Source organism: Patagioenas fasciata, chromosome 1 (assembly GCF_037038585.1).
Source record: "Patagioenas fasciata isolate bPatFas1 chromosome 1, bPatFas1.hap1, whole genome shotgun sequence".
NCBI lineage: Eukaryota > Metazoa > Chordata > Aves > Columbiformes > Columbidae > Patagioenas > Patagioenas fasciata.
In genome coordinates, this window is record NC_092520.1 from 126,245,486 (window position 1) to 126,307,203 (window position 61,718).

At 48.3% G+C, this 61,718-nt stretch overlaps 2 protein-coding genes across 5 annotated transcripts; both read right to left on the reverse strand.

Annotated features, from left to right (window-relative positions):
• Positions 1–289: 289 nt before the first annotated feature.
• Positions 290–25,671, reverse strand: GPR156 (G protein-coupled receptor 156). Of its 4 annotated transcripts, none has more exons than XM_071814107.1 (12): positions 25,507–25,671; positions 24,194–24,400; positions 16,093–16,239; positions 15,833–15,975; positions 13,025–13,164; positions 10,584–10,719; positions 9,651–9,761; positions 8,534–8,659; positions 7,974–8,069; positions 5,057–5,293; positions 3,026–3,184; positions 290–2,418 (listed from the first exon to the last, which is right to left on the reverse strand). In XM_071814107.1, the coding sequence occupies exons 4-12, from the start codon at positions 15,935–15,937 to the stop codon at positions 1,234–1,236; spliced, it is 2,295 nt and encodes a 764-aa protein (XP_071670208.1). In that variant the 5' UTR covers positions 15,938–15,975; positions 16,093–16,239; positions 24,194–24,400; positions 25,507–25,671; the 3' UTR covers positions 290–1,233. The 4 variants fall into 4 exon arrangements, with proteins under 4 accessions (XP_071670208.1, XP_071670202.1, XP_065704619.2 ...); XM_071814101.1 differs by having other exon boundaries at positions 24,194–24,615; XM_065848547.2 differs by lacking the exon at positions 24,194–24,400.
• A 17,212-nt stretch (positions 25,672–42,883) lies between these two features.
• LRRC58 (leucine rich repeat containing 58) lies at positions 42,884–57,942 on the reverse strand. The gene is made up of 4 exons (XM_065854188.2): positions 57,365–57,942; positions 48,108–48,236; positions 46,515–46,792; positions 42,884–45,074 (listed from the first exon to the last, which is right to left on the reverse strand). The coding sequence occupies exons 1-4, from the start codon at positions 57,883–57,885 to the stop codon at positions 44,866–44,868; spliced, it is 1,137 nt and encodes a 378-aa protein (XP_065710260.2). The 5' UTR covers positions 57,886–57,942; the 3' UTR covers positions 42,884–44,865.
• Positions 57,943–61,718: the final 3,776 nt, after the last annotated feature.

Below are 61,718 nucleotides of genomic sequence, written 5' to 3' on the forward strand. Positions count from 1 at the left end.
AAGGTGACAAAAAGAAAAGTGATATCGCCCTCTGGGGTGTTTTCATTTTAGGAATGAAGAGGGGCTATGGGAATATTGTTAGGACACAGCAGTGAAGGATTTCATCATCATAAAGGGTAACAGAGGGGGCAGCGCTAACATGTGTTGTTCAAAATTGGGTTTGGGATTCCTGTTACCTGCCTATTTAACAAAGTCTTTCTCCAGAGGGTCTCAGCATCCCAGACCTCTCCTGTAGAGGCAACAATATGCTGAAATGCCTTCACAAATATCCCAACAAAACCAGGCACACTGGATTTACTGTTCTTAATATTTCTAAGATAAAAATTAAACAGACTGTATTAATTTAAACAAACCTCTTTCCAGACTACATCATCCATACAAAGGCATACAGAAGGGCATAAGCCCCAGAAAAAAAACAAAGCAATAAAAGAAAAACCTTTTCAGGTCCTCTTTGACAATCGCTAGCTTGTCTTTCCTTTTCGTCTCTGACTTGAGTCTCGCCCATGACCATGCAACTGAACTACACAGAATGCGAAGACACCTCTAAGGATGGCACCTTCAATCTCCATTTTCTCACTCAGACACTACCAAAAAACACCCCTCTGAAAGCCTCCCCCACTGTGCCCCACTCTGACGTCTTTGCTTTGCCAGGGAGCAGTACCCCAGGTGAGTGGGAGACTGCAATTGCCCCTAGAGTCCAGCTGTCTCCAGTCTCCAGGTGGGTGGGATGCCGGTGAAAGGTTTGGCATCAGCACCGTTGGGGGAAGGAGTCCTCTGTCTGTCCGTCTGCTGCTGCGTGCAAGAAGCCACGTGTGTTTCTGAGATGTGGTGCTGCTCCCCACTGGTGCAAATCACCCAGCGCTCGCAGGGGAACCTGTCTGAGGTGATGAAGTTTGGGCTCCCACAGGCTGCTCAGCCCTAGTCTTTGGGCTGCTGGCACCAGGACTGACAGACGTGGTATCTGCAGGGCATAGGCAGCTGCCAAGAGCAGCCAAGGCAAAACCCATTGTCTCCCTCCCTGAGTGCTACCAACCACTTCTCAGCCAAACACAGTCACCGCTGACCAGGCTGGGGCTGAAACCGCAAACCAAAGCAGAGCAAGATTTATTCCAGACCCCCAGGTGTCAGAGCAAGATGTATCCCTCAACGGGACACATGGCTCTAGCATCGCTGAAAACACACAGTGTTTCAGGGATGGTAAAGCACTTGCCTTTGGGGCAGCGGTGCTCCCAGTCACACAAAGGTGGGCTTCAGATCTTCCTTGAAATTCACCACAGGCTGAGGACCACCATAGTGCTCTGTCCAGTGGTCCAAGCAGCCGCTGGGCTCTGTGTCTGTGTCCATGTCCGTGCTGCTGCTGCTCAGGGAGCCACGCGGGCTCTGGAAGCACACCTCACAGCAAGGCCGGTGGCAGCCGTGAAACATCTCCTCAGAGCTGCTGCTGCTGGAGTCCGAGTCCGGGTAGTAGTACAGCGAGCGCAGGGAGGGCTCCGTCGGTCCCCTCAAGGGGCCCTGCCGCCGCCGCTGTTCCTGCAGGGTGCATGGCGAAGCACCCTGGGACTCTGGCCATCCTGGCCACCCCTCTGGCTGCAGGCAGACCTCCCCAGGGGTAGCTGGAGGGGACGACGCTGGCTGAAGGAGCCCTCTGCCAGCCATCTCCTCTCTCCTTCCCAGGGAGATGTGTACTGACTCCCCATGGCCACAGCCACGCTCCTCCTTCACCCTGTGGCTGGCACAAGGGGACACATGTCCGGGGAAGCGGGTAGAGGTGACGGGCAGTGGGATCTTCCGCCGCCGCCTCGCCAGATGGGGGCTGAGGGGTGTGTGAATGTCTGGGTAGCCCTCCTGGACCCGCCATGTTCCTCTCTGCTCACCTGGGGGGCCCTGGCTGCCACGTGGGGGTCCCCCAGGTAAGGCTGGGCTGTAGGTTATGCTGTCCAGGCTCAGCTCTTGCAAGATTTCCCGCAGCTTCTCACTGCTCACATAGCTGACTTTGGGGGACAACTCCCAGGCCACGCCAGCTGGGCTGTCCTGACCCTGCAGCTGCTCCAGAGGCTGCCCCTGCCCCGCAGGTGTCCCACACTCTCCAGTGTCTTTCAGGCCACGTTCGACACTGTCCCCCATGTCAAAAAGCAGCACCTGAGAGCAAAGAGGATCGTGGCTCACATGTTTCTGGTGGTCCTGAGCATCACTGCAAAGAGGTGGTGTACCCAGCAATTGGGGTGGCTGCCACCCATCCTGTTCTGGATCTGGGGAGCAGTGGTCCCCTGGCGCATCCTTGTGCCTTCCCGAGCTCTGGCTGCAGGAACCCGCTGGTGGCACTTGAGGGCTGCAGCCACTCTCTGCAGACATCAGCCTCATCAGCTTCTCCTTGGCGCTGCTCACTTGCTCCTGCAGGCTTTCAATCACGGCGTTTTTCTGCACCAAACAAACAAGCCTGTCAAGCGCAGGGTGAGTGAAAGGTATGAAAACACCACCAGTGTGGAAGCAGGCGCTGCCAGAAAAAAGTATTGCCCCTCTCTGCATGTAGAGGTGCTCTGAAGCAGTGCAGCAGCAGGCCTGCAAGAGCCGCACCAGCAGCGTGTGTGACCTTGTCTCCCCCTGGAGCCCCCTCAAGCCCTCACAAATGTGGGTGCAGGAAGATGGGCAGCAGGACAGGCAGCTCTGTGAGCTGGGGTGCTCCTGCCCATGCAGTGTAGGTGAGGGAGCAGGTGTCTGGGGGCTTTCCTGAGATGGAGCATCTCCCCTCTAAATTAACTGTGTTTGATTGGGCTGTGGGAACCAGGCTCTCCTCTTCACCCTCCCTGTTTTTTTGAAACCCTCTGGATCTTGCCTACATTTTGGCACTTTGGGGTGTGGAGTGATGTGACAAACTGGCTCTTCCTCTCCAAAGGGAAGAGGTCAGAGGGGAAGTACCAGTATGGACTGGGGTGTACGGAAGGGCTGCTCACCCTGCAAAGCCTTCAGCCCACAAAGAGAAGGGGAGAAGCCGACACGGCTGAGGGGGCCCGGCAGAGCCCCGTACCTCAGTGAGCAGCCGCTTCATGGAGTTTTTCTCCCCTATCAGCTGGTAGAGCTGCTCCTCGCTGTACATCGAGCGGCAGCTCCTGCTCGGGCTGGTGAAATATTTTGCCATATGGCTCACGGTTTGGCTTTCTTCTTCAAAGGCTTTCCACTGCTTGAGCTGGGGAGTGGAAGAGGGCGTTATCGGCGCGGTACGCACAGCCCCTGCTGACGTGGCAGGAGGCAGGCACAGCTCCAGCACGGAGGAGACAAAGGGACCAAAGGGATGGAGAGGGGAGACAAAGGCAGGGTGTGACGGAGGAACAGAGACAAGCGGTGAGAGATGGCTGGGCGAGGGGCTGTGGCGTCGCTTGGAGCCTCCCAACCATCTGAGCCCTACCCTGTCCCTGGCTCCAGCTTTTAATGCAGAGAGGGTGGGCGCCCACCTGCGCTGCAACCCCTAAGCATGCTATAAAAGCCCCTTCCCCCTTCTCCCCATTGCCTGACTCTATGACAGACAAAGACAGTGTCACGCACGCCTCTTTATTCCCAAATCACCAGTGACAAGCTGAAAAACAGCAACGCTTAGTATCTGTTTTCTCATCTTGTGTCTGTGTGGAAGCCTCGCACAGCCCAGCTCCAGCTACTCATCGATCTCGGATGAGCAATAGAAGAGCAAGCCCACTAGGAAAAACAAGTTGATGAATTAAAAGATCCAAGTTAAATAAAATGTTCAAGGCCCCCAGGCTACAGCAGAAAAAATGGTGCAGGCAGAGTGCAAGTACAGCTCATCAGCTCCTCCACCCTCACCCCGAGAGACCTCACGCTTGGCAGAGCATCATCAGGATGCTTGGCACTTGTCAGAGGAGGTTTGGATCCCGCTCCCATGAGCTGGTCACCTAGTGGGCTGGGACTCTCTATCGAATGAAGTAGAAAGGGACCTCTAGAGATCATCTAGTCCTGCCATTCTGCTCAAGCAAGGACCAGGCTGCCCAGGACCATGTGCAGCTGGCTTCTGTATATCTTCAAGCACAGACTCCACGACCTCTCTGGGCAACTTGCTCCAGTGCTTTACAATTTTCACAGAAAAAAACAAAACAAAACAAAACAAAACAAAACAAAACAAAACAAAACCAACAACGTCTTTTTCTGATATTTTAACAGAATTTCCTGTGTTTCAGTTTGAGCCCACTGTCCCCTGTCCTGTCAGTGGACACTACTGAGAAGACCCTGGCCCTACTCCACCCCCATAGGAATTTATGCACATGGGTGAGATCCCCTGAGCCCTCTCTTACACAGATCTCATCTTTCTTCAGCTTCATTTCTTCCTCCCTTTCTCACCTCATTTCCTTGAGCCCAAACATCCCTCCAAACATAACACTGAGTAAACAACTGTTTCCTCTCCCTGTAACAATGGGAGCATTTTTCCCACTAATGTCATGGCCAGGCACACCAGGCTGCTCCTGGAGGACACAGGAAGCCGAACAGCCTTGCCTTGCCACAAAAGGCTTCCTCAAAACACCTCCATGTCCTCCCCCTCACTTGCAGCAAAGCCCAGCTTCCTCCTCCAAGCACGTAGAGAAGGACAGCCTCCCCTGGGAACCACCAGTAGATATGAAGCCTCTGAGCCTGGCCAGGCCATCTGGATTGCCGGACCCCACCTCTGTCCCTGCTGTGGGCAGAAACCCTTGGTGGGGTACGGGGAGAGGACAACTGCATGAAGGACTGACCCTGCCACCCACATGGAAGAGGAGGAGGAGGGCAGCAGCCACCTGGCTTCCACATGTGCCCTCTATGTGGCTGCCACCCACAGCACATTCTTGCAGGAGGGTTTCTGAGCAGCAGCTCTGCAATGCCCCTGCACTCCAGGGAGGCTCATGGGACTTGCTTGGGGAAGCAGAGCCATGGGGGCTTGAAGGATGAGCTAAGTGGGTGAGCCCAAACATTTGAGGAAAGGAGGAAAATAAGCGCTTTAGCCCACACAGCTGCTGTTGTTAAACTCTGAAAATGTGCCTGTTTTCAGCCAAGTGGTGGGACAGAGGTGGCAGTGTACCTGTGGGACAAAGATGAAGCAGTTGATCGTAGTTGTACACACGAAGATGCCTCCAGAGGTAAAGCCAAACACCAAGTTGTGCCAAGTGCAGAAGAAACGGTGAACTAAGCAGACAGTGCCGGCAGCCAAGAAAACGAGATTGACCCCGACGATGAGCGTCAAGGACTGGTTGACTGGTGGGGAGCTGACATTGTCAGTCAGACCGGCCAAGTAGGTCCCATACAGCAGGAGGATACTCTGGAAGCAGAAAAAAGGTTTTCAGAGTGTGGAAAATTACAACCTGACGGTGTTGTCATCTCCCACCTAGTACCGAGCCTGGTGAGCTCAGATACACTCAGCGCAATCCTAATGAATGCTCTTTGATCTATGATGCAGACTTTCAGTGCGGGGTGGTGATGTCACAGCAAAGGCCTGTCACGCTGTGGCAGGTCAGATGTGGGGCTGGGGAGAGAGGGCAGGAGCCAAGGGGCTCTGGGGGTCCTGACCGAGGGGTGCGGCGAGCTGAAGGTCAGGTCAGCAGGAGATGCCATGGAGCAGGGCACAGCTGGGAGAGACAAAATGTGAAAACCTCCCCTTGGGCATCTTGGACCAGGAGCAGCAAAGATGGACATACAAGGGTTGGAGGTCCCTGCGGGGGAGCAGCAGTGGGGGGACAGCAGCGACATACCTCTGAAGGAGCAGGAAGGAGATTCAGAAGGACACTCAGAAGGAAAAAGCGAGGCAAAAGAATTGGAGGTTTACACTGGAGGGAAGAGGATGTCCTTGGAGCCTCTTTAAATAGAAATCCAGGAAACTAACAGGTGCAATTCTTCTCCCTTCTCTTTGTCGTTTCCTGCCTGACTCTAGCAAGGGTGGAAGGGGCTATCAAAGTGCTCTGTACACAGAGGTCTTCTCCCCCCTGGAGAGGGTCAGTTGTTTCAGAGCAGACATCCTCACCACGCTGCCCCTTAAGTGTCCCACATGTGCATCTTTCCAGCATGCTCAGGATTAAACTAACCAGCAGGCTGAATCCCTCCTTTCCCAGGGCACACCAGCACACCTGTCTCTGTAGCACAGGGCGTGGTCTGCTTCCACGATCATTTGGAAATACCATATAACAAAATCCTTGCTCCTGCAAGGACCCAGAATACAGGGAACAGGACTTCTACAGTATTCCTGTGATTCCCAACTGTTAGCCTTCTACTAAGAGACGTGAAATTGTTATTTGGGCAACGCAGATGTTCTGTAGACCTTTCTGGACCCCTCCATGCTGTGGCTGCTTGATGACCAGGACGGCTACTGCCAGGGTTGGGGTCTGGATGGACACTCTTGCAGGCAAGAGAGGGTCACGTCCCTGGTCTTCGGTGAGACTCCCAACTTCAGAGCACCACAAATTCTCAAGGAAGTGGTTGTAATAGTGAGACCTGTCTCACTGGGAACTAGGCTGACACCTGACCCTGCTCTGTAGGATCAGTGCTGAATCAGAACCATGTTCACCACAGGGAACCTCCAAATATACCACCCAAAGGCAAGCCAACTCCTAAGATGCAAGCAAGAAAAAAACAGCACCAAAGTCCCATTTAAAATTCATACAGTCTGTCTGGGACATAGACAACAGCACTACCCTCTGGTAAACTGGGACATTCAGTAAGAACAGGGCTAATTTTTTTGTTTGTTAGTTTTAATCTTGAGCAGAGGACTTTGCTCCTAATTCCAGGCATGTCCTTGGCAAGTAATTTCTGTTCATTGCTCTATGCCAGTAAAACCATAATACACTGAGCGGCTTCACAAAGGGCTGAGCACATTAATGCTGTTGAAGATAAGTGCTACATACATGCAAATATATAGCCTGCTCTCACATTAGTGTAAATCCAGATTAGCTCCAGAGAAACCACTAAAGAAATAACTCCATGACCCCCATAAGGTACATAGGACCAGGGTCAGGTTCAATGAAGAGTACCTGTGACTGGGAATGGGGATGTTTCACTCGAAAAAGCAGTTTGTAGGAGCTGTAGGCAAAAGCGCTACCTGTCTATGCTCTTAACACAAACTCTGCATAAAATAAGAGGTGGAGACAGCACTGACGGCCCAGGGAATGCCTGCAAACCTTGGCATCAAAGTCCTTTTAAGGACAGGTTCGACTAATGTCTTTAAAATGAAGTGTAGAGGTTGGAAAGACTTGGCTGTGTCATGAGGTCTCTTCCTGCCCTTTTCCCTATGATTTTGGGTAGATGGTCAATGAGTGTTATACTACAGTGAGTCAGAAAGGAACTGCCTGTACTGCACGCAGAGAAGGAGCCGTTCCCAAAGAAAGGCTGTGATCTCACAGGCTTCATCAACATCAGCTTTCTGAAATGCATCCAGCCTCTGCCAACCCAGAGACACATGAGACCACAGATAATTACAGCAATAATTATACCTATGTAGTTACATCAGTATAACTAACTCTGCCAGAATAAGAATGGCCATGTGCAAAGCTACACCAGTGAAAGTGTCCCTCAGTGGTATAATTAAGCTGACAGACGTCCTGTAAAGGTAGGCACCAAGCACTTGTCATCAGCACCTCCCTCATTTGGAGTCAGAGAACTCGAGATGAGCTGCAAAGTGCATCACTGCGGCGGACAGTCATCTGAGGCTTTACGAAAAAAGCGTGGGGGGGTTGCAGGGAGAGAAACAGAGAGACAGTATGTGCGCGGTGTACGCCAAAGAGATGGTGAGGCAGGAAGAAAGTGGCTGAAAGGGCTTTTACCAGGGAATGCAAGAAAACATCAAGATAGGAAGGACCAGAGATGGGAGGGCTTTCAAGACCAACAGCAGTGGCTGGAATCTGTGATAGGCATATAGCTTGCGAGGGCAGTGAAACTATAATACAAATGCTGCTAAACAGTTTAGGTTGTGAGACTGGGAGGAGGCGAGAATCCATAAAGAGGTTACGTACCTTAAACCCTAAGATGAGAACGAGCCAAAGATCGGAATAAAGAGACGCACAGGACTGCACCCGGCTGACGGAGCAGGTCATGCCTTTCTCTGTGGCCTAGGAGGCAAGGGGAAGGTAGAAGTGAAGGCTCCTGCCACAGCCCGGGAGCAGACACAGACCAATGGGCAGACAGAGTACCCATCTGAGTGAGTCTCCTCTGTGAATTCCTAAGAAGAAAGAGCTGGTGCTGCCAGGGGCAAAGGGTTAAAGTGAAAAAGATCTCGGCACTCTGCTGCTAACAGGGCTGGTTAAACCTTTCTCCAAAGCATCTGCAGATGCTATGGACCTCTCCCATGTCACCCAGGTGACATGCATAGACCTGCAAGTTTCACAGTGCACCCTCATCTCTGTAACAGACCAGACATAAACCCAATTTGGAATGCCTAGAAGGATTTCCAGCTTTTTTTTTTTTTTTTCTTTTCCAAACGGCACCTCCAAATGCCTGACCATCTACCAACTTTGTCCACAGAGATCAGACAGGACACTGTGCAACCCTCCCTTGTCCCTCTTCATCCTTTTACCCGCAGTGAGACGCTGAGACTTCGGAAGCACTGGACTGGATCAGAGAACACCCAGGTCAAGAGCAACACGGCATCTGCCAGCACCAATGCTGCCACCATTGCCAGCAACTGGAGGTCTTTGATAATCTGCAAACATGCAAGAAGTAAGTGTTACTGTGGGGGGCAAACAGACACCAATAACCTCCATCCCCTTGGATCTCCTTCTGGTTGTTTCTTCCAAAGGACATGTCCATCCTAATACTACACCCAGAGTGGAGTCCAGCAGCACACCTATATCTGAGTCAGCCACAGCTCCTGTGGACACCTAATATGGCTTGGGACCAGATATAAACCCTTCCTGATGGTGTGGCTAGCTGGTAAGTGTTATCACAGAAAACAGCTCTTCTGAAACAAGACTACCATCTCTTATGCCCATTTCACAAGCAGAGACAAAAAGCGGGGGGGGAAAAAAGCTGTTAGGATTATTATTTTGCAAGTTTAGCAGAGATCCTGGTGCCTCAGGAATGGGAGTCCTTGCTGGCTCCTGGCTCCCCTGCAAACCCTCTTGTCTCACCTTTCATCCAAGACCGTTTTTTTTGCTGTTGGAAAGTGGCCACTGAAAGCTCTTAGTGCCATGTTACATGCAAAAATTTATACAGGTGGCTCCCATTTCCCTCCCAGCTGCTGTATCTGCTTCCTCCAGCACTATCTCCCTCACTTCAAGAGGAGATCAGATGCATCTGAGGATGACCCTACATCAGACGCCCTTGAGGATGCCTGGTTTATTTTCATCCCGCAAAAATAATCATCCCAAACCTGGACACAAACACCAGTGTGTAGCATAATGAAGGCACGCGGTCAGCATAAAATGAGAACAAGACCTTGCTTGGTGATGAGGCCAGGACTCTGCTGGGGAACAAGCAGCCTGGCAGGGCACCCACTTGCCTGTAGAATGAAAAAGCTCCTGGCCTGTTGTGCAGGAGTAATTGAGGAGCCTGCGCCCAGCCAGGTGTGAAACCAGACCTGTGGTTGTGGCACCCATCCCTGTCACGTGCTGGTTCTACCTGCTATCCGGCATTGCTGGTGTTTCCCCCGCTTGGGGAGTTTGTCCCCCACCCCCATGGTGCTGCGTACTCACCACCCGCTTGTCTGGCACCCTCTGGGTGAACACCTTGTAGAGCCGCCAGCTTTTCCCCAGGACAGGGCCAAACACCAGGGAGGTCCCCACACACAGCAGGCAGAGCCGCACCTGATAGGGGGTAGAGGGAGGGGGCTGAAGGGGCAGCCGTGAGGCTTACAGGGACACCCCACAGACTCCCACCCAGGGATGCGATAAAGATGGGTGGGGATGCATCTATGGTCTTTTGGCTTCTGGAGGATCATATTGGACACTAGAAAGCTGACAGCAGGGTGAAATAAATGAAAATGTGTGTATGCCTCTGCAGGCATCCCTGCTGCCTGTGTTTTTCTCCCCACTCCAAGGGGCTCTCGTTGAAGGAGCAGGCAGGGAGAGCCAGGCAGCTAAAGGAGGGGAGATTCAGGCTAGACATGACAAAACTATTTTACAAAGAGGGTAGTAAAACACTGGCACAGGTTGCCCAGAGAGGTGGTAGATGCCCCATCCCTGGAGACATTCCAGACCAGGCTGGATGGGGCTCTAAGCAACCTGATCTGGTTGAAGATGTCCCTGCTCATCGCAGGGGGTTGGACTAGGTGACCTTTGAAGGTCCCTTCCAACCCAAACTATTCTATGATTCCATTGCATTTCTACAAGCCCAGCAGCCTGCATGCCTGTGGGGCAGCTGCCACAGGTGCTGCCATCTCCCCTGGACACCTGCTTTGCATCAACCCTGGTGCTGCTGTGGTTTGCATGAACAGCGAAGGCCATTCAGACAGAAAGAATGTGGTTGCATTTTGTGTATGTGGAAGCCACAGCCACAGCCTGGCCAAATGCACCCAGCAGCAAGGTGGTGACAGGCTGCAGCTAAGAGAGAGTATGTTCAAACATGCATGAACATGCACATGTGTGCATATGTGAAGGCACCCGTCCCAGCAAAAACCACCCGCTCACCTGAATAAGCTTTTCCACTGAGCCTCCGGATGGCAGGCTCTGCTCCTGAATCCCAAAGAGGTAAGCACTAGTGTAAGTCAAGCCACTGCCCAGCAGGGTCACAATGTTCAGATTGGGGCTGGACATCTTCACAATCCTCCAGGAAACAAAGCAGGGAAGGTGGTGACAGTTACTGAGCGTCATGACCTGGCAGCACAGGGGCAAGGTCCCCTTACAGGAATGGCTATAAGAAATGCTGACACACTGTTTTCCCCAGCCCCTGATGTTCACAGCTCTCCAAAAACTCATCCACTGCTCCATGGTGCACACCCCATCCTCTCCCCTGTACTGCTAGGGTGCTTCACTAAGTATTTGTTTTGCCCTACCCCACCTTTCCTGTGGGACAGCAAGATCCCTTCTCCCCAAAACAGATGAGTACGAGGCTTGCTCCGTGGAACCTCTACCCCCTGTATGGATCTGTAGCACAGAAAAGCATCCCTGAGGCAGCTTCAGCCAGTGTCTTTATAGACAAAACTATGGGAAGCCATGGGCTTTTGGCAGCAAAGCAGCCAGGGTCACCACAGCTAGGTCTCTCTGCTACCAGTGCCTGTACCAGGCATGCAAAGCTATGCAGCATGGCCACCATGTGCCATGGCCACATGTCCCCACAGTGGCACCAAGCCTCGTGGTCTTGCAGGGGACACACAGCACAGTGTCCAGCTCAGCCCCCCAGGTTCAAGGCCAACATCTTCCGCCACTGCGCTCTGCTGTAAAGGGGCAGAAGTGGAAAACCTCACCAGTACAGTCTGGGGTGACTGTCCCCAGCAGCAAGCTTTGGGTATAGCAGCTACTAATGCCTCCAGGAACAGGCTCTTCCCACTGCTTCTTCCTTTGAGGAGGTACCTCCACCCTCAGCATAGTCTCAACATCAGGAAGCTGCCAACAATGTTTCAGGTTACAGCTTCTCCTCTGTAATTTCACCCTATCACTCACAATCCTGCCTCCCTCTGCATAGCTCCGTCCCTTCGATCTCCTGCTAAGTCATTGCATTTGTCTACCCTTGAGCTCCTTCCTGTCTTGCTGCCTCGCAGACACAGAGCCTGGGATTCAACCTGGCTCTCTCCCTCCCTGCCTTCTTCACCTTGCCTCAGCCCCTGGGGAAAGATATTCATCAGCTCACCCTCCCAGCTGCATGCTGAAAAAGGTCTCCTTTGCCCTCCCAGGTTCAGTAGGCAGACTTGTTATTTGCTGCAGTGCAAATAAATAACACACATTCATCACAGCTTCACTCTGAGGATATATTCAGGGACCTAAATAATTTGGTAAACAACTAAGGTGGCCAGCGAACTCAACAGCACTCTGCTTCAGTAAATCAAGTACTTGGGACCAGGATGCAGGTCATGCAGCTACTGCACCACCGTAGGCACAAGACTCAAGATAAAGCCTCCCGAGCAGGACTCTCCTGACAGTACAGTGGTTATAAAGAGCCTTAAGTTAACACAACCAGAGCCCTGGAACAGCAGCAGCCTGGGCTGCACTCAGATGCACCTCTCCACAAAACAACAGCCCATGGAGCACAAAGGCTTTGCCAGGTGAAGCTTGGGAGAGGGATGTGTCTCTATGGGGGAAGCAGTTGAGAGACCAATGAAGCTGAGGAGAAGGTGGTAAGGAAGCAGGTGAGACATCTGGAATTGCTGAGGAATGCTAAGCACTGGCTGAGACAGTTTGAGCTACTATGCTACTAGCTACTAGTTTGAGGAACTAGATGACTAGATGATCTTTTGAGGTCCCTTCCAATCCCTAACATTCTGTGATTCTGCGAATCACTGAGCCCCTTACTCGGTATATTCTGCATTCAAGGGAGCAGGAATTTTACATCCTTTGTGCAGGCTGAACAGTGCCAAGGAAAGCCTGCTCTTCACCATCAGCTTCTCTCACCAATGTAGATCATGTTCCCCACCAATATGGACAACGACCAATATAAAAAAAAGGTTAAGGCATATCTTTCAAAATCCAAGTGGTCCAATGGCAGGAACGATATGTGCACACTGTGGAGAGCTTGATGACTGTGCTCATGGACTATGCTGCTCACAGTGACGTTCTCAAGACTGTGGAGTAGATAAGGAGAGCAGCTCTCTGTCTGTTTACTCCTGTTGATGGTTGATGGATGCATGTACTGCTGCCTGTGCCACACCAGAGGACATCCATGCTCTGTCTTGTTCACAGCTCTCTGATTCTAGGAGGAAGGGAGCAGTCCCAACAGGATTGTCTCCACCAGTGATCAACACTAGGTCTGTGGAGAAAGCTGCAATATCCCTGGCATTGCCCTTTCTTTCTTATGCTGCTCCTTCAAGCTTGTACCTTCCTGATCCTTAGCTGTCCATCAGCTCAGAGCCTGGCCCTGAAGGAGCCTGCTGCCCCAGCTTGAGGGAGCTTTCATGGCAGAAGAAGGAAGCCCTTACCTGTTTTTCCTGAATCGAATTGTGAAGACAAGAAAGAAAAGTGCTAGCAGGACTCCTCCGGTCAGGAATGTCCACACAACTCCCAGGAGAGCAGCAGAGAAGGAGGACGGAGAGCTCTTCCCAGTGCGGTCAGATGATGTCTAGGGGAGGAAAAAGGGATGAGGAGGAAGAGGATGTTGCTGGAATGGTCACTCCCATGGATGCTCCCACTCAGGCAGAAAGGACTTTAAACCACATCTCCCAAACCCCTCCTCATGAGCAGACATCCTGGCACTAGATCAAGATCCAGTGGCAGAGCTAAGGAGATGTGTGTAGACAGGACATATGCGCTGCCACTTAATGACTGCACAGGAAGAGAGGGCAGCACAGGAGCCCTCTTCTTATGGCCAACTAGCCAAATACATAATAGAGCTGTACAAGTGACTCATAAACCTCAGGCAGGCCTGGTCATGGGAGAGAGGAAAATGGGTGACAGTTCCCCACTGTCCTTCTCTGGAAATAAACCTCTGTGGTACCCCAGTTTGTGGCATGCTTCTTTGGAAAGTTGGGTAGGGCATCCATGGCTGACCCCTACATGCAGCAGATAACCAACCAGACAGCTGACGTGACTGGGAACCAACAGCAGAGCTGCCAGTCGGTGCAGAAAACACAGAAAAGGGAGTGGGACAGCGATTTTCAGATGTGTTACGCTGTGACACACCGAGCTGGGCCGCACCCGTCTCCCAGCTGGCTGGAAACTAACTTGGTCCAAGGTAGACATCAGCTGAGAAATGGCTTTTGAGGGACACTCCCAAAGCCAGTACAATGGAGGCACCTCTCTCCTTGCACACAAGCGACCTTGTGGTCTCCATCTAAAAATATTCTCTGCTTGCTCCCTATTAAAATAAGATGGATAAAATGGTCCTACATGAAACAAGAACCTTTTTCTGCTGCAGATCTAGAACACTCCAGCATTTTTAACAGGATGTGGATGTGTGGGTTCATTCACACATGCTATGTGTGCATGTTACTGACTTTTTTTTTTTCCTTAAAAAAATCCAACAAAAACACTTTACTTTTACTTAACTGCTGGTGCTTGCCTTTTAAGGGGAAGGAGGAGGATGGAGACTGAGCTGGGATCACACACCTCCTCACTCCTCTTGTGCTAAGTCCTTTCCCAGGTATTCCAGTTCACCTGTATGCTATTACTCTGGTAGAAAACAATTTTCCCAACTTCTGCCACCCTGCCGAACTCCCAATTCTTCCTTCAAGGTCTGAAATGTTTCTGCTTCCAGCCTTGCTAGAAATAACTGCAGTGAGACATAAGGCAGTCATTTCAAGCCAATGCCTCTTCTCCCTCTTCACTAGCCAGGCTCCATCTCCTCTGGGTGAGCAAGAACAAGGCACAGCTTAGAGAATTAAAGCCAACACATAAGTCTTAAAACAAAAATGTGTCACCACCACACAAGCACAGCTGATCCCTGGGCTCCTGGCATGCTGGGTAGGACTGCTGGGTAAGGCAAACCCCTGGCTGGGAGAGGCAGCCAGCGAAGCGCCGATGCTGCTGCTGCATTGTGCTGGGATACAGCTGCACGCAGGGCTCAGCCTCGCTTTGCAGCAGTGTGAAGGGATCCCTGGGGAGACATTCATCTCCCTCCTGCAAAATGCTCCCTGTCTCCTCTCTCCCCATTCCCCAAGGCATCTTTTGGCTCTCTGGCAAATGAAGACCACACCAGACAGTGTGGAAATGGTCAGGCAGGTCGGTCCCCCTGCCCTTACAGCAGGGCTTGCTCTGCAAAAACCCCATCATTCAGCATGAATCAGGGCCATCTTCCCACCCGCCTGGAGCTCAGAGCAGCTGTTGGGGCTGCTCGGGGCTGGCATGAAGCTGTAACACCACCCTGTTTCTGCATCCTGCCTGGTCGAGCCTGAAGGTAACACCTGGCTTTTGCCAGTAAGGTGAGCAGAGCAGAGTCAGCATCCCAGAGCTCCCACACTTCACTCCCAGCTGCATCCCCCAGCAGTATCTTTCCACCTCTGTCTGCTGCCAAAAACATTGCTGCACCCTCTTCCCAGCAACCACCAAGGAATCCTAAACACCCCTGCAGTCTCCACCTTTCCTTTCCCAACAAACACCTCTCCCCCTCAACTGCTGTTTCCCTGGATGTTGATGCTACTTGAAGTTGATTGAGCGCTTCATTTGCTGCTGAGCGGAGTAAATCCTGGCCCTAGCAGGGGGAATATTAATTGTAAGGCAGCTGCCAGGGCCAGAGGAGCCAAGCAGCTTATGGTCTTCTAATTAAAGGCCCGTGGTCGTGCAGGATGCAGTGGAGAGCCAAGCGGGCCAAGCCTTGCTCGTCTGTCCAGCAGCCTCAAATGGAGCCAACTGCAACTAAGTACATCCCAGTGTCATTTCTACTGGCTTAGTGATGGGGGGGGAGGTACCATTTATTATAGAGGATTACTTTTAATTAAATCCTGCTCTATTCATATTTGAAAAGCACTTTGAAGTTCCAGGGGATGGGAAAAGGCCAAGGGCAGAGAAGGCTGTCCCAGGCCACTCCTAAGCAGCTGTCACACTGGCCGACATACAGGAGAGCTGCTTGACACAACTTGACTGTCGTGGCTGTCTCCTCACCTTCTGCCTAACTGCTGGGTGTCATCTAGGCAGGGCTTGTTTTGGAGGCCATCCCAGCAGGTGACCGTGCGCAGCCTCTGGCTGCACGGAGATTGCTTGCGAGCTGTGCCCCCATCTCCATCCCTCCACCCAAGTCCACTTCTTTGGAGCAGACATCATGTCCCAGAGCGCTCCTGTGCCTCCGTACGTACCACTGTGACAGTGCAGAGCTCCTGCAGTGCCTGCCGCTGCTGCTCCTGGCTGCTAAAACTGGAGCTGCCATCACAGAGCTCAGAGCAGTTGAATCCTGGCTCCATAGCACATCCTCAGCCGTCATCCAGCCGTACCTTTGGCTCTGCCAGAAGAAAGAGGGTCAGCTTTCTCAAGCCAGAAGAAGCCTTTGCCACATGCTGGACCTCCCCCTGTCAACAGGTCATAGGGAAGGGGTCTGGCAGCCCAATGCTGAGCTTACCCAAAGCAATGCCACACACATCCAGAGCCGGGATGGGGAGCGTCCGCCTCCCAGTGTCCCTCGGGGTGTCCTCTGTGATGAGGCGAGTCAGCATAGCGGGTGGGTCCCTGCGGAGCGTGGTGGCATCCTGAACCCTGCTACACCACCCTGTAAATCAAGACACGCTGGCGCCATGTGAGCCCTCAATCCCTATATCCCATCTGCAGAGGCAAAATGGGGTGCCATGCCAGTCCAAGCTGGAGCATTGAACCCCAGCACCCCCAAGCTCACCACAGCTTTCCTCTGCCAGCGTGCTTTCCTGCACTGGTGCAATTTCAGGGAGTCTCTTTGCAGCTCCCCTCCCAGCAGCCACTGCTGGTTTCCTGGCATGGTACCTTCTTCCAGCAAAGAACCAGCAAGTGAAGACAACAACAAACAGCAACAAGTGTTGCCATCACTTAATGGAACCTAAATCCTGGCCTGGGTGAGCAGGGGAGGAACACACTTGAATGACACATGTCCCAAAGGGTTTTGGCTGGCTCAGCCCCAGCGGCAGCCTGGCGAGCTCTTTATTAAAAAGATTTAAAAGCCCAGCATCTCTGTGCTCCCCAGCCCTCCCAGCGCTTTGGCTGCCAGGTATTGTCCACGCCTGCGCCCGCTCCCCTCGCACCACCTTTGCCTCTGTTCCCTCTCGCGTTTCTCTTTTTGGTGGGGATTTTAATAGGCCTCATTACCATTTTAGACATGAGGTCATACTTATCCTCAAGCATCCTTACTCAGTTACTATTGTCACTGGTTTTAATTAGCTTCCAGTGCACGACCATGAGCAAGTCTCCCGTCGTTAGCAGCTGGGGAGGAAATGCAATAGCTCACTCCCTATTTGCTCCTAACAACAGGTGGGAGGAAAAAAATTATCCATATCATGCTCCTCGAGGCTGCTCCCCAGCCAAGCATCCCCTGCACTGGCCGGTGCTCCATCCTTCCCTGCTGCTACTGCCAACATTTTGATCCCCTCTCCTCACAAGTCCTTTATTTGGAAGAACTCCTGTCATTACATGAGCAAAGAAAGAGTAAATTAAAACAAAGCATGGTCACCAGGACCTGGTCTGAAACTTGTTATTCTTCATGTGGGATAATGAGGATTCAAACACCAGAAAAGCTATGGGCGTAATTCTCAGCTTGTGTAAACTGATTTTCAGCTTTAGAGAAGTCATAAGTCCCAGCCTGAAAACATCCGGGTCAGTGGGCCACTCATGGAAAATTAGCAGAGCCACCTCTGAAGCAACAACCGCAATTCCCCCACTGGCAGAAGCCCTGAGGTACCGTGGGTCTGAACACTGTCCTGCCTGCACCAAGACTGCTCCCAGTGTAAGATCAGCTCACCATATCCTACAAACACTGTATCACACATTAGCCAGACTTAAGATTTTGCATGCATGACAGAGTTTTTTTCCAATAACACTGGTGCAAGCCAGTTCCATCAAGCCTCTCCCTGTCACTAGCTTATAGCAATCTGTCATGGCACTTCCCTCACAGCAGGACCACCTTCTAGGGCTTCCATGCCCTTCATTGCTCAAGCTGAGCTATCAGACAAGGGTACAGCTGCAGGATATCTCCAGCTGTTGCAGTGAATGCCAGGTATCACAACAACAGTAGAAATGCAGTGGGCAGGAACAGACAGGCTCCAGGTGAACAATTCAGGGATAATGCTGGTAAATGAGACAGCACATGGAGATGCTGTGTGCAGTGCCCAGGGTTGGGGGTAGGAGATAGGCACTGAACCTTTCACACTGCGAAAACCTGCAGGTGAGTGCTGCCCAGCTTCCCAAAGGGCTCAAATCCTCCCCATGCCCCCAAGTGTATTTAAGGACATACAATCACCTATAGCCCCTGTAATTCCATGTGAACTCCTGCCATGCCAAAGGGGGAGCCCACCTGCCAGGTGGACCACAACCAAGGCTGCCATGAGGCCAACAGGTGTGGCCCTCCCATGGCTCACAAATGGAGATGTTTCCACAAGGAGCATCAGTTCAGCCCCTGTTTCCCCAGGAAGCCGTGCCTCAGCAAATGGCAGGAGCCCCTTGGGGTCTCCCCAGACCCCACCCCACTATTCTGCAAACAGCTCCTGTACAACGTTGATAACAAGCCAAGCACAATTAGTGCTCATTGGTATGCAACAAAGCAGGCACTACCGTGGTTGTTGAAAGGCAACAGGCATTGTGAGCATCAGTAGGAATACTGCTCCATGGCCTGGAGAGCATCCAAGGGGACCAGTCACTGCCCTTCAGTATAAGGCTGGGCGATGGTTGGGGGAACAGACAGCAACACGGGTAGGAAAACACATCCTTAAAATGTGAGATTCACTTGAGGGCAGAGATCTGCAGGGGTTTTTTGAGGTCTGCCTTTTTTTTTTTTTTTTTTAAGGCCAAGATGCACAACAATTCTAGTGTATTTCTTCCAGAGCACCATCTCAGAATAGTTTCAGTTGGAAGGGACTTTCAAAGGTCATGTAGCCCAACCCTCCCACCTTGTGTCCCTTGCAGGGACACCTTCCACTAGACCAAGTTGCTTGAAGTCCCATCCAACCTGACCTTGAATGTTCCCAGGGATGAGGCATCCACAACTTCTCTGGGCAGCCTGTTCCTGTGCCTCACCACCTTCATGGTAAACAATTCCTTTCTTATGTCCAAACCAAACCTACCCTCGTTCAGTTTAAAACTGTTACTTCTTGTCCTGTCACTACAGACTTCGGGAAGAAGCCTTTCTTTGTCTTTCTAATAGGCCCTTTTAAGCACTGAAGGCCGCAATAAGGTCTCCCTGGAGCCTTCTCCAGGCTGAACAACCCCAGGTCTCTCAGCCTGTCCTCACAGTAGAGTTGTTCCAGCCCTCTGATGATTTTTGTGGCCTCCTCTGGCCCCTCTCCAACAGGTCCATGACTTTCCTGTACTGAAGCTCCAGTACAGGAGTACTGGGGTCTCACCAGAGCAGAGGGGCAGAATCACCTCCCTTGGCCTGCTGACCACGCTCCTTTTGATGCCGCCCAGCACATGGCTGGCCTTCTAAGTTGCAAGCATATGTTGCCAGCTCACATCCAATTTTTCATCCACCAGTATCCCCAAGACGTTCTGCACAGGACTGCTCTCAGTCCCTTCATCACCCAAGAGGAGTTATTTCTCATTGCCTGTGTTTGTTACTCCAGAAACATTAGGCTCCCATTGGGTAATTTCAGAAGAAAATTCAGCTCCTAGAAAGAGGAATGGAAGGCTTGGGGCATTAACACCTCCTTGTGTTCCTGTTAGCCTGAACATCACAGAGGGAAAAGGGAAGCCAGAAAGTGATGCTGACTGTAAGTGGAATTTACTGTCATTTGATTTTCAAATAGATATGAGGGAACACCATGAGAGCAGTTTCTGACAGCCCGGACACTCTGTAGAAGTGGTCACAGCATCAGGCTCAACCCGCCAGCTCTGCTTGCCTTGCTCTCCCCTTGCCACCCTTGGGGTTTCTGGTATTACATCTGCCAGCTCGCTGGGCCATCATGGCTGGTATTTGGTCATGGCTGAGCAACGGCGTGAAGTTAATAGGAAACAAGTGGCTGAACCACATTAAAAAATATTAGCACCATTATCTCTAACGCAAAAAAGAAGCACCAACTGTTAAAAACAATATTTGGATAAAAGCGATTTGTGGTCATCTCAATGGCTGGTCTTCAGGGCTGGAAAACCTGTTTCTTTAGATCCTTCAAGACCAAAGATTACTTATCTTCCAATACTGAACAACTGTAGACTAACGCATAAATATCCCTCAAAAAAGATACGGTTGATGCCATCTAAATGCACATCTTGACTGTCAAAGTTTCTTCTTCCCTTCAAAGCCTGTCTTTTGAAAAAGCAGAGGAAAAAAAGACTTAAAGAAGCTGAAAAATTGATGCAGCATGTATGGGCCCAGAGCAGGCAGAATGAATGTTTCACCCCAACCGGTTCCTTTTGATCTAGTGTTGAAAGAGAGACTTCTTCCCAAAGAACAAGGCGATGTCACGGCTCAGTGAGTCAAAAGGTGGAAAACTGAAGACATCAAATTGCAGACAACAGAACAATTGCATTCAGAAATGTGCCAGTTTTCATGAGCCCTGTAATCCTGTCTGGTTGTATCTGCCCTAACAGAGAAATAACACATATACACCTCTGCAAGGCTAGTGCAGAGCACATCTGGGGAAGCACATATGTTGGGGAGAACCTCTTGGGAGGATGGCTGTGTGGCCAGCTGCAATGTGCAGCTTTGCTGCATGCCAGAGAGACACAGAAGAACAACTGGGGGGAAGAAGTGATGTGCAGAGAGTGGAGCCACTCCTGCTGCCTTGGGAGAGGATCTTGGCTCACCCATGCCTGTGCTGCTACTAGCACTGCTGATCGGAGATGGAGGTCTGCTCCGGTGGGGACTAGCCCCAGCTAGACAGGACACTGGGTCACACACTCAGAACAGCAAGTCGCCTGGATAACTGTTCCAGCGAGATGAATGACACGAGATCATGTTTTGCAATTCAGAAAATGCTGGCACTTCTGAGAGAGGTTCCTGATTTTCCTTTCTGCTCTTCTTGTCCAACAAGATCCCTCTTTGTTTGATCTGAGAAACCTGCAATATTGCCAACCCCAAGCGATCAGAACAAAACAAAACAAAAAAAAATCACAAGCTAGACTTACTGCAACATCCCCCCCAACGGAGCTAGTTAAAAGTCACAAGTTAAAATATACAGCATATCTGAAGCTTATTTTTAATTTATATTTAAAACTTGAGCATCTAAGTTTTCACACTTTCCCCTGCAAACACAAGAAGAAAAAGAAAGACAACCAAGAAACTCTGCTCATCACATAATCCTAAAACCTGGGTTCCAAAGCCTCAGTCCCTGGGAACACGGAGGAGTTGCAAAGCCCTCACTTTGCTTCTCAGGAACCATGCCGCCTTCTTGCTCAATCCTGCTCTTTCCCCTGGGATTTCCAGAGGCACCTCCAGGCCTCTCGGAGACCTTCAGTCCTGGCAGGCAGACAGACAGCTAGCTCACTGCACAGCTGCACAATGGGTCATGTCACAGGGCCCAAATTGGGTCATCTTCCCACCAGGCAATGTCCCTGGCTATGCTCCTGCCCTGTGACCCACACCCAGGGTATGTGTGATAACCACCAGGAGCTGCAAGACCTTGCACTATGCAAAGGCAGGAGATGCAGGACAAGCTACTTCTGTCTCCCAATATACAGGGGACTTACAGGGTGATTCTGAAACCTGAAATTCCATTTTTTAGTGCAGCTAGTTGCAATTTTGAAGCCACCTATCCATTTCTGATAGCATCTCCCACGATTACGAAGGCAGCCACTTCTGAACGGCAACCGTACTGATCACCCCAGCACTGCATGTCTGGTCACTGTAGGTCCCTCAGCTTGGGAAGATGGCACCAGGTTGGCATGTTTAACTCTGTGTCTAGTCTTCTTAACTTTTTAAATGCAGGTTAAATACCCACCCAGCTTTTTTTCAGTTTTGTGGTTTATGCTTTGAATGTAAAAAAACCTCCATGCAAAAAAAGCAATGACTCTTTTCAAACACCACATGGTCCTGCAAGTACCTGGACTCACCAATCTCCTGCCACAGAGTCCTTTAACTCTCTGTTGCTGTACAATGATAGTCATATGAGAAATAGACACAGACTAGATTGGAGATGCTCAAGGGAAGGAAAATTGTGAGGAAATACTGAGAGCCTTGGGGAGCTTGCCACAGATGAGACCGACATGACCAGACCTGGCAAGGAGGTGAGCTGAATGCCTGGAGCCATTGCTGAGCAACCCTGTGCCATGCAAAGACCCTCCTGGGTGCCCATCTGTAGCAGAAGCCGAGCAGCACATGGATGAAATGAGCGTAAACCTCCAGGTTTCTTGCTCCCTGGCGTGGCTGGGAGCCCAGGGGTTGGGACCCTACTGTTCATCACGCTGAGTTCACCCACACTTGCGCTGGGCAGCTCAGCAGGGCTCCCTGCACAGTGCCCAGCCGCAGTGTGACATAGCCAGAAACCCTTGGAAAACTCCTTCTTGACAAATTTAAGTGACACCGTTGCTAGTGTAAGCCCACCTTTCCGCAGTGAATGAGAGAGGCAGCAGGATCCCTGCTGCAAGACTGCAGTCTCATCACTCAGGGCTAAGGCAGGCACAGCTCCCCCACCAGAAGCAGGGCAGGGGACATGCCCCAAGCACAGCTCCCAGAAGATGCGGTGCTGCTCCTCAGCCTTTTCCCATGACCAAGCCTCTGACCCCCCACTGGAGGTTGTGGTGGCTAACAGCCCAGCAGCCACGCTGCATGAACAAGGAGACTGAGCAGAAGTTTATCACCACTTTGGGCAGAATCTTGGGGTTTCATTATTCCATAACGACTTAATGAATAATTTCATTTATTAGTGGGACACCACACCTGCAGGTGCTGTTTTGCCTCCACGGGGCTGTGTCCCCATTTGTCCCCAAGCCAGGAGAGTCCCATCCTAAGCACCAGGCATGTGGTGGATGACCCGAAAGTGGGGCAGCAAGGGCTGCCCCTCTAAAAACACATGGCCATTTCCAGGCTGAACTGCACCTTCATTAGAAACAGCCCCAGCTGGTTGCATGGCCAGACTGTGTGGCCACCATATCATGTGCCCACAGAAACATGGCTCTTGCCTGCCAGGCTGCCTGGTGCAGCCAGGGAAAAGAAACATTGGAGGTGTGCAAAAATGCCCAAGTATCTGCCTCCCAGGCAGCCACTGTGGGTCAAGTGGTAAGCCCCCGTATATGGGGCTGGTCAATCCCAGACCCCTGCCAGAGATCACTCCCACATCTGAGGGTGGTAAAGCAGTGGCCCAAGTTGCCCAGGGAGATGGTGGATGCACCATCCCTGGAGACATTCAAGGTCAGGCTGGAGGGGGTTCTGAGCAACCTGATGTAGTTGAAGATGTCCCTGCTCATTGCAAGGGGGTTGGACTAAGTGACCTTTAAAAGTCCCTTCCAACCCAAACTATTCTATGGTCCGTGCCTCACAGAGGATGGCACCTTGTCACAGGACAAGAATGCTGCAGGACACCCTGTTGGGGCTGTGTGATGCTCACACTTGCCCACTGGCACTCTGACTCAAGGCACCATGACTTCGTCCCAGCATGGCATCGACAGGTCTCAGTGCTCAGAGCCTGGGGTCCCTGCCCATCCATGTCGCCCATATCGTCCCCTCCTGCTTCCCTCCAGCCACAGACATGAACTCTTTCAGTAAACTGCCTTTCTCCAGGCCATTTCTATCAAATGCCACTGCTTCCCAATTTGTGCATGCACCCCAATACACTGCTCTGAGGCATTACTCAGTCCCAGGCACCACTGGCAGCTCCAGCATCCCTCACACCATCAGCTCCCTCTGCCTTGAGGGTGTTTGCACCAGTCTGATGAACTGCAACGGGCTAAACAGCTGTATGGGAAGGTGTAGCCTGCAATTTTTTCCCTCTCTTTACTGTACCATGTTTAGAGAGCTGTCATGAATAAGAAGTAAAAAAGCCTGATGATTTAGTATTTTGATTTACAAGACAGATCTACCTTGTGGTTGAGGTGTGTATGACTTAATTAAAAAGCAGAGGCTCACTCCCACTGAAACCGTTCGCTACTGAGATATCAAACGCAGAGGAGGAAGAGGCCACAGAAGGGATATTTTCATAAAGCTACTTTTCAGATGAAGCCTATGCCCTCAAGGGCTCTGCATTTCACAAGCTGGCAGAAAGGCACAGTTCGTGCAATTAGACACCGGCCCCTCACAGGCTCTGCAGCACCAGCTTGTGTTTTCACAAGCAGGGCTAGGATGGTCAAGTTGCAAAACCAGACAGTCCCAAGCATGGCGACAGCTGCTAACCATAACAAGGTTGGCATATTTTTCTTTCTTTTTTGTTCTTTTTTTCTAAATTTGGCAGGATTTGGAAATCAAGTGACATCCTGTGTCCCCAAAGGAAAAGACAGAATGGAGCACTCTTTCTCCTTGCCCCTTCTGACTGAGCAGCAGGGAATATTTCCCCCTAGCAGTCAGATCTAATTCAAGGCTCTGAAAGCCCAAGATGTCCACAGCTCATGTATCTCACCTCTCAGGTACTGCAGGCTGCTGAGCTGCACCCAGTGATCCCTCACTCAGGCTTCTCCTCCCTTTGCTGGGCAAATAAACTGTCTCATCAATTGACAGGGCCACATCAAGGTTTCCAGGAAGTCCACCAGTGGGGGCTCTCTGCAGACGGCGGTGAGGCTCACTCGAGTTGAGAGGTACAGCTCCAGAATTGGAGGTGCAACTGAATCTGGGTGCAAAGAGCTGTTTGTCAACTGTGCAAGCACAGGGGTGTGCAACAAGAGAGGGGCACACAATGCCCCAGCACCAGGTGGGTGAGCTGATGCAGCAGATACATTAAGGATGCATAAGAAACACCAACTGCAACTCAACACTGACAGCTCCTGGTTACCAAGGATCCAGTTTCCTTGGCCTCCTCCCCGCCCTTCTCAGGCTGCAGATCACCTGTGGGGCAGTGGAAAAACCTAGGTGTGGGTGAGTGCTCCATGAGCTGCCCTCCCCAAGACATGCCCGAGCCCCAGGCTGCTGTGTTATGCTCAGCTCCAGCAGCTGCAGAGGAGCAAATGCATTGGGTTGCTTTCTGGGGGACTCTCATCCCCAGCAAGCAGGGGCAGGACCATGGATCCAGCGCTGAAGGGGCACATGAGTACCTCTCTGTCTGTCTCCCCAAAGCGGGCAGGTTGCACCGTGGGGTTGGTTGCAACCTTTCTTCCCCCAAAATTAAATTCAGCAACGCGTGCAGCTTGCCCAGGTAGCTGCAGTTTCGTTAGAATAAACTAACCAGCGCTGCAACTGCACATCTTTGCATCCTGCAGGACGGCTCTTTTCTATCGCAAAGTGCCATCAGGCTCCCACTCCCACAAGCCTCTTCTACAGCACTGCTTGGAGCTTTTGGGACGGCGTTTTCTAGAGAGCTACAAAACACCGGCTCAAGTCCAGCACCATTTTCAACTCAGGGGTGTACTCTGGGCACCGCCGGGCCAGCGAATGGCAAAGGAGGAGCGGGCACTCCATCCCCAAAATGAGACCCCAAATCACAACAGACCCGCTGCCGCGGACCTTTCCCCTCTGGCAACTGCCAGCCCAGCCCCAGGGCCTCGCTGCGGTGAGGGTCTCGCAGGGCTGCACCCACGGCACCCCGCTCACCGCGGGGAAGGGGGCACGGGGAGCCGAACACTCAAAAGCAAAGAGCTTCGGGGTAGAAAAGCAACTCGGGAGGTAAACGGCACCCTTCGTCTCGGCCACCCCACCTCCAGCAGGACCGGCTGGAGGGGGTCAGCCCCAACCCCCGCTGCCGGCCTCCCTCCCCCCAGTCCCCCCGAGACCCCGACCCACCTGCGGGGACGGCACCCGGGCGCGGGGTGTGAACCTGCGGGGCTGCCTGCAATCGGCGCGGGGGGGCGAGTGCTCCGTCAGCGGCCGAGCCGGACTGGGCTGGGCTGGGGAGCAGCCCCGCGCCGCTGGGGGACGCGGAGCTCCGCGCCAGCTGCCGCCCCGCAGCGCCCCGGCACGGTACGGTACGGCCCGGCGGAGGCGGGCGGCGGGGAGGGGCCGGGGCGGCCGCGCTCCTCCCGCCCGCCCGGCCCGCGGCTCCTCCGGGACTCCGGCCCCGTTTCCATCTGACCCGGGACAAAACTTCGCAGCGGCGGGGAAGAACCCAAGGGGTGTTGAACCCTGCTTCATACCGGCGCCTTCTCGCCCTCGTAATCATCGCGCCTGCTTCATACAACAGCAATGTCACCCCCTCCCCAAAACACCTCCCGTGTCAGAGCCCCACCAGCACAGCACAGCCCAGCACCCCTCCAGCCATATCTGACCTGACCACGATGCCACGTCCCGTTAGCCCCACGGATTGTCCTGCTGCCCCACGGCAATGCCCGTCTCCTATCCCTGCACCGCTGCTGCAGGTGGGGACACAACCCGGCTGGTAATAAGCCATCTGGCTTGGGCCCTCCCTGCAGCTGAGGCAGCACAAAACCCCCACATTTGTGGCAAAACCGGCCGGAGAAGGTGAGTAAATGTGAGGGTGGCCAGCCTGCACTCTGCAACCTGCTTGTGCAGCCCCATGGCTAGTGGTAGCCAACGTGACTACTGCAATAGGTATGTCTGCATGAGCAACACTCAGTGTCATGTGCACAGACCCACCACCTCTCTCAGCATCCCCGTGCTGCCCATTTCATTCTGCCTCCCACAACCCTGTTGCCCTCAGCAACTTCTTGGTCTCTCCCCACAAGACATCCACTCAATTTTACTGGATTTTCTTCCCCCACTCTGAAAGCCAAAAGCTCTGCTCCAGTACAAGTTTCTCTCCCAGCCTGCAGCAAAGTGCCAGGTGCTACTGGAAAAAGTTGTTTGTGGAAAGCCATAAGGCCATGCAGGTTTTCTGCCTTTATACACTCTTGGTTACCTCATTATTTGACTCTGCCAGGCCTCAGCATGAAGAGTGCTATTTTTTTGACTCCTGTCCTTTAATTCCCAAACCTGCAGAGCCATGGGCCAGACGCAGTCTTGGTCTGGATGGGAACAGAGAGGTTTGAGCAGCCCTGTTAGGTATGCTGTGCCACGTGGCACTGTCATAAACACACAGACCTGTTAGTTCTGCAGCAGCAACCAGCTTGTGGTCACCAGTTCAGGCAGCAGCCCCCACCTCCTTTTGCTGGATTTGACTCAAGTTCCAGATGAGAAAGAGGGGAAGCCGCATTAGGACTGCTCCACTCCCTTTTCCCATCCTCTTCTGAGGGAAAACAGAGAGATGTGCCCTTCCCCAAGATGTCTAACATACCACCCTCTAGAAAGTATTTCCCAGCCTGGACACTGATTGGTGACAAAGGCAGATAATTTGGGTTTCAGTCCTGGAGCTCCTGGTGGGGTAGATGGTGACATCTGGAGCAGGTGAAGGAGCTAGGAGCCTTCTTACTGCCATGTTCAAAGGAGAATGAAAAAGCGCCTTGAAAAGCCTTGAAAGACTAAGATCCAGCCCTGGTGCCAGCAATCTGAAAGCTGGAGGCCCATATTAGGATTAAATCTATGTTTTAGCACTGGAAGCAGCAGTACCCTGATTTGCAGAGGTGAAGAACATCTGCAGCTCACAGTGGCTGCAATGAAGGTCCCACATATCTAAATATCTCTTGGAATCTGATCTCTTTTAAAACATACAGGCTCTTAGTCTGGATTTACCAATCTGGTCTCCACCTCTGTAATACCAGGATAATAAACCAAAATGTCTCATGGTGGGGAGGGAGGGGAGAAGACCGGGAAGCTGACTGGTCACACAGAAACAGGAGGTAGGTACCTCATTTCTGGTTCCTCCCAATGCTAACAGAAAACGCTCATGTTGCCCCACTGACTCATGCTTATTAGTAAGCTCCTTGTAAACAGCGATAACAGGGAATCACCACTTTGTGAGTGCTTCAGTTTTGCTCCTGGGTTTAGCACTAAAAATAAAATAAATAAATAATTTAAAAAAAAAAAAATCAATGCTCTGGGGGCATTGACATTTCTGCGGCAATATATATAGATGTGTGCACATGTTGCCTCCTATTCCTCACCCAGCAGAAGCAGGACCATGACCTCACTCTAGCCAGCTCTGCAGCCCTCCAAGGGCTGGGGCAGCCCGCCAGTTGTCACTTGCTTCGCTTAAACAACACATGGCTGCAGCCAGGATGTTAGGGACTCCGGGAAAATGCCTGGGTGTTTTGTCTGGAGCCAGAAAAGTGTGTGATGTGCTACAGGTACATACCAAGGAAGGATTTATGCTGGCAGGTAGCCTCATCTAAGTGTTCCTGCTTCGGCAGGGGGATTGGACTAGATGATCTTCTGAGGTCCCATCCAATCCCAAACATTCTGTGATTCTCTGAATAGGGGTCCAGAGAGGGGTAGAAAGCCCACAGCTGAGTTGTATTATTATCTCTGCAGGGATGAGGCCCCTTTTATCCCAAAGGATCCTGTTGTGCCTACAGAACAGTCAGTAACCCCATGTTGGGAACATATCACCCCCCGCCAGGGTATAACTGGAGCCCAGCATTGGCATGGCTCAGCCCGAGGCTGGGTCCTAGGAAGGGAAAGCAAAAGCAGAACTTGGTTGAAATTGCAAGGGGAGGTGGGATGCAGTTTTTTTTCCAGCTGTTTTTCATGACTCACCCTGGCTCAGCCCCCACTCTTTTTAAAAATCTTGTTGAAAATTTAGACTGCAGAGCTACCCAAAGGGGTTCAGTGACCATCACACTGCCCAATAGGAAGGATAAACAATCTGCTTACACCTCCTCACTGCTCTTCTGGCTCTTCATCCACAGCACCCTGTTTATCCCACACAGAGCTATTTATACATTTTATCTGCCAGATCTTTCTTGGGGATTGTGGACATCTGAGATACAACACCTCCTTTTGGAGACAGGGCCCATGTCATTTGCTCCAGGCTTCATACAACAATTTTATATTTACTTCAAGTTCACCATTGAAAAAAGTGGGCTTGGAGATTGCTTTTGTTGACCCCCTACTTGTCAATCATTAGCATTAACCCCTTTCTCCCAAGCTCTGGCAAGTAGCAGGGTTTCAACCCATTTAACACATAGACATTGTCCATCCTGAAGTGTTCACATTCAACCTAAGTGTCAAACACAGCAACATCAAAACTACCCTCTATTTTAACCACAGCTTTTAGCTACCTGCTAAATGTCCCTTAAGCAACTCACTTTTCAGTCAAATTTCACTAAATGTGTCTATGTTCTCTTCAGGACAAACTGAAATTTGTACTTTCTTCAGTTTGGGGAAAATCAGTCTCTTTGAAAATCCGAATTCATATATGCTACCTGTGATTGTCCTGACTTTACTTACATTGATTGTAATGAGGCAATTAACTGCTGGTAGCTCAGCGACAAATTCTTCTTTACCCATCACTGTGAATCTAAAGGAGAGACAGCATGTGCTGGATGGATGCATCCTCTGCTGGGAAATTATCATCCAGCACACTTATAAACTCCCATGAGACTTGTCGTTGGCCTGCAGGCAATCTCCACAGATGTGTCCTAGAATTAAATTCTCTATGCAAATATAGTTTTCTTTTCACACATTGCAAATAAGCCTGTAGAGAGACATCCGTCCCAGGTCTCGTTTGATGAGGCAGTCAGTTATACACACAGGCGTGCACAGAGTACTCCCTCTTGGGCTTTACTCATTAGTGCATTGATCTACATACAGTCTGCTTCGAGTTACCCCTCATTGTAAAACAGGTAATGTTGCCATTAACATGAAGCACCACCCTTATCTCTTTCACTCGCTATCTCCTTTCTCAGCATGCAGTAGCCAGCAGTTGCACCGTCTCTGTAAGAGAAAATATCTGGCCACACTTAAGCAATACCAGTTTTGCCCAATTCAGTCTTAAAAATGAAACTTTTCAAAATTTTTATCTTATTGACAAAGTTTCTTTTTCTGGAATATTAAAAACCAATTAATTTTCTTCTTTTCACATACCCACTTAGTCCACGGTTCATTGAGTTTAAACTGTGAAGCTTTTGTCCATTTGAAGATTCTCTCTGCAGGGTTCATTGGAAACATCCTGCCTTTTCCAGTCCATTTCCAGGCTGTGAGGCTGGGTGCTGGGCTTTGGACAGGCAGCCCATCCTGTAACACCACTCTGCCCCCACAGACCAGGGCTGAGTGCCCCACGCAAAGCAGCCACTCAGCAAACACCAGCCACTGCTTTAACCTCCAGGAGCTCCCATCCTTTCCTCCAGCTCACAGGACCTTTGATATGACCACTTCTTTCTACTTCCTTCTACTTTCCTGAGGTTCCTGAAGTCTCAAATAAACCCTTGGTACACTCACACCATCCTCCTGACTTTGTAACCCTCCCTAAATAGTCTCTTCTTAACTCCTCTTTGTTTTCCTTACAGGAGCTGCCAATTATAATTGATTGCCTTGTTAAAGCAACTGGGCACTTGTGTGGGCCACTCTTGCAAATTGAGCCAAAGAGCTGCACTCAGAGAGGTTCTCACTGCTCACTCCATTTCCCCCCAATACATCCTGGAAAACTGTCTATTGATATGGTGAAATCTCTGCCAGGAGAGGTTAGATGCAGCTGAGAAGAGCAGTATGAGCCAGGTCACATCTCCTTTCAAGCCTATTTTCCATATTTATGTGATTCACAGCAAATTATTCTACAGCAAATTATTAGGCCAGCTAGTGCTGCTCCATTCAGGGCAAGCTAAAAAGCTCCACTTTCTTTGTAACACAAAGCCCTGCATCTTCTCAGATTTGAAATAATATCTCAGAAATATGACCTTACAATCTTTGTATGGTTGATGTGGACCTCATTGTTGCTGGGTAGACAAACCAAGATCTTAGGAGTGAGCCAGGTGAGGACAGGAATAGGAAAATATGGGGAGAACTGGAGGAATCCAAGGAAAGACTAAGAATCTGATGGAAGGCAAGCACCTGCTAGTGGCATGAGACCCCCATCCCCTTGTAAGCAAAAGCTACAACACTTAGAACATGTCTGGGGCAGGAATGTCAGCTCCAGCGTGGTTTTCATATGCTTGAAAAAGAAGCTCACTCCCACTAGGGAAAACTGGTTTGCTAACAACACCCTACTCATCCCACCCGTCTCTTACACAAAATTAGGCTTATCCAAGATCTGCCTTACAGGGGGTCAGGTCACAAATTCATGGAAGGCTTGGGCCTGAGGCATGATCTCCTTCCAGCCACCGTTTGGCTAGTTCCCTGTAAGAAAGAAGCTGGTGCTCACTGCCAGTGGAGAGGCTGGTCTGCTTCAACTATCCCTGATCCTTTCTGCTCCACCCATTAAGCAGATCCATGGGGTGTTAAAAACTCTCTGTGAAGACCTTCTGCACCCCACCAGTGGCAATGCTGGGATCAGCCTGCTTGCAGACAGGGCAGAGCAGCGGGATGGAGCAAATCCTCTGTCAGATGTGGGAGAGAGGTTGCCAACCTCCTGTAAGTTGGTTTCCCACACGCTAATTATTATTTTTTCAGGATGGCATCAAGGGGAAATCATGAGGTTATGAATTAGGTACTGTGTTAAGGAAAAGGAAGCCATGGTAGGGTTTCTGAGAAAGCAGCAGGCTGATCTTACACCACAATGTGTAGGCAGAGTGTAAGGGAATCGAGGGAGGCTGTGACCAAGCTTTCTGCTGGAGGAGGCACCAAGCATCTGTCTGGCTCTGGCAAACAGGGATGGTCATATAGGTTTGGTCCCAGGACTCTGAGACAAACAATTGCCTCATCTTTGATGAGATCTTCTTGGACCAGTTAGGACCATTCCCATTTTTAGGGTGATGTCCTAAGGGAACAAGGCTTATTCATTGCATGTGTTTGTCTGCCCAGCATCTCCACTTCACCAATAACTTTTAAACCACCTGGCAAATTGCAACAAATTCAACAGTGGGCCGGGACTCTCAAAGCTATTAAGTTTATACAAGTCCCAGTGGCTGGATGGGGAGAGAGAAACCTGGTGAATCGTTCTCTCCCCTACTCCAGCATGTGCACAGCTTTCATTAGACATGGGTACATCCCTCTCATAGGGATGGGATCAGGCAGAATTGCTTCTTGTGGCAAACCACAGGGTCTGCTGGTGGGAAGACCATCCTCAACTGAGCTGGACATAGAACAACATTTTTTTACCATAATACGGAAAATGAGGGGAAAAAAATGAAGAACCAGGTGGTTTTCTGCTTCTTGTTTGTATTCTGCTTCTTATTTGTATTTTCAATTGGAAACGTGGTATTCATTGGTCCCTGTTTTTGGTGAGTAAATGACTAATGTCCTCCAAGGTTAGGTGATACTTCAGTGAAAGACCATGCCTGGGTGCCCAAGCACATGCTGACACAGGATACCAGGAGTTTGGCTAATTTTAGGTGAGGGACTGGTCATGCTAGCTGCCGTCAATAAGCCTGCTCGCCCTTTCCTTTCATACTGAGACTCAGTGTAGGATTTTTATTAAAGGTTTAGCATGACCTGGAACCCAGGGGAAGCGTTCAGCCTCTTTGATGCTAATCTGAACCACCAAACCTTTTAAGGTTCACTTAGTGCTGCCAGAAACACCCAACCCCAGCAGCGATTAGTGGTCTCCTGGGAGGTATCTCAGCCTCTTAGGATCTGACAGAGAAACAATAAAGTCTGCAGTGGAGCTGAGTTTCAGCAGTGCCTGTCTGCTAAATAACAGGTGGCAAACGATAGTTTCCTTCAATTGTAGCAGTTCATGACTACTCATGAAGTCATATAATGATCTCACCTCGGTTATTCACCATGTTCTTTCTTCTACCTGGCACGGTGAAGATGTTTTTCTTTCTAACAACTGAGAATAAAAACAAAAACAAACCCCTTTCTATTAATGCAGATCTAATGCACATGCAGTGCACAACAGAAGCATCCCTTGTTTCTGGCTCTAGCTGCCACATCTGAAGTATTTTTGTCTGAGTTGGCAAGACAGGTCACCACCTTCCTTTTAAGGTGGTCCCTTGTCACAGCAGGGGCCTAGCACTTGTCTTCCCGGCTGCCAAACACTCTGCTGCCAGGCAAGGACAGCACATCCCTGTTTCTGGATCCTCACAATCAAGGAAAACCCCTGCTTGTGGCAGTCCTTAGAGACAAAGACTTCAGTTTGAACCTGAGCTGACAACCACATGCAGCAGAAGGTGTTGGTGGGAGATGTTCATCACTCAACGCTTGTTCCTGAGGCTGGTGGGAGCATGTTGAATGAGGAGGTTCTGATGTCCACCTTGAATGGGCCATCCTGGAGCAGAGACCAACTGGCTGTGTCCTTACCCATCCCTGTGGGTACAGCTATGAAGTGCTGGGGACCAGCGGTGGAAGGTGGTGCTTCCAGGCTCACTAGGAGGAAGAAGAGAAGGCAAGAAGGAGGACACAAAGAAGAAAGGCCACCAGCCACTTGCACAAGCACTGTGGAAAAGCTCATCCATGTGAATGGGGATCCTTGGCAGAGTGGACTTATGTGCTGGCTGCCAGAGAAGGGGCTGTAACATGAGGAATGGAAGGGAAAAGGAGTATAATGGGGTCATGGAAAAATCCTTATGCAAAAGAGAGAATGAGAGAAGAAAGGGGTGCTGTGTGGAGGCAAATGGTAGCAAAGCTAGGCCTGTAAAGGCTGAAGAGCTGAGTCAATCTGCTGAATCAAAGCCAAGCCTTGACTTTCACAAGGACAGCGCTGCTGACTTCAGAAACAAAGGCAGAATGGGTTATGAACAACAGGGTCAGGAAATGGAAGTTACCACCATCCGCATTTTAATATCTGTAATATCAAGAATAATTCAGCAAATTTGAGTTCAAGGGAGGAACTGGGGTAGGTGGGAAGGTAAAAAGATGACTAGTATCACTGAACGAACTGACATGTGCCCCAAATATCTCGTGCAGCAAATATCTCTACAAAATCTGTCAAGTCAGGAGAAGATCAGTATGTCCAAAGAGCAGCAAGTGCAGAGATAGTGAGTAGCATGGAGAAGGGAAGGCAGCTGAAAGGATGGTTGCTGTGGTGTTTCTCCATGCCCGGGATAAAATATTCATTTATGGCATCAACATGAGACGTTGGACAATGAACTCACATGGCGGGGAAGACAAGCACACACTGCAGAAAGAATAGGCTGAGCTTTAGGACTTGAGTAACAATGGCTGAATGACATTAAACACTACTAGTGTTAAGGTGCATACTTTAGCCACGATATTGCTGTAAGTTGGGAGTTTGTCAGCTGAAGGTAATAGAGAAAGTGGAGCAGGAACAGGAGAAGGAAGAGTGACGACTGAGAAACAACAAGGCAAATGCAAGCCTGGCATGTGAGGAAACAATTGTTTCTTACTGTGTGTAAATCTGGTGCAAACGGATTTTGAAAGCAGAACTATTGTTTCAAGTGTGGCTCTGCAGCAGCTTTCTGTAGAGGCTCAACACCTGATTTAACAACTGCTTAAGCACATCTTATGCATGAGAGGCACTGACCTAAATATGCCCACATTTTACACCAAAAATACAAGTAATATGATAGATTTTCTACGGCTTTTAAGTTACTTTGAGTCAGGGACATGTACTTCAAAAATCACAGATCTCTAGCACAGAATTTTTAACTGAGCTTTGAAGCTCTTTGATAAATAATCTCACTGCTTTGTTGCCACTAAGAAACTTGAAGAGGCAACTGCAGATTGCTTTACCCCAACTTTTAAAAACTGAGATGCGAAAATATTTTACAACCCACAAGAGTTTTTGCTTGCTGTCGTTTAGAAGCATTATAATCACAGACTTCATACAGCGACATGCACCAGCCCTGGTGTTGTGAATTCCTCAGTCTCTCTGAAGGTTTTGCAAGCTGTTCATCATGGGATGCCTTAAAAATAAAAGAAACACACCTTTCTTCTCTTAAAAAAAAAAAAAAAAGCTTTTGAAAAAGTTTATGACTATATGTTTACCAGTGAAATTTGCACAGAAAGGACACTTATTATTGAATAAAAGATCACGAAGACATTTGTCAGCTTTTTTCACCCTGGAGAATAATGAAAAAAGTTAATGACAAAAGCAACAGGACTTTCGAGTTTGAAAAAGTTGTTTCTGTACAAGGAAAAGGAAGAGAAAGTCATTGATGAAATGGTTTGGCTGCCATGTAAAATTCAACAGTCAGGTGGAAACCTCTCAGATCCGGGATGTTCAGGCATGTTACGATGAGGAGAAAACACGGGCAATGGAAGGCTTTTTTATCACTCTAACCAGGAGTGCCAGCACTGACGCATTCTAATAAAACACCAGCTCAGCTTCTGCAATGCTTATTTAAACTCAAGGGTGTACCAGATTTCTGGGAAGGAGGCTTGGGAAAACACATTATCTTGGCACCTGGAGCAGTAGCAAAAGATGACTGAAACAGTCTTTTCAAATGCCGTTTCAGCCACTTCAGGAATTAGAGTACCGCATGACCAAAATTGCTGCGGACCCATGGCCAACTCCTGTGGTTGCCTGGACCAGGACCACAACTGTCAGAGTCGTCTGGAGAACCTTTAGAAGGATGAAAAGGTTTTCCACTGGTGATGAACTAGTCAGCATCTTAAGGATTTGCTGCATCACAATAACGCTGAATCTTCCCACCACTCCAGATATTACCGGAGGATTCATCTGCCAGTGCACTAAGATGATCAATGTGAAACAACGATTTGTGAGGAATATTTCCATATTTCTAACTTGCTACATTCCTATACATGGAAAAAGCAACATCTGTTACCTTAAACCATGATGAAGTATATTCTGCCTCTATTGACAAACCCTGTATCACACCACCATCACTAAGCAGTGTCAGACCAGAGCAGATATGCCTCATTTTGTTGTGTCAAAGTATAATTAGGTTTCACTTTTGCTCCCAGAAAGCTGGAGACAACACTATGATGGTTTAAAAAAAGCATCTGATGAGACTTATCTTCACTAGACACGATGCATGGGATGGTGTAGAAGGCCTATTCCATAAATCTGTTGAAAAGCTACAGCTTGTCTGAAGAGGGACTGGAGTTCAGAACATTGCATTAAAGAGGATGTTCCCTCCTCACTCACCTGTTACAGAAACCACCTTCAGACCCCATAATAAATATCACAGATCACCACCTAGAGCTGTACTTTTGCCAGGAGACCACAAAGGATGTTGGAAGGCGTTGTCTGTCAGGAGACCCTTGGTTCAGAAGCTGGTATTGGGTTTCAGGAATTATCCATGAGTCTGTATTCCTTCAACCATAAGAGGAACACTCATAAAACTTAGGTAACTGATAGTGTGACACAGCAGTGACACTTTTGCCACCTGTTTTCAGTACACTTATCAAAGGCAGCCACCTTGGAGGGGCAGATCTGCAACTGTCGGAACAGCACCCCTGTGACAACACTGAGCAGAAGGATGCAACTGCTGGGGAGCCTCTTTCTTTGAGAAAAATCACCTTTTGCATGCAAAAGTTCAACTGCATAGTGGTATTTCCTAACTCTGGGAGGCGCCTCACATGAACCTCTTGTTTTTATGTGCAGGACTCAGCCAGAGCTGTGCCTCCCCCAGACCATGTTGGGATCCACGCTTTTAACATCCTCACCAGTAGGAATTACAGTAACTCCTCCTCCCCTTGCACATTGCACACACGTTTTTCTGTACTGTTGATGGAAGACAAACCCTGCTAATCCCCCCCTCTGCAAATGGCATTGCACAGGGGCATTTATGAGCAACTGGTGCAGGTAAACAAGCACAAGCTCAGGCTCCTGCTTGCCACAGGAATATGCTGGCCCTGGGAGACGCCCTGCCTGCCTTTGCTCTCTTTCCTGGGGGGAATTCACTAGCCACAATCTCCTGCTTGAAGTGGGGAACATAGGAGCAAGAATACACCTCATCAGGGCTTTGCCAGCCACTATTAATGCAGGCCAAATTTATAGCAGTAAACCAGAGCAGACACATACTTTTCACTGCCACATGAATAGGGTAAGATGCCCGCAGCCCTTTATCAAGAGATGGAGAAGCAAATGAGATGCTCCTGGACATGCTCCACAGCAGGTTTCCTCCTCAAGGCTCCCGGTCATAGAGACCTCAGAGTACAGAGTACAGGGATGAAAACACCCGCTGCCGTGACACGCCTGGTGTATGCCAGCTGGCAGTATTTGATCGAGGCAGGTTTTTGCCTCCTAAGGCCGTACTTCTCCCCTCCACATACACACCAAACAAAATTTGTTTTCCTAAAAGCACTACGAAGTGTTTCTAGGCAGGATGCTTGGAGAGCTGTGACTGGGACCAAGGTTGAGCCATGGCCAGGTGGCCAGGCTTTTGGGGTGGGCTTTCCCCACAAACCATGGCAAAAGGTCACCTCTCGAAGAGGTTTTCAAAGTGCAGCCAGACGGGATTGCAAGTTGTGAAAGGCCAACATGAAGTTTCAGACATTCCTGGACCGTTTCAAAACGTGTTCCAACGAGCCCAGTCACATGGGGGTTTTTTGCAAGGCCTTTTATGATTATATCTCTCAGTAGAAGACTCACTACTGCTTTAAAGAAAGAAAGAAAAACAAACAAAAATGCAATTTAACTCCAAATATCTGAAGAGAGTAACTAGGGAACCCACCTTTGGAAAACACATTGCAGCATTTATTTGAAGATAAAAACCACTGCTGCAAACCGCTCAGGTCTGATTTGGATTATAAAGGGAGTTTGCTTATACAAACGCAAGAGATGTTTTGAAATCTTCCAGTGAGTCCCTTTCAGCAGTGTTACGCACAACAGAAATAAAGTGCGGGGTTCAGCCAGTGCTTTCACCAACCACCTTTGTGTGGGGAGGTTTTACGGGTAGGGGGTTGAATTTAGGGAGCCTCATGGACCCTTCAACCAAGAGCAGAGCAACACACGGGGAAACAAAGTCCTGCCCTGAGCAGCTCAGAGGGATCCTCTGCCAAGGAGATAGGAGAGTTGCAGTGACCTGTTTACCTGATGCGAAGGTTGTTCTCCAAAATCCAGACTTCTCACATCTCCAAAAAAACACCCAGCATGTTGCAAGCAGAGGGCTATTGTCAAAGGAAATAGAAGGTCCCTCACTTCTAGTGTCCAGCTCTGCATCCTCACTCCTCCCATTCCCATGATCTGTCAGCTTGGTGAATACTTGTTCAGTGTCATCCTGCTCACAAGGAGAATTCATTAAGTCATCTACACCAACCATGTGGCTGTTTTTCCTGAGAAACAATGAGGCTGTCCTCCCCAGAATTAATAAAACAGCATTTTCAAAGCCAGGCTTTGGAGAGGAACCACATGATGTTGTCTGGCACAAAGGGCAACATTTGCTCAATATTACGCATGTTTGTTATAAAGTCAATTTTAAGATGGATGCCAGGACCCCCAGGAATTACGGAAAAACATTTTTCCACATTGACATTTTCTTTTCCTACCCATTTTCAAAGCCGTAAAGCTGAAATTCATTCTTTCAGGGACAACCCCCAAATAAAACAATCCCGCAACTTTCATAGTGGTCCTCTCACCACCAATAGATGTTTCTGTCCTTGCTAATGTAAAGGATGACATGTCAAGCTGCTGGGCTTCAACTTGTGATCCCCTGTCTGCACCCAAACTATCACCCAGATGAAGGGCTTGTTTGCTCTCCCAATTTACCAGTTCATCAGCACCTGTGTCACAGCACAGGCAAGGACCTTGTAATACTCCTGGTCTGTCACATTTTCTTATACAAGGAATGATGCAGCTTGGAGAAATCATACATTTGCCAACACACCAGCTATAATCTTCAGAAATGTGTGAATGGCAGGTAGCCTTCTGAGGCTTTGACACTAACTGAAGTGTAGTATTTAGGATAAGTGTACAACTTGCTGATCAGTACTGACTTCAGGTGCTGCTTTTTCCACAGAGTTGAGAAGTGGTTAGAGACAGGAGGTTGGGACAACACTCTGAAGGTACGTTAATCCTTTGCAAGTTCAATAGCAAGCTTTGAGCTGCCACCAGTAAGTCCCAGGTCAGGGCAAAGAGAAAGGTACTTGGTGCACCCTGGGTGACCCATCCCTGAACTGACATCAGACGACCTGCACCCTCATGTCACCACAAAAGACAATTGGAAGAAAGACTTGGGTTGTGCTATGGATTACCTTCCCCTCTATCCTGAAAGGACCTTGTCTACTGTTAAACCTTCTTGCCAAAACTCTCCACTTTGCTGACAGGTGAGAGAGGAGACCCCAGCAAGTTGTGGTACACAAACACACACTCTCAACCCTCCTCTGGTAAGTCACCATAGAGCAGTGGCTATTGGAAAGGTAAGAGACACTTGGACATGGCATGCTATCTCCAGGCTGTGACTAAAGATGCAGATGGCCCTGGCCTTCTTCAGTGAAGCACTATGACTTCCTTCCAATAATTTTTTTTAAACAGTTGGTAGCTGCCACTCAAAACCTCAGTGCATAAGCAAAGGTGCATACATTCAGCTCTGGCTGCCTCGACCACCTAAGGCAGCCATCTGAGTAAGAAACGTATAGCTCTGCTTTATTAAGAGCACTTCCAAAGCATCAGCATAACACTCCGTTTGAGATCTGTGCTATTCCACCTGAGCCTAACAGGTCAAATTTGACATTCTGAACATCTGCTTCAGGCATCTATGTAACTTATGTTTTGTTTACACTCTTCTCATTGCATTAGTGCTAAAAGCAGAGAAGAAAGTTTGAGAGCCAGGATTTGCTCCTTGAGATTAGAAGATGGGTAAATAATGTCAGGAAGACACTGGACATTTGGAGAGACTTCTGCACTGGAAAGAGATTATAACACCACAGGAAGAGAGATTATGGACTCTTCATCCTTGGAGGTTCCCAAGACTCAGCTAGACAAACCCACAGCAAACTGAACTAGTGCTGGTGATAATCCTGCTTAAATGAAGAGGTTGGAGTAGAGACCACCAGAAGCTTCTTTGAACCAGCACTTCCACGGTTTTGTTTGCAAATATAAGAAAGGTATTAAGAAAGCACAGAAAAGGTTATCATTTAACAAGAATAAGCAAGAATACTTGAAGCCTCTTTATTACAGGCAAGGTCACTGCATTCCTTGGTATTTTACCATATTTGAAATGGGGCTACTGTATCATTTGAGAGGTTTTTCATTACAAGTTGAACCATCTCTGAAATAGTTTCTGCTGAAGTTGATATCAAGGAATTCTTGGTTCCTACTGTCTCATTTTCCAATACACCACGTTTCTGCACTGACAACTGGTAATTGCACAGCAGGATCTGGAGCATTTTGGCAATAGATCACAAAAACTCTTCAGGATGTAGGAGGAAACATGGGATTATACAAGAAATGGGAACACATTAGCCAGTTAACATGATCAGAAAATGAACATTCAAAAAGTCATTTTTAGGTTTCAGGGTTGGCGTATTAACAGAGAAACAACTTGGGAACTTCAGGACTCTTGTTTCCTATTGCTGGAAAATCCCACCATGACACTGGCCTTCTCTTGTTCATACATTTGTCTTGCCTGTGAGTTGCTTCTACCTTTAAACTGTGGAGCAAATTTCTGCAACAGTATACCAGAAGCAGACCAGGGTCTGCTCTGTAACACACACGCTGATCTGTCCCAAGAGGGGCCCAACAGTTTCAGCGGTCCCTTTCGAAGTGTCACCTACTCTTGGTTTCACACAGCACAAGTCAAATCTCATCTGTTCCCCCACCAGCTATAGCCCCACTTTTTATGTTTACAATTCTGCAAGGGTTCTACCTGCAGCAATACCAGAATCGAGATGCCGGAAAATAACGGACAGACAACTGTAAAAATAACATTTTTGGTTTAGTGTTTGCAATTTGTTTTACAGCTCATAATGAAATACTGTTAGAGATATTCTGCAATCATACATTTCTAGCAAAATACATTTTTAAAAACACAAGGCACTTTAAGACTTCCTAAAACAAATGTTCATGACAAAAATTCAACAAGAGGGCTGGACGAGAACCCTTTCTATCCTTAATGTTCAGGTCAGTAAAATATCAATCCTCTAGTCAGGCAGGCAAATGAAATAATCAATAGAAAGGTTTCCAAGATAGAGTTACCGCTGTATTTGTGTGCATTGTGAAGTAGTCTACTTGAAGAATCTTCAGCTGGGGAGGGACAGCATGGTGTGAATAAGATGCATTAAAATAGTTCTTTGAACTGAGAAACAAAGAAACATTGCAGGGATTAAGTTTCATTACTTTCATTGGATTAAATTCCTTCCATTCATTATTGCCAACAAGAGTAAGGAACAAAAAGGAGCTGGTTCTCCCCTCCCTCCCTCCCCCCCAACTCCCATTATAATTCAACACAAGATTTCAAAGACTTAAAATGACCAGGACAGAAGACCATGAAAACCTGCATCTGGCCACTTTGGAGTATGTTTAAATATTCATTACCAACTTCCTCAAGTCTCACCTCTTATTAAAGAAAGAGAAACATAAAAGGATTGGTAAGTGTATAAGTTGCTTCCAGTCAAACTGATATTTTGCTTCTTTTTAACAGGACCCCACTGTTCACATGAAGTACCTGCATTCAGAAAGGCGCCAGCAGCTCCCTGTGGCAGGGAGGCGAGGGGGCAGGGGATGAATGCAGGCAGGGCCCTGGCCCCGCAGGGAAGAGCCAACGAGCAACTTTGCTTCACACACTTGTGTCCCGGCTTAAGAACAGTTTCAAAAGCCAGACGTGCTGGGCTGCTGTAGCAACAAGAGGACTGATACCAAAACATTGACTGAAGACTTCACTTGGACACACATCTGTCGGAACTGAAATCCACTATTTAAAACTGACACAAAGGGCTATGATGTTGGCAAAACCACTGTCGACTTCTCAGGATCCCTGACAAAGGGACAGTAGGAACTAGTCCCTACCATCCATCACTGTATTTTCAAGTTGTGTCTTACCTATTTTGTTGCTCAGTACATTTTCCAGTCTTTGGGGGCTAACAATTGCCAAAACACTTGACCCCCAGGGGCTCAGTACATTAGGCACCACAGTACAAACCTGCATACCTAGTCCTCTCAAATCCACCTCTGAGGAAAAAAAAACCCAAACAATCAACCAACCATTTGTTTTTCTTACAAGTCCTTGATTGTTTTGAATTCTGACTTACTTGAATTGCACTTTAAAGTCCAGCAGCAAAAAGAAAATTTGATAGCTATATTCAGGAATATATATAAATTTTATAGAGACAAGACATTTTACCAAGTCTAAAAATGCATACAGACATTAACTGCATAAGCTGTCAAGTTTTGACATGGCTACAGTGAAGAAGCCGTGAAAAAGATTAGCCTATTTGCCCTATTAGAATTGGGGCATAAAGGGGATGCCTTCTTCAGTTAGGAAAGAGAACACAGTTAAGGATGGAGATAAATTAGAACCAGTTACCTCTGGTCTCAGCCTGTCACACGCAGAGGTGTCACTGTGCAAATAGGAACTGTGGTGAAATCTAACTGTGCGAAGTGAAAAAAATCCATGACTTCAAGACAACTGCTGCTAACGTGAAGAAAGGAAGGTGGTACCTCACAGCCCTGAGCTCAAAAGATCTTGAGATCTTAAGTTGTGTGGCTCACTTCCATTGGCAGGAGAACCAAGCTCTTCATCACTCAGTTGCTCACTACTGTTATACCAGCAGCCAATTCAAAATTCTGGCTCTGCAATCAGTTTACTGTCCTTCAGCACTGGTAAGACAATGTCGACCTGGAACAGGAAGAAGCATCTGAAACAGGAGATGAAGAACAAAACACAGGCCACTCACTGACCCCAGTTTAACTAACAGCATGCAGTCAGTCTCTCTCAAAATCTGTAGGTGGCTCTTCCCAAGCAAACCTCACAGAATTTGCTAAAGTGACATCCAGTTGCTTTGCACATATACCCTATTGTGTCTTAAAAATATACTTAAAAAAATATTTGGAAAGGCACAGAGCACAGACAATTTAGTTCCTTGTGGATCTGTGAGTGTGGGGAATCTTCAGACTAAGTTGCAATGATTAATAACGCACAGGGTGCTATTCTACAATCAGATAATTTCTTTCAAATTCCAGTTCTCTCCAAAGGAAACTGGGGATATGAGCGGTGCTATCAAGGAAATGCAAGGCAAGAAGTTCAACCTGCACACCAAGACAGACTGGAATGTACAAAGTTTCACAGACCTGGTTCTTCAGGTTGTGTTAAAGGAAAAATTGTAGTCTAATAAAAAAAAAAAAATCACTAAAGCTAGTTACAAAGAGTGGAATTATCAAAGTGCTTTAATATATAAAGTGTCACATATAATTAAACAGGACCATTAACACAGAGCTGTCATAAGATATTCAAATAGGTACATGAGTTTTCTGAATGCAGGAGAGGAGCACAGGTTTTTAGTTTCCCACGTAGGGCCAAAGTGGGTTAAGAAAAGTTTTTCATGTTAATTTAGCTTAACACAATGTTTTTGCTTTGCTTGTGCACTTGAAGGCACAGTTGGATTCACTCAAACTGCATCAAAAGAACTGTCTGCCATGAAATACTAACAAAGGCACAGCTCTCACTGAGCAAAACACACAAAAGGCCCATAAAGCAGATTTATAGATACCTGTCAACTCATAATACTTATTTTTATAAGCTATTTCTTGATACTTAAAAATTCTGGACTATTTTCTGTGGCTTTCCTTTAAATATAGTTTAAGATAACTGAATGTGTTATTTAACAATCCAACAGATTGTCAAAGGTATTATAATAAGAGTAAGTGCAAACAAATAAATAAGCAAGAAGTTTCAAAACCACCTTGTGCAAGACGCTCAGCCAATGCACCCTTATCCTCCCTACCAGTTTTTCCTCTTATGTTATGAATAAGAAAACAAAAAATTCTCCATGGCACTTCTCTCAGTACTTCTGCTTCATTAAGCTGCTGCCTACCTACAGATGACCTTAAAGACAGAAAATGACTCTGCACCAAGCACAGCAGAGCTATCTGCAGCAGGGAGACAAACTTGTTTACAAACAGTAAATGTCAATCAAGACCTTTCCTGCAGTTCACAGATACAAAGGTAGATTTGCTCCAGTAAGCTGAGACTCAAAAACATGATATGGAGCGTTGCATCTGGTCCCTTGCACAGGCACATATGGTCACAAGTCTGAAGTAATACCAAGTCTCAGAAGAACAACTGGTCTGTTTTCTGAAGGCACCATAAAAACAGTAACGCTCCAAGTGTAACGGGAAGAGTCAGACATAGGAAAAACAATGGATACAGTTAGGAGGAAACATTACAAGCAGCTTGGTATAACGAGGCAAAAAATAAAGTGGCTCAGTTCTATGATGGCTGTAACACCTGTAATGGCACAGAGACTATGCCTCTAGGCAGAGTAACCAGAGTTTGGAAAAATCTACTCCTGAAGAAAAAAAAACAAAAACAAAACCAAAACCAACTCCCATTTTTAGTAGATGGGTGTAAAATCTGTAACTGAAGTCAAAGACAGCAAAGACTCAAAATGCTACATAAAACACTGGGGTCCACACATACTCACATGGCATCATTAGCCTGTTTCTGGTTTACCACAGTGTAAAAATATCTGGTCCAGCTTCCTTTGCTATGCAGCACGACTGAAGTCCAGTGAAGGGTCATATATTAAAACTCTTCTCAATATGCCAGTGAGAACTGGGAATTTTTACAAGGGCATGTAGTGATAGGACAAGGGGTAACAGCTTTAAACTGAAAGAGGGCAGATTTACATTAGATATGAGGAAGAAATTATTCCCTGTGAGGGTGGTGAAGCACAGGAACAAGGCTGCCCAGAGAAGTTGTGGATGTCCCATCCCTGGAAGTGTTCAAGACCAGGTTGGACAGGGTTTTGAGCAACTTGGTCTACTGGAAGGTGTCCCTACCCATGGCAGGGAGGGTTGGAACTAGATAATCTTTAAGGTCTCTTCCAACCCAAACCTTTCTATAATTCTGTGAACAAATCTCCCTCCCCAGCCCATATGAGGGAGGGGGGTGTCTCCCAGACAGCAGGTGTTTCTAACCACCCCAGGCACCCTACAGGCAGTATGCCACTGCGTTAGTTCTCCCAAGTAGCACTGCATCAAGCAAGTCTAGGCTTGCTAAGATGTTCTGCTCCTTACATGGACTTGAGGACAGTTTCTTGTGAGTCCTTCAGGCCAGAGTCTCATGCTTTGCTGTTCCGTTGTTGCTTTTCAAACATGTTTGCCTTCCAGTCTTCTCCTCTTGCTCCCTGTTATCCAAGAAGGACTTTCTGCATCCTGCGTGCAGCGACACTGGCTTCGTCCTCAGAGTCAGACTCGCTCTGGGAAGTTGAGCTCTGTGAGGCAGAGCTGCAGGGAGAGGAGCACTCTGGGGAGCACAGGTAGTGCATCAGTGGGAGGCGATACTTCCCACAGAAGTCAACAAACTTGATTTGTCTGACGCAGCTGTCAAAGTAGACACCTGTAAGGGCAGAGGGGACAGTAACAACATATAAGACCCTGTGTGGAGAAATCTGTAAGCTCTGCAAGGTTGTTGTGTCTGGTGTAGATGCCTCGAATTAGGATTCAATTGACACAGCACCAGACACAGAAGGACAAGGGACACTGGAGGAAGAGAAAGGACCATGACACCTATGGAAATGAGACATTTCTTTGAAAAAACAAAAATAATCCTGTAAAAATGTATTTGGTAGGTGACTCAGAACAGCACACTCCACAGAAAAAGATGCAGGGCAGCTACTTCCAAAGAATTTGGCAATTTCTTCTAAGCATCAGGGAGAAATCTCAGACTGAGAATTTGCAGACTTCTTAAATGTCAAATTAATTCATCCACTCTATTTTCAAACTTGTAAAACCTCATCTACCAGCTAGCAAAAACGTGTTCACAAACAGACCTTCACAGCTCTAAGTTTCTTCTGCTTGAGTGAAGTCACCATGCTGAGTTTGGATGCTACTTTCCATGGCAACAATGTTGCTGTAACACGCAAGTACCTTCTCTTCCTGTCACAGCAGGTGATTTTAGACACTGACATTTTCAGAAGTTTCCCGTGGTGTTTTACGTCCTAGCTAGTCTGGAGTAAGCTTTCCTCCTGCAGTGCTAGAGCAATACTGCAGTACTGTGCTAGTTCCTAAGGAAAAGAGAAAAAAAAAGAGCAAAACCAATCTGCTGTTATCCAAACTGTGCAAACCTCTAAAAAAGGAAACTTTTTTCCCTTGCAACACAAGTTCCAGCCCTTCCATCTTTGCTTATGGAACATGCTTTGATATTGTCCTGTAAGGAGATAACAGCTTGCATTATGACTGCAGGGTAGATACTAATTAATGATTTATTTTTTTCCTTAATCCTCTGAAGGCTAAATGATCAGATAATTTACTCTGGGTAAGGATTAAGCCCAAGCATTCCAGGCCTTTCTATGAAGTCTTCTCCTTCCAGGAAAACAAGTAGTCCCAAGCAAGAGCCAAATAAGTTGCTCTCGGTAAGGGCCAAACACCACAGCCTCTCTCCCCTTTTCCATCCAGAAATGAAGCTTGCTGTTCAGCAAGAGTGCTTGCAAAAGTTCTCCTTGCCCATTACTTAGTCTAAGCTACTTCAGGGTAGACAGATTGGAGACTTCAGACCATAAAAGGATAGCGGAGGGCTGGGGTGAGCTGCAAAGACTCCGACAGAAACACTGTGTTGCATTCCCATGCAAATACAGTAAACCAGCACTACAACTTTGAACATCATTCCTAAGTGAACAAGGTTCCTTGAGGACAAGTTTGCAGGAGGCAATAAAACACAGCGAGTGTTTGGATGCAACACCACATCTAACCTGAGTGAGCTACTGAAGTCATGGCAAGTCAGAGGGAAAGAAAACCCATCAGGTAAAAGCAGGAAGCAGAGCAGTGAAGGTGAACTTACCCCCGCATTTAGGATTGGGACAGTTGCTGGCCAAGCTCAGATACCGGACAAGATTCTCTGGGAGATCGCTGGGAGTGTAGGGAACGTTGCGAGTTTTAATCGTGCGTCCAGCCAGCTCCTGAAGGCTTGGGGGATTGTAGGTCAGATCACGGACAAACCGAACCACCAGTGGGTTCCCACGCAAGCTCAGCTCTTCCAGGTGAACCAGGTTAAGGATCTCTCGAGGAAGGTAAGTCAGCAGGTTATTGTGCAGGCTAAGGGAACGCAGGGAGTGCAGCCTGAGGATGGAGATGCAAACCCAGTCAAGATGTGCAAGCAAAATGATTCCACAACTGCATTACACAGAGACCTGATTACTCTCCCCTCTCCCACCAATTTCATTCTCTTTGGCTTTTCTTTCCTTTGAATCATAAATTAACGCTAAAAGAGCTGCTCTTACCCCAGCACACACAAGGCTCTAGAAAACTTGGCTCAGCTCTGGAATTCCTGTTGAAGAACCACAGCCTTAAATATGATGCTGTTCCTCTCAGTATTCCCTCCACATACACCCCAAAAAAAGGTAGCCCAGAATAAAAGTATACAAACTGAGTGCTTTCAGAAGAAATAATGTTTCCTCGTACCCAGTGCATGCATCACAAATGATTCCATGCAATACTGTGAATAAGTCACCTGCTCTCACTCATGCATTAAGCGTAATTGCTGCTAGGCAGCCAGCCCTGGAAAACCCCACATTTTCATTGCTTGTGGCTGCATCACCTTGTGCTATGATACTACCAGATCTGAAAAGCTAAGCGAGGTCAATCCAGGTTAGCATCAGCACAGGTGACAAGCAGTTTTTTGGCTTTTGGAGGAGGTGTTCTCTCACAGTAAGCACAAAACAATGCTCCAGCACAGCATCCAGGGATGTTCTCCAACCAGGACAAGTTACAAGACAAGTGGGCATTGTACATCAAGAAAAATCCCACTACTCCTGTCAAATTCCAATTCAGAAAACTCTGTGCTGCCATTCAATTGCTTTTGGCTTTACAGTTACACACTGAATTCTTCACCTATCTTTGGCTACCCATACAGCTTTTGCAGTGTCCTATCATCCCCGTTACAAAACAGATGAAGCAGTAATTTATCCTCCAGAGCTGTGTTGCAGGATTTAATAATCACCAAAACATTCTCGGATCCTAGAGGAAGAAACACCAAGGGAACACAGGGGATGGTACTACACAAAAGCACACACAAATAAGCTTTGGATGAAAGACAAAATAGATCAAGCTTTCATCACTAAGTATGTGGTAGCATGGCAGTTCATCTTTTCCAGGTGGCTCAGGAACTTCTCATGGCTGCACAAATCTATTAATTAAATATTAAAGTGCATACTTGGTGATATTTTTTATTCCATAACCCTTTGATTGAGATTTCCACATTATATATTCATTGTCTTCCTACAGTGCACCAAGCTAAGGATCTTCTTGTTCAAGTCCTGTCACACCAACAAACTGAAGGACAAATAGGTCCTCCAAGGTGCTTTTATCCACACATACAGAAGAAAAAGTTCAAAGAGTTAATTAGAGCTGGTGGTTGATGACAATAAATACTCACCGTGCCAGCTGAGGTGGAATGCTCTGGATTTTGTTGTCACACAGCACTAGATAGTTTAGAAAAGGCAGGTTTGCTAATTCAGGTGGAATTGAAGTAATGAAATTCCCTCCAAGGTACAGAAACTCTAAACTGAAAAAGAGAAGATAAAATACTGCATTATTTCATTAAGGTCATCTCCAGTTCCATTTAACACTAGGTCTTCTCATCTCTTGCATTTCTTAAAGAAGACTTACAGATGACAATGTAGGAGATAATTTGCTGAGGGAAGAAAAAAAAGCTGAGCTGCACATCAAAATTACAACAGAGCTGCTGTTTCACAACAGATAATGTTGAAATTTACCTCCAGCCTTCTGCAGTCACCATTACATCTACAGGTAGGCACCGGACAACTATGTATTCCTACACCAACCCCTCACACAAAGCTCCTGCTTGTATTTCCATGGAAGAGCAGCCCGCGCACACCAGGTCTGCAGCGCTGGCGCAGCTTTTGCTGCTGCCGGTTCAGCAGAAGTCGGAGGCACCCAGTCCCACTTTGATACAACTCGCACACTGACAAACAGCACAGAGTGCATCTAAGTCACACAAGCACCCATACACAATTTCTCAGACAGATTGATTTCAGTATAATGGAGTCATGGAGCCCAAAGCTACCAAAAACATAAGGTAGGTTTAACTGCAGTTTGGGCCTAAATAAAATAAAATAATAATAATAAAAAATCATTGGATGCCCTGCGAAAACTCAGTGAATGGGAGGCAGGAACAAAGAGAGGCACCGCATCCCTTCTGCCAGGTGGAGTGGCCAGTATTTGCTGTGCATCTCTGCCCTTCTAGGGAGAAAAACTGGCAAGCACTTTTCTTTGACATAATAGCTTCAGGTCCACATTTCACAGAGTCAAATAGTTTTTCTCCCCTGTTCTCAGATGTTGTCTGAAAGAGCAGCAAAGGTAGGTTCAGTTTGGGTACTTCTGGCTGGGAAGAGACACCATTGCTAATCACAGTCCAGACAACACTTCTTCCCGTGCCTGAAAAACGTGGATCCCACAGTCATGTCTGCAGGTGCTGGTTCAAGATCTCTGGTACATACTCAGGTTAGATGCCTAACTACAGGGTACATGCGCCTGCTCTGATCCAACAAGCATTCCCCGCAGGTCAGGAAAAGAGAAGTCATCCAGATTCCACCAACCTCTCTTCAAGAACAGCTTATAACTTCCTCAGAATAGGAGACACCTTCATCTCACCCTCGCAACTGAGAAAGGTTATGGATGGTTTGGGTGCACAGGAGGTTCCATTTAAATATAAGAAGAAACTTCTTCTCAGTGAGGGTGACAGAGCACTGGAACTGGCTGCCCAGGGAGGTTGTGGAGTCTCCTTCTCTGGAGACATTCAAAACCCACCTGGACACCTTCCTGTGTAGCCTCATCTAGGTATTCCTGCTCCGGCAGGGGGATTGGACTAGGTGATCTTTCATGGTCCCTTCCGATCCAGAACATCCTGTGACATAACTGGCAAAGTAACACAGGACCAAACCACCCAGGGGAAACGCTGGTCAACACGGAGAAGGCCTGAACCCTGCAACTGTGCCAGAGCACGTGTGGAGTGCCAGAGAAGCTCCTCCCCGAGGCTTCCCTGGGATGGAGCAGAAGAACAGTAGAAAGAGACTGTTTCATTCTGTTCTTGAAAGAAACTTGAACCCTAAAGATCCAATGACAGCATCTGCTTGGGCTGCAGAGGTCCACCTGCCCATCAGCAAAGAACAGAACAACAAAACCACAGCAACACATGAGGAAATGCTCATGGAGCTTAACTTTCCCTGGATTCACTTACCTTTTTGGTGTACATCAGAGGAAAGCTAGATACCCAAGATTTGAAACAGTGGGCACTAAATTGAGCCATTTCTAAGCCTCAGATTTAAACTGAATGTGACTGTATGAAAGGAAGTAACTATACTTGCTTCAGCTGAGAGATAAATTGGAACAGCACATTTGGAGGTCATTCTGAACATGCAAGAAAGTGCACAGAAAAATCCCACCACTAAAACCCCACATTTCAGAAGCAGTCTCTCTTCTACAGACAATCTGCAGGTGAGGAGTGGGAGTAGGAGGAAAGTTGCTGGGCAGGCACCATGTCAAGGGGAGATTAATTTTAATTAAATTTTGATCCCTTAACAAAGCCCAGAGTTTTAACCAAAATTCCTCCCTCAACCTCCATTGCTTCCCAAGGTGGATTTAGGCTGCTTGGCTCTCATTAGGAACTCAACTGCTGACCATACAATTCCTAGGCATATTTTCACTCCATGACACTGCTGGAGCGAATGCAGAAAACTGGTGGGCAAAGGAATTCTAGTAATGTGGCTTTCATTATTTAAACAAGGTTTAGATGGGTACAAGTCTCCACTTCCTAGGAAAAATTCATAATGAACTCTTCCTTCTTCGTGTTTAAAGACAATTATGCCCATAAAGCCGCACTTAAAAACACATACTACTAGGGAAGGGGAAGAGGGGTGCAAAATATATAGTCAACAAGGTTTCTGAAATTCATTTCAAGGTGTAAAATGTATAAGTTTCAAGATCAACTTATCATACAACCTAAATCTGTGTAATGAGAATGCTCAGTTATACTAGCTAGTACAGCAGCTAGTACAACATCAGACTACAAACTGTCACTAACTAAAAATCCGCTAAATAAGATAATTCCTTCAGTGGCAACAAAGGGTTTACTAAAAATTGTTTTCTTTTTACCTGTTTCCTGAACCTCAGACATCTGTAGACTAACTGGACCCAGTCTAATACAGCAAATTCAGAATTTCTAACATCAACTTAAGATATGAATTGGACAGTGACTTTACTAAAAAAAGCACATGGAACAAGTTTTGAAACTATAAAGAAACTTATTTTAAATACAGCAAAGATATTCTTATAGCTTCCACTGAAATCCTGTTCAGTGGGCAAAAGAAATCCCTAACTCCCATTGCCCAAATACAATTTGGTAGAAAGAAGGATCTAGCCTAGTCTTGGCTGAGCAAGATGGAAAGATTAGTAACACTGACTTCTGCATCAAATTAAAGCATCAAGAATCGTTTGAGCAAAGCTAATCACAACACAAGCAAGTACTTTCAAGAGACATTAGCCTTCTGCAGTGAGCACTGACCACACCACGGGCGCCACGGTTTGTACCCAGTTTATCTACTCCCAGCCCAATTTTCACATTGTACTAAGCCCATACCTAGAGGCCAAGGCCACGCTAGATCTCCAGCTGAACTACTCGGGGGGCGGTTTTCTGCTTGGCAATACAAGTGAGAGCACTGCTGAGCTCTGCCCTCCTCATAAAAGAGCCCCTTTAACCAGGCAATCCACAACATCTAACATAGCCTTTCACAGGAGGACCCTGAACAGAGATGGGACTGAGCTTAGTGAATACTTCTAACTAACCTTTCACACTAAGGCCTGTTTTTTCTGACAATCATTAATCTGCACAGTCATTTGGACCAGCCAGCTAAGGTCTCATGTGTCACTGTGTACACAGAGGGAGGGCTGGAATTTTTGCGGACTTTCAAAAGTCAGTCCAGGAACTTAAAAAAGCTAGAGAGTAACCAGCCTCAAATGAACACCAGCTCAGCTACTATTTTTAAAGCTAGAAAAAACTATGTACTTCCAACCTGCCACACAGGATCTGTCTGAGCAAGTTTCAAAAGGGTACAAACACTAACAGAATCCATCTCAACAGAAACAGAAAAATCCATTTGACAGAGTAACCAGTGGGGATTGACTCTTTCCCTCCTGCCTTTTAGCAATGTTTACAAATATACTAATAAAATGCTAGAGTCCCTTTCAGCCTCACACCCAGGCTTGCACAGCACAGCCAGTACTAACCTGCTGCCAAGCAGTAGCAGGCACACCAAGTCCATCGCACATTGCCCCTCTCTAGCAGGGCATTTCATACCACTGGGCTGCAAGGTGGCTGTGTAAATCCTTTTACATACAGGAAGGGAGTGGGGAAATGCTAAGACAACTATGAATCAACTCAGGGGGTGGCAGCAAAGTGTAACATGCCAAGTGACCGCATGTTCTTGCTTGCATATGTCATCGAGGTTTCCAAGTCATATAGCACAAAACAATCAAAAAGCTCCCAAACACTCAGTAAAGAAGAGCCCACTCTGAGCACTAGAAGTATCTTTGATACCCTACCAATTACCATGACACTTTCATAGTCATGTTTCAAGGGGAGAATGTATTCTGGCAGAGAAGATACTCAAATTTTCAATCCACCCTGTTTCGCCGCAGATGCTTCTTTGGATAAGATTTAACAGCTGACATCAAACACATGCATGTAAATAGGTAATCTAGAAAAGACACAATGAGCCTGAAATAGCTCCAGGTCTTTTTAAGATAAACTTTTCAGCAAGAAATTTCCAGGGCAATTTTGAGGCTCGTGGAAGCGAGGAATTTAAAAGCAGCCCACAACATGCTCCTGTTAACCCTGTTCTACAATTTGCTAATTCCTGAGAGAACTGCATTGCCTTTGCTGACATGCAAATTTAAGATCAAACGGTCGCCTGAAAACTATTTGCAAAATGTTTGAAGAGGGGAAGAAAAAGGGAGGCAGCAAGCAGATTTCCTAATGCTGTATCTTTATCAAAGCTTCACTTGCCATTTTTCCCACACTGTAACAGCCACTCTTAAGCGTATGCTTGTCTAACATGCTTAATACTACCCACGAATAAAAGCAAATACTCAAATACTTTCATTGCATCTAAGCCTTCACACAAAACTTGGATGAATCCAGTCAGGCATTTGAGGCCTTTGATCCCACCCAGCCCTCACACAACTGGGCTTTCCTAGAGAAATTGCAGCAAGAAGGAGCATAGCAGGCACGGCAAACACCTGGGAAGAGTCTGGCTCTTTTCCAAGCTCTTTCCACCTGCTCCTGGTGCTATATTGAGCGCAAGAGCATTAACTACAAGACTAAACTCAAAATGGACTTCAAGAGGTTCAACGTATCCATTGCATTTCGCTAAGCTCTCAAGAATTTTTCCCTTTATGCCTTCCACAAGCATGCACACTGATGAGGGCAATCCAGGAACCATTAAACCAAAAGCTGCAGTTGGAAAGTGAAGATCAGAGTGGCACTTTACCAGACTTGTCAAATTTTGTCCAGAACGGGCACAAGAAGATGACTGCATTTCTAGCTCACCAGCTATAACACACAATGCCCCTTAGTGCAGCCCTGGCTGGATCAGCAGAAGGATCCATGCAACCAACACAGTGGTGGGATCAGGTCACAGCTCAGGAGCTGCTGGTGAATGCGAGTCAAGTCAGAGAGCGAGCGACTGACCATAACATCTCACACTGAAAACACAGCAAGGTCAGTGTTGAATGGAGAACTACAGAAAAGATGACGTTTATGTCCACCTATGCTAAGCTCATCTTTCATCTGGCAACAAACAGGAAAGCAGCGCAAGGAAGGCTGCTCTCATCCTTCTGGTGCATTTTCTACTCTAAATTCACTCCAACAGCCAATGCTGCAATTCAGGTCTTGCACTGACAGTGCTAGCTTACAGTAACTGGGGGTGGTGGGCATACAGAAGGGGCTGGCACAGCCTCAATGTTGTTAAAAATAGCCCCTGACAGGGCTCACACTTACCTTTCTCAGAAGCCTAAGAGGCTGCTGCAGGTCACCATGGACACTTACAGTGGAATTAGGTGGAAAGAGCATTGCATTTTCCTAATGGAAATCATGAAGCAAAGGCTATTAATCCTTGATGCTGGCATGCTATGATCGGCATCAACCTGCTGTCATCACCAAGCAATCATGATCATCCACTTATGAAGCCGTGTGAAGGAAGCTTCAAGCATCTATAGGTGGTCCTTCTACAATGGCCTAGGAGGTTACTGATAATCAGGTGAAAGGCACTCACTTTCAGTGCACGATCTTGCACCGCACACAAAGATTTGTGTGGGCAAGGATGGGGCAAATGGATTAATCTGGAAGTAGCAAAACAAGACAGCAGCAGGACTGGTTGTGATTCCTACTGCTGTTCATTAACTTGCCAAATCACTAGGAACATGCTAGGGAAAAGTTCTTCCACAAAATGCCTGAGCCTAGCTTTCTGCAAAGTTGTGGATTTAGCATCTTCATGTGAGGATAGCACACATCTCTCATTCCAGGGCCTTTGCATCTGTAGTTGCCAACATGTTCCTCCTCCGTTGGCAAATCAGACCCATCAGGTTTCTACTCTTTTAACTTCACCCTGTAGACTCCTTACCTGCTGTATTCCTGGCCTTCACTAAAACTGACATGCTACCCCTCCAAAAACTACAACAGGAGACTATAGGGTGCAGAGGAAAGATGTGAGGCTTAGCTATCCAGCTTTTTTTTTTTTAAATCTCATCAGAGGTCAGACATTTCCTGGAAACATAAGTATTTCTAGATCTCTGCAACTCCGCTCTATAATCAGTGACTGAAACAAATGGGAAGCTGCCAGGGTCACGGGATGAAGACAACTCCTGGCCTCAGGAACTCCAGTACCAGTAGGAGGAACATGTCCAGTCAAAGTGCTGCCTGTGGTGCTGCCTCTGTGGTCTCAGAGACCACAAGACATGAGAAAAATGTATTTAATGGGATGTTTCATATGGAAAGAAGCTCAAAGTCTTGGCTTGCCAGGAGTAGCGAGATGGACGCAGCTTGAGCTGGGAGGCTAACAGAAGCCCCAAGACCTACGCCAGGTCCCAACTCCCAACTCAGAGTTCAGAAATTAAAAGATGTCTCTGAGTTGCCTGGCCACAACAGCTGGCGCTGCACTGCCCTTGCTCAGGCTCATTTTACCCACTGCAACATGATACATGGTCATGTTGCAGATACCCCTCTTGTTGGCAGGTGGGAGGAGGGTCTGGTAGCAGTTTCTCTCCAGTACATATTCACTATCTTTTTGGCAAGGGTATCAGGTCACTGGTTATTTGGCTCCCAAAGAGTAGATTCAGGATTCCCTCTCAAGGAATATTACATTATAAAGTACTGTTTTCTCCCAGCTCTGGCAAGTAAGTGTGCTGCCCCCTTTTGTTACTTAGGCAGTCCCATATACAGAAGGGTCACTGATGGCACAGTGGTAAAGAAGTTGACAATCCTGGTGGAACACAGATTCGCTATCTTGAGCTAAAGTTCAATTATATTATGGTGACACATCAGCAGAAGTTCAGTGAGTCAGCAGTGCTTACGCAGGCAGCAGACACAAGCTGTGTCTAGTCTAGTTTTTCTACCTGACACATCACTTTGTAATGATAACAGACAATTCAATAGCCTTGTCTGCATTTGCCCTCTCAGAACTGCCATGCTAGGGTTTGAGCATGACTAGCCCAAGAAAAGCTGCAGTACAGGACAAACAGGAGCCCTGCTTCAGGTCAGGCCAGAAAACAAAGCAGAGTAGCCATGCAGCAGCAGTTTGACAACAGCACAGCATGGAGTGTAGCATACAACCCATTTGGGTACCACGTGCAGTGCGGCACAGCCTGGCACCTTCCCAGGGTCAGCAGCATAACAAAAAGCAGGGCTGAGGTTTGTTTTCTTGGGGGGACAAAAAAAAAGGAAAAAAGAAAAAGGAAAAGAGCGAAACCTTAACCACAGATGAGAGCACGTAAGCACCAGCAGTGAGCCTCTACCTCAGAGGCGGGTACAACAATCAGATCCCAACCACATCCTGGATGCTACCAGGCATGCATGCTATGGAGGCAATGGGGATCATGTCCCACGCACAACTGCCCTCCTCCATTGGCCTCCTCTTCCATGAAGCTGGTGCCATTGTCCTTATTTCCCTCATTATCCCTGAAGCAACTGCTCCTGAACAGAGAGAAAGTTGAGGTTCATCCTCCTCCTGACAGCCCCAACCCAGGATGCATCCAATGTCTGTGAAGAAGGGCCTGGGCATTCTCTAGCACTCAAAATGCCTCATGGTATCTCTCAAATTTGGCTTAACACAGAATTGCTCCAGATCCTCAAGAGGCATATGCTGTGCCATCTGGGCAAGCGCTGCATACCCAATTGTATTATACTGCAGCAGACAAAACCATTTCCCACCAGAACTCAAGCAGTTCTGGTACCTCCAACCTGGGACTGTGGGTGACAGCACTCCACATACAACATCCTCTGCTTCCATTGGATGCAGCTCTCTTGAGCCACTGGGGCAAATCCAGCTACTTAGGGTCAAGGTTGCAGAAATCTGTGTAAGAGAGGCTGCCTTTGGCAAGTCTTTTGGCAAAGAGCTGCGGTGAAAAAGTTCAGCCCCAAAGTCTTAGCACTGAGCCACACAGAGCCCAGACTGAGGCTTAAGAAACCAGCAGAGCACACTGAAGTGTCCACGTGTAACATGCAAGTCAGAACACAGCCTCCAGCTTGCCCAGGAGGACGGAAGGCTTCAGATACAGCTACCCCATGTGAATGCAGGCACTCCATGCCCAGTCCCACCTAGGATCTGTTCCCACCCCACCAATGTTACCAATTGGTGTGATTCAGCCAGTTTCCATGTAATCAGCCTGTGGTGGTTTGACCCAGCCCCAGAGCAAGATGTACCCCTGCACCTGAGCACAGCCTGGGGCTCTACACTTTAGAAGATTTGTCAGCTGATCTGTCAAATCTACATGAGTTGGATGGGTGGAAATATAACCAAAAAACCAATCATGCCAGCAAGCACTCAATGAGATAGAGCTGAATCAGCAGAAAGGTCCTATTGTTTGCATAAGCCACAACCAGATCTTTATTCTCCTGTCCAGTCCATTGTGCAATTGTGAGCTGCATGAGACCTGGAGTTTTATTTTGTTCTCGCCTAGAGATCTGTATTAAAGCAAAAACACAGAGCACCTTCAACACTCACTCATACCAACCACACTGTCATTAGGAGAGCCTTCCCCAGCACCAAGGCAGCCCAAGGACTAGGAAATCCTGAAAGAGTTGCCCACTTAGTGAGTGCATTAAGCCCATCATCCACCTGAGGAGTGCCTTTGAGTTTTGGTAACTCTTCTCCTGGGAAGGGGAAGTGACACGTTAGCAGCAGCGGTGCTTAGAGACATCTGAGGCTGGATAAAACTCATTCCCTGAGCAGGAGCGAGACACAAGGCGTGCTGCCAGCGGCACCCCGCTTCACAGCGGGAAAATCCGGTTGGGTTTGTCTGGCAGCCGCCGGGGCTTTTCTCATCGTTCCCCCAAGGGCAAAGGCCCGGCCCCGGAGGCGCGGGGGGCCCGTCCCGCCCGGTGCCCTGCCCTGCCCTCACCTGCGGAGCTCCTGGATCTCGGGCGGGATGCTGTGGAGGCGGTTGCCGCCGAGGCTGAGGCTCTGCAGCCCGTGGAGCTCCAGCAGGGCGGGCGGCACCTCGGCGAAGCGGTTCCCGCTGAGGTTGAGGACGCGGAGGGAGCGGCCGAGCGGGGCCTGCCCCAGCCCCTTGGGCAGCGAGCCGGGCCCGCCCAGCCGGTTGTTCTTGGCCAGCAGAGTGTGGAGCTGCGGCAGGGCCAGCAGCTCCGCGCCCAGCTCCGCCAGCCCCGTCCCGCTCACGTCCAGCACCTCCAGCGCCGGGAACCACTGCGACAGCCCGGCGGGCAGCGGGCCCGACAGCCGCCGCGGCGACAGCACCAGCCGCCGCGCATCCGCACTGCGCAGCGCCGCCAGCTCCGCCGCCAGCTCCAGCTCCGCTGCTGTTACCGCCGGCTGCTCTTCGTCCTCCTCCTCTTCCGCCGGGCCGCGCCGCGGTGGCTCCGGCTCCAGCACCGGGGCCGCGTCGCTCGCCGCCGACGCCATCCCCCTCGCACCGACCGAACGTCCCCTTGCGTCACCCCAGGGGCTCCCACGCTTCGCCCCGCCTCCTCCGCGCCCCGGAATCTGAATAACCCCCGCCGGCCACCGTAGCCCCACGGCGCCATGCTCGATCCCGGGCGCACGGCTAGCCGAGGAGGGAACAACCCCCGGGGCCAGAGAGGGGAGAGCGTTTTTATCCAGGTGTCGGGGCGCCTACGGACTGGCGGCGGAGAGAGAGCGAGCCCGGCCGCGGCCCCGGAACGAGCATAGTAAAGAGGCGCGGAGGCGGGGCGGGACAGCGGCTGTGAGAGGAGACCGACACCCCCGCGTGCCTCTAGGGAGTTATCATTACTGCTCCGTGGGGCCGTTGTTCACCCCCACGCCTCGGGTTGTCGTTACAGCCCCAGGCTGCTGGGGACCCGCTGGGTGTCCGGGGAGGGCCTGGGAATCACAGAATCACAGAGTGTTAGGAATTGGAAGGGACCTCGAAAGATCATCCAGTCCGATCTCCCCACCGGAGCAGGAACACCTAGATGAGGTTACACAGGAATGTGTCCAGGTTTTGAATGTCTCCAGAGAAGGAGGCTCCACCACCTCCCTAGGCAGCCTGTTCCAGTGCTCTCTCACCCTCAGTGTGAAGAAGTTTCTTCTCATATTTAAGTGGAACCTCCTGTGCAGTGGCACCTGCTCCCTTCACGGCCTTTTACACCAGGCTCACAGAAGTCGGGCGACTGTAGACTTCTGAGTCCCTCTAACTGAAAAATTAAATAATAATCTCTTGCCCTTTTCACTCATCCTCAGGCCCCAGAGGAAAGGTGCTGTCTGTCTCACCTCTGCCCCAAGGCCTCTGTTGTGGCTGCTGGTGGCAGAGCCTGGCCTGTCGTGTGACTGGCTTTGCTGTCCAACCAGTGTTTGGTTCAGGGTTTCTCTGCTTGGGTCTTTGCATACCTGCTGCTGGTGGAGCACCAAACCAGAGGTGCCTCTCCAGAAGTGACCTTGGTGTATCTCCTTGCCTGGATGTGAAACGAGAGCTTGAATCCTGAACTGGAGCATTGGCAGGAGTTAATGCGTAACAGGTGAGTCTTTGAGGCAGAGTCCTGATACAGGTTACAGATTGACACAGAGTTGACCCTGGTTGTACCATCTACGAACAGGCAACTTGAGATTTGTGATTTCAATTCATCACCCTTTGGACACAGGTTAAAGGCAGTGTAATCAGTAATCACACGCTGGAAGAAGCAGCAGCTGTATATGATGACAATAAGAAGATTCACAGCCCAAGGGAACTTTTGCCCTGACAAAGTCCAGGCTTAGGAAACAGACTTGCTTCTTTGGGATGCATTGAAGAAAGAAAAAAAAGGGAACAACAATGTCCTACCCGCTTAAAACACTTCTTATACACAAAAGTGTCTCATCATCTTAGAGTGAAAGAAGCATAAACAAACCACAGCTGGCTTGTACCAGGCAAGAGTTTAAAAACAATCAGTGAAGCAGCAAAGGTGCTGAGTTTGAAGGTGTCCAGAGTACTGTGCACAAAACTCGTGGTCCACTTGTCCATCCTTTGGTGCTCCAATGAACTCTGGATTTTACCACTACAAATATTTTGAAGTGATAGCTCCTGTTCCTGAGAACAAGGAGTTGTCAGGGCTGTGTCCAGCCTTCAGGAAAGGATGTGCTGTAGTGGGTGGGAATGAGCAGGTCACTGTCCGTTGGACATGTTTATTTTATAAGTCTCTGTAAACTGACAGATGTGAATCCAGAGACAGCTGCAGAAGAGCAGAAACTGCATCAGTATGATTATTTAAATACAGTTATTTCTTTTCAGTGTAGTTTTTCCCGCTCTACAAAGGTTATGCTGTTCTAGCTGTAACCAGATAGTTTGCAGGAGGTTTTGTGTAAGCACAAGAGTAAGGTCATCTGGATTTGGTGTTCTCCTGTAGGGCTTTAAGCCTGTGCTCTACCAAAGTTATGTCCTGTCAATTGGTTCACTTCTTTTAGGAATCTAGTCTTATGATACATTAGTTTGTTCCTGTCCTCAAAATGAAAGTTTATATCAAAAATAGTGTGGCCATCAGGACTAGGGCAGTGATAATCCCCCTGTACTTGGTGCTGGTGAGGCTGCACCTCGAATCCTGTGTTCAGTTTTGGGCCCCTCACTACAAGAAAGACACGGAGGTGCTGGAGAGAGTTTAGAGAAGGGCAATGAAGCTGGTGAGGGGTCTGGAGCACAAGTCCGATGAGGAGCAGCTGGGGGAACTGGGGCTGTTTAGCCTGGAGAAAAGGAGGCTGAGGGGAGACCTTATCGCTCTCTACAACTACCTGGAAGGAGGTTGTAGCATGGAGGGTGTTGGTCTCTTCTCCCAAGTAGCAAGTGATAGGACAAGGGGAAATGGCCTCAAGTTGCACCAGGGGAGGTTTGGATTGGATATTAGGAAACATTTACTCATGGAAGGGGTTGTCAGGTATTGGAACAGGCTGCCTAGGAAAGTGGTTGAGTCACCATCCCTGAAGGCGTTTAAAAGACATGTAGATGAGATTCTTAGGCATGTGGTTTAAAGGTGGACTTGGCAGTGCTATGTTGATGGTTGGACTTGATGACCTTAAAGGTCTTTTCCAACCAAAATGATTCTATGATTCTATAAATACCTTACAAATGCAGTTCAGAGTCTTATCAACCACCTGATTAGCATATGTCTCAGTTTGACGCTTAACAATGCTGAAGAATTGTGATTAAGTGCATGTAGCTACACAGTGCAGCAACTCGTTAATACTCAGATGTGCTTAACTCCATGAACAGACAGGTCAGAGTTTTTACCAGGTCTCTGCTAGAGGTAATAACCTTCCTGCTCATCCTCTCTTCTACCCCAAAATCATTTTGCTTCTGTAAGTAACCATGAAGCACAAGGCAAAGTATTTATAGTGCCATCTAGTTAAATTTATAACTGACACTTCCTTTCATTCCTTCCTAAAATCCTGGGAAATTCTAGCAGTAGAAATTAAAGTAATAAAGCAGACCCACTTGACAGTTGAGTGGTGAATGGGCAGGGAATGCCGCAGTTAAAGCTGCTTACACAGCAGCTGGTAGATGCTAAAGAGGCAACTTGGTGTGAAAAGTTACATGTAAGATGCAATGTGTTGTGGTTTTTTATTTATTTATTTTTATTTTTTTATTAACAGCTCTGGAGCATACAAAGGAAAATGAGGCAACTCAGCCTTCTCTTCTGTTGGACTGTCATTTGCACAGAAGAGCTCACAGGAGTAGAAGCTGCCAAGTCCATTACAGGTATGGGGGAGATGAACGGTCAGACATTATCCTCCTGTTATACAACACCATTAAAGGTTATTTCATTGTTCACTTCACCAAAAGTAGAATCATAGAAGTCATAGAATGTCCTGAGTTGGAAGGGACCCACAAGGATCATTGAGTCCAACTCCTGTCCCTGCACAGGACCACCCCACAGTTCACACCATGTGTCTGAGGACGTTGTCCAGTCTCTTGAACACTGCCAGGCTTAGGGCCATGACACCTCCTTGGGGAGCCTGTTCCAGTGCTCCTCCACCCTCTGGGGGAAGAACCTTTTCCTAATGTCCAACCTAAACCTCCCCTGGCACATCTTCCTGCCATTCCCTTGAGTTCTGTCATTGGTCACTAAACAGAAGAGATCAGTACCTGCTCCTTCTCTTCCCCTCGTGAAGAACACATAAACTGCAATGAGGTCTCCCCTTAGTCTCCTCCAAAAGGTGACAAGAGCCATTCAGCCCTGTCTTCATAAGGACATATCAGAAACAGAAGTGACCTCAGGAGGGTTACCAGCATCTTCTCCCACGTTAAGGTC

Bases quoted from the DNA above. Each gene is read 5' to 3' on its own strand.
- GPR156 (XM_065848547.2), bottom strand. From the start codon at position 15,937: ATGGAGCCAGGATTCAACTGCTCTGAGCTCTGTGATGGCAGCTCCAGT. The intron at 13,165-15,832 runs GTACGTACGGAG...TTCCTCCCCTAG, and splicing joins AGCTCTGCACTGTCACAGTG to ACATCATCTGACCGCACTGG. The intron at 5,294-7,973 runs GTACGTAACCTC...TTCTGCTTCCAG, and splicing joins TTCTCATCTTAGGGTTTAAG to AGTATCCTCCTGCTGTATGG.
- LRRC58 (XM_065854188.2), bottom strand. From the start codon at position 57,885: ATGGCGTCGGCGGCGAGCGACGCGGCCCCGGTGCTGGAGCCGGAGCCA. The intron at 48,237-57,364 runs GTGAGGGCAGGG...TCTCTTTTTCAG, and splicing joins GAGATCCAGGAGCTCCGCAG to TTTAGAGTTTCTGTACCTTG. The intron at 45,075-46,514 runs GTAAGTTCACCT...CTGCCCTTACAG, and splicing joins TCCCAATCCTAAATGCGGGG to GTGTCTACTTTGACAGCTGC.